A 72089-nucleotide genomic window follows, 5' to 3' on the forward strand; every position below is an offset into this window, starting at 1 on the left:
TCCCTAAAAAACATGTTCTTCTTGCAGCATAGTCTCCTTCCCAAGGTAACATTTTCAACTTAGAACCACATTTACTAGAATTTTCATGCACCCACTGGCTAGTTTTATCTCAACTTGACATATCTAACTTGAGTCCTTTGAAAAGAGAGAAGGGACTTGAGAAAATGCCTCTATGTGATTGGGCTGTAGAAACACTCTAAAGAATTTTCTTAATTAATGATTGACATGGGGTGGGGGGAGACAGACCATTGTGTGTGGTCTCACTCTTTGTCTGGTATTATGAGAGAGCAGGCTGAGCAAGCCACGAGAAGCTAGCTGGGAAGTAGCACTCTGCTGTGGCCTCTACATCACTTCCAGCCTCCAGGTTCCTGCCCTGCCTGCCTTCCATGAAACTGTAATAAAGAGTGAGTGAGACAAAAATCTTTCCTCACTCAAGTTGCTTTTGGTCATGGTGTTTTATCACAGTGACAGTAACTGTAACTAAGAAGCACAATACTGAGGGGAGTCTTATCTGAGAAATGGGAAATCTAAAGGCAAATAAGATGGCATCATGGGACAAGAAAAGCTTGGAGACAAAATGATTGTTTAGTCAACAGAGAAGCCTGAGCTAGGAGTCTCTGAGAAGCCTTGTTTCCATGTCTGAAGATTCCATAAGACACACATTTAAATTCCTGCTTTGTTGAGCACCAGCTACATCCTACAGATAAGCCTCAATGTTCTTATCTACAAAAGGACGATGGTAAACCTTGGGGGGGGGGATAGTTTATGGTGACCTCGTGGGAAAGAGACATGTAAGAGGCTTGGAATCATGTCTGTGAAGAAGGCATTAGAAGATGCTGCAACTCCCATGAAGATTACAGGGAGAGAAAAATGTGCCTGGGACAAGCTTTCGGCTGCTGTCAAAATCCCCTCAAAGCCAGAATGCAGAAGAGCTTGACCAGAAGAATGTGGGAGCTATCCTGGCAACTGGCCATTCCAGTGTCCCCAGTAGGTCTTTTCTCGTTCCCCTGCCACCTCCCCCCACTGCACACCTTTCAGCTTCTCCTCCAACCTTTATGTTAATAAAGTCAGTAATTGCCTTTTCTGGCAGTTCATAGAGAAATGCTACTCCTGACCTCCTAGCCTGCTCCTCAGAAAGGAAAATGCCCTTTGGTTTTCAGAGACTTAGCACCCAGCCTCTGAACAAGATGCCTCTCTCTTAGCAGATCTTTTCACATGTGATAAGCTTGGCAAGTTGCCCTGGTAAGTGTCAAGCCCTGAATGTTTTTGTTTTTGCCCTGGTGGTCCTGTGGAGTTACTGGAATACTTCTGGAGATCTGTTTTGTATCAAGTGCTCAGCCCAGGGTGACACTGAGAAGAAGCAGGTAGAGACTGAGAGGGGCTCTGGACTTCATCGTGTTTAATTCTGATAGCCGACTCCCTGTCTACCCTGTACTCCTTAAAGCTCCCTTCAATCTTTCTCTGGCCCCTTTCCTGTGGGCTCTTCTGTATTATAGGGCAATCTCTCTCTCTCTCTCTCTCTCTGTGTGTGTGTGTGTGTGTGTGTGTGTGTGTGTGTGTGTGTTCTTCCTTTTGTTCCCCTGAGAGGGTTGCCAAAACTCCTTATCTGTTGATGAATGAAAGAAATTTCTCTTGGGCAGGCTAGACTTGCTTAATGCAGCCCTGGTCAGCACTGGTGGTCATTGAGTTAAAGGAGCATCAAAAGTCAAAGCACACTGAAATATCATAGTTGCCTGTTGTGCCAGGAAGTGCCACGGGCTGACGTTTTCCTCCAGGAGGGGTGGAGGGAAGGGCGTGTGAGACTAATGGAAGCAGTCTGGCATTCTTTCCCTGACATGGAGACACCCAGTACCAGATAGTTTTGTCCTTGGCGTCTGTATTAATTCCACTTTTTTTTTCCCCTTAAGCCATGCTGAAGAGTTCAGCTGTGTTTTAATTTAGTCAAATATCAATCAGTGAAAATTCTTTTTTATATGGACTTTTAACATATTTGAAGTGAGATTCATTTTCTTAAGTTCCTTGAACCTCAACCATCCAAATCCTTTTCTCTAACTTTTCAAATTAATTTTGAATAACTATCAGCACAAGTAATATAAAAGAGGTATTTCCATTGGTGTAAGTACTCCATGATGTAAGCTATGTTTCTCACTGTCTCTTATAGTGTCATCTATAATATGCATACTCACTTAATATGGAATAAATGATGTAAGTCAAGAGTCAAAGAAGGGCCCTCTTCCAGAATCTCAAGTGACCATTGTTCACACAAATCAGGAAGAGGAAACTGCTGAAGAAACAAGGAAAGAAAATGATCTAGTTTCAGAAGATGAGACTGGAGTTGGCAGGGAGATGGGAGGGCAGGGAGATGCCAGGTGGTCACCTAGCAACTGCCAAGAGACTCATTATGTCACAGTCTCATCATTAATTTACTAAGTACTTACAAGTTGCTAATGTGCAATGAGTACACTCTTCTCACCATCTGGGGAAGAATGCTGGAATAACAGTTAACAATACACTGTAGGTCAGTGAGGCTGAGTTTAAACCCCAGCCTTATCTGTTGCTTTGTGTGACCAGTTTCAACTTATTACATCACTTCAAACCTCTATGTGCCCACCTGGAAAAGGGATATAGCAACGATAGCTACTTACTTGTATAAACAGAGTCTTTTTTTATTGTGGATTTATCTTTAAAAGTGTGTCAATCTAAGCATCTGTCATTCATTTTCCAGAAAGCCTTATAGCCCATATGTGTCTGATATAAATACTAGATACATGCATACATGCATACATACATGAATACATGCATACATGCATACATGCATACATACATGCATGCATACAAGCTGCAGAATGAGGTAGTTCTCACCTGTTCAGCACTTGGAGGCTGAGGCAAGATGTTTGCCCCAAAGAAGAGGCTAGCCTTTTCTCAAAAATTACACATACCCACATACACATAAATGGTTTGTTTATTTATTTTAAAAACAAAGATGGTTCAATAAAATTAAAATAAACTCCCAGAATACGTAAAGTTTACAAGTTTTCCCTTCAAGAATCAGGAAGTCCTTTGCAAGGATTCTGCTTGTTTACAAAGAGCTGTTTTCTGAAACTGACAAGTTATAGTCGACGCATTGTCTGCTATAGAATGGAGGGAATATAATTTTTTTCCTTGTACCTGATATTATAGATTCATCAATGATCTAGCAATCTAGTGGAAAGCGGCCTACAAATGTCTTAGGAAGAAGAAATATGTGGCCATTTCTGCCTGTGGCATTCAAGAGTTATGATTTTTGAAGGTTTCTGTCTTAGGGACTAGAAAGACTAAAGATTTGGACTCATGTCTCATTCCACAGTACACACACATAAATAAATCCATCTCTGCCTGCCTGGCAGATCTGGTAACCGCCTAGCTCCCTGCCTAGTTGGTGGTTAGCTCATGATCTGAGAAAATAATCTTACTGGAGCTAAAACAAAAACCCACCTCTCCATTTTCTGCTCTTTTGTTTTAATTGTTTTCATTCTGAATTTTAAAGTTTCTTTTTTTTTTCTTTTTCTCTCTTTCATTAACTTTCTCTGTGAAGTCCCTGTACTTTTGGTCATTATTTGTGGAGTCTCACAAAGACCCTGTGTAACACGGCCCCATGTCACTTCACACAGAACATTTCCCTGTGCTCTTGCCGCTTCCTGTCCTCCCAAGCAGGCCTGGCTATGAGCCCAGACACAGGTACATGTGGCACACTGGCTCTCTGCCTCTTCCTTTTATGACCCAGCTGATCATTTAATGTGTTGAGGGTCAAAGTGCTCAAGACACACTATGGAACACAAAAACCTATTCTGTGGTAAGTAACCCCAATGAACCTACACATACCGAACAGGACAGTGTCTAATGTCTGCAGGGCCCTGGTGTTTATGCTGAAAGAGACTTTTCAGATCTCTCCCATCTACCTCACTTGGCAAACAAAGAAGCTGAACTCTAAGGAAAGGAAGGGCCTGACAGGGGTTGTAGATAAGGGTTATTTATGCCCTTTAAATGTAAATTTGGGGCTTAAAATACCAATTTGAGACAAAACAGACTTTTTAAAAGGACAGGGAACAAGAAGAAATCAGGAAAATTCAGACGCTGAAGACTTAGATCAGGAAGATATTAGGAATACATTGTGCTGGGATTGGAAGAAGCTTAGGAAACAAGAGCGCAGTGTATTGAGAGAGAAAATTCATTAGAGAAGAATACTAAGCTGGAGATAGCAGTTCAGGAAAGGGAACTGAGATCAGAAACTGTGTAGAGAGAACTTCAGAAAGCCAGGATAAAGGAAATTTCTAGGAATAAGCAAGAGAAAGCACAAGAGGGAAAGTCAGTGATAAAGATGGCTTCCATGGAATGAAGTCGAGCAAAATATTGGAAATGGTTGATCTTTCCTTAAGTCAGTCAGAGGAATTCAAAGCAGGACATTACTTCCTGCAGAATTGGTGGAGAGTTGGCCTTAATCTCACTCCTTTACCCAAATGAGATTACTATAGATTTATGGTCCTGAATCCTGCAAGCCATGTGAAACCCATGTCTCCACACTCCAGGATAAAGAAATTTTACATCCTAAAGAATTGGCTAAGCATATTCCAAAGATGATGCTTGTCAACTGGACTGTTTGTGAATGTTGGTTGGTAAAGATCATGTCTGTCTGTTGGACTGTTTGTAACGTTGGTTGGTTTGTTTGTTTTGCTGTGTTTCCATTACTTCTGGTTATTTGGAATTGGCAGTTTTTATGAGACATTTGAGATTCAATTGTTCTGGATGGGCCTGGTGCTGTTCTTGTGAACTAATCCACTAATGAATAAAAGAGCCAATCACTGGGCTAGTAGGCGGGACTTCCGGGTTGGATGGAGGAAGAGAGGAAGCAGGAGCCAGTCAGGTCTCTTTTTGGACAGCTTGAGGGTAAGATGTAACTGCTAGAGTTTCCCAGTATCACGGCAGATCCGAAAGGATTCACCACCGAAGGAATCAGATTTTTTTTTTATTAGATATTTTCGGGTTTTTGTTTTGTTTTGTTTTGTTTTGTTTTTGTTTTTTGAGACAGGGTTTCTCTGTGTAGCCCTGGCTGTCCTGGAACTCACTCTGTAGACCAGGCTGGCCTCGAACTCAGAGATCCACTTGCCTCTGCCTCCCAAGTGCTGGGATTAAAGGCGTGCGCCATCATGCTAGCTAGATAGTTTCTTTATTTACATTTTAAATGCTATCCCGAAAGTTCCCTATACCCTCCCCACGCCCTGCTCCCCTACCCACCCACCCCCACTTCTTGGCTCTGGCATTCCCCTGTACTGGGGCATATAAAGTTTGCAAGACCTAGGGGGCTTTCTTCCCAATGATGGCCGACTAGGCCATCTTCTGCTACACAGGCAGCTAGAGACATGAGCTCTAGGGGTACTGGTTAGTTCATATTGTTGTTCCACCTATAGGGTTGCAGACCCCTTCTGCTCTGAATCAGATTTTAATAAGGCCTACAAGATGAGGTTTTAGTTGTTGCATCCAGAGATTGAATTCCCATTATTTCTGAACTTAGTTTGTGTTGCGTTTTCCTTCACACTACAGCTCGTCTGGGTTCAAGAGAGAAAGGTATGGCTGCAGATGTGCACCCCCCAAAAAAATGAGGCATTGGGACTGGAGTGTAAAGACCTGAGAGTGGGAACTTAGCGAGCTAGGTGGAGAGATTATGGAGTTCTGAGTCAGAGCCTCCACAAGATAAAAACAAGTTGGCCATTGCCAGCCAGTGCATGGTAGGCCAGGCTGCTGTGGCAGAGGCACAAGTGGGAGAGCGTGACAGATCAATTTTTAAAAAAAAATATTTCCCGCAACTATCAATCATGTTGACTAGTGCTCACTTTAGAAAAGGCCACAGAGTGAAAACAAAAGTAAAGATGGGTGGTCCAAATCTACTTCTAAACAAAAGTAAGGATGGGTGGTCCAAATCTACTTCTCATGATAACTAGTGGCCATGGCAACTCCAAGCCCATGGCAATAATGCTGATCTCCATTCTGTTTCCCATGATGCATGAGTACTGATGGAAACGTTCAGAAATCCGTTATGTTTTTCATTGTTGCATGGTTATAAAACCCTCTCAAGGGTAAGGCATGCTATGAAACACATGTTTATTATCATGAAAATATTCAATAACTATTTACGGAACCCTGACTTAAAATAGAAGGCCATAAAATACACGAAAATACTTAAGTAAAAGTGGTTAAATTTACAATCTCTGGTTTGATTTATACATTTCTAGCAATACATAGCAAACAGCAGTTATTTAGAGTGTAGAACTTGCTCTTGTTTTGCTTCAAAGCTTTAGGAAATTTTGGTTGTATTTTGGTCACCAGGTAGGTGAGGTTGCTAACTGAATTCCTTAGTTCAAATGGAAAGCGGGGACTGAAATGAAGTGATTTTAAAAAAATAAAATAGTATCATACAAACTACAGACATAAATAGTAATTTTAAAAAAATGTTATCCATACTAACTATGGTTTATTTCTACCTAAAGTCAGCAAAACAAGGGGTAAAAAAATAAATGAGAGTTAAGATGAATTATTCAGATCTACCAAGTGTCACTCAAGCTGTTCTGTTTTGAAGATTCGCTCATTAATTTATTCCTGTGGATAATCTTGCAAAAACAGCTACAAGACACTTAATAGTACAAAATGGTAGGATGCTGTGTTTGGCCCCATAAAAGCTAAAAAGTCTGGTGGTGCTGAAAAAAAAATCTCTCTCAACATAAATTTCTCTGGTGGAATCCATACTGCAACTAAAGTTGTAATCAATGTTGGAGAAGCAGGAAGAAATGTAGGAGCCATCTCCTAAAGTGGTGACATCTAAATAGGACCTAACAAAAAACAGAGCAGCTGTGAGACAACAGAGCAGATAAAGGACATTGTGGATAGACAGAGATTATAACCTCATTAAATAATACAGATGTTAAATACAGATGTTATAATGTGTCTCCAACTCAAATGTACAAGAAGGAAATCTAAAAAATAAGTCAGCAAAATGAAGGAGATGGGTCAACTGTTAATGATGCTGCTGAAAAGTTATTTACCTTTGTGTCCAGGCAAAATCAGGTGTCACCCCTTACTTCACACTAACTTCTGTTGGAAGGTGAGCTCCAGATTGACAAAACATACATAAACCTTAGGAAAAAATAAAAGGATTCTGTTTATAAACTCAATAATGTGAACACTTGACAAGTCCATTTCTCATCAAAGAAAATACTCTTTTTTCAAACTATATTCAAACACAAACCAGTGTTATGCCAAAAGTTACCACAAAGAGATACCTCAACACCTGGGAATACAACAAAATAAATTACAATCAGGAAGTTTTAAGAAATGTCTGTGTATAAATAAGGATATATATATAAAACTCAATAGAAAAATGGAAGATTGAAACCCAAAAATTCATAGAGAGGAAGCAAAGATTTCCCTTAATTTGGCTATTTGGCTGTTGTCCTCCTAGGTGACTGTCAACAGATGGATAGATAAAAAAAATGAAAGTATGTTGTTTTATTGAAAATGGATACAACTGGAGATCACGGAAGTGAGTTAAATATACCAGATTTGGATCAACATTTTCCTCTCATTTGTAGATTCTAGATTGTATATTGATGCTTCAACACACACATATACACCAAGCACACTGAGTGCACACACTGTGCCCACATACACTCACACATATGCACACACACACTCACATGCATACACACACACTCACACACACACACACACACACACACACACACACACACACACACACACACACCACATATACACCATAAAGCAGAAGGAGAACAGAGGAAGGAAGGAGACTAACAGTAAGAAGGAAGAGGAAAGAGGAAGAAAATGAAGGGCTTGGGAAGTGAACACTGTCAAAGTGAATTGCATCCTTGAAAGAAGTTGTTTATAGAATCCCTCACTCTGTTAAATGGATATATACCAGAATTTTTATAACAACTACTGTTTTGTAATACATGGAATGTTGCTTATATGAAAGATTGCTTAGCTGCCTTAGTAATTTGAGAAAACCAAAATTAGACAGAATTTAAGATTTATGAGTTTGCCAAAACATTAAATGTTTAAAAATAGCAGATGAAACAAGATAGAATAAGACCAATGTTACACAAAATAGTACAAAATGAAATTGTTTGAAGAACAATAAATTCCAAAAGATTGAAAGGTACATGTTTGTCTTATCCTACCAAGTTGAACTCCTAAATATATAATATAGTGAACTCTACTAAATATGAAATGAAGCATTTTTCTCCTTTTGAGTGTGAAAACCAAAATAACAAGTACAAAACCCACATTAATATCCATTATCAACAGCAAATTTAGCCACGAGCAATAAGCTAGCCCTATGTGTACCAACATAAATAAGTCTTAAAACTGTAACAGTAACGAAGAGCTAAGTTTCACGCTGATATCATGCATAAATTCTGGAAGGCTGCAAAATGGTATAAAATGTAACATAAACTAAGGTGCACAAAGTAGAAAATCATGCACATCTGAAACTTACAAATATGAAATTGATGATCATAGCATGTGCCTACATTTGATAGGTGGGATTCCCCAATTTCCTGTGTGTTCTCCTGCTCATAATAGGGAGCTGGTATTTTCCACTAGTTTTCTGAACCTTGAGAACCATTCAAGAGAAGTTCTTTTCAAAAAACTAAAAATGGAGGGATTAGTGATCCCTGAGAGGATCACTTCTTGTCAGCTCTTTGTCCTTTATTTTCTTTCTTCTTTTGCTGCTAGACTTCTAATGTGGGCCTCAGGAGAGTAGGTGAGCACTCAGCCAGCGGCTTCCATCTCCAGCCATAGTGGGGTTCTTTATTTAATGTTTACATGATATGTTTGTGTGTGTAGACATGAGGGCAGGGATGTGCAGAGGCCAGAAGAGGTCATTGGAATGACTGGAACTGGAGTTACAGGCACCTGACATGGGTGTTGGGAACCAGACTTGGTTTCCCTTCAAGAGCACTGTGTACTCTCCATGGCTAAGTCGTCTCTCCAGCCCCCCTCCTCCTTTTGTTTTGTTTTGTTTTCCTGTTCTATCATTTTAACACAAAGACATTTGGCTATCAGGTGGTTTACCTTTTTAAGTATCCTCATGGTGTTCAGGTATCCTGTTCTTAAAAATAGTCTGACATTTTGATAAGATTTTTAAAAAGTCTTATGTGCCAGAGAGATTTCCCAGTGTGAAAATGTACGTGCTGCCAAGGCTGCTGACCTGCACTAAGTCCCCAGGACCTGCACAGTGGGAGGGATAAGCTGAGACTTACTATATTTTATGAGCAGGAGATGCAGCTATTAAACATTAATTCTACTGGTGAATTTTTTTACTGATCTCATGAGAATATGAAATCAAGTAAGAAACAACCTCAACTGCTTGCTTGTTTGTTTGTTTGTTTGTTTGTGTATACAGTCAGTCAGTTCTTTTCCATGGTTTCACCTTTTTGGTTCTTCACATACCTTCTAGCAAACAGTGCTGGCTGATGCTGGAGACCTCAGCTGAGGTTGTCAGTTTAGTGGCTTGACAGTATAATGACTATATTAGTTTTCTATCACTGCTTTGAAAAATCGCCACAAATGTAGTGTCTGAAAACTATCCAAATAAATTATCTTTTACTTCTTGTAGGCCAGAAGTGTGACAGGGGTCCTTCTGGGCCAAAGTCCATTTACTGGCACTCTGCTTTCCTTTCCAAATGAAGGCTCAAGAGAGACTCCATTTCCGTTTATTCATTTCCAGAGGCTGCCCACATTCCTGGGCTCATGGCCCACATCCTTTGTCTCCAGTAGCCTCTCTGCTCTCCTTCCACTTCAATATCTCTTTCTGGCTTTAAACATTCCACTTCTCTTCCAGTGTTAAAGACCTTTGTGAATATATTGGGCAAGCCAGATATTCTATATTAATGTCCCCATCTCAAGTACGATACTTCAATGATGCTTGCCAAGTTTTTTAAATATAGGTTATATCATCATTCACTGCTTCCTGGGAAAGGACATCAATATGTCTCAGGCAAACATTACCTTCCACAGTGACTGGGCCATAAGGACGAGCTTCCTGAGGCAGCAAGCCATGTAGAGGCTACATCATTTCTTATGGCCCAGCCTTCAAAGACAGTATCAAGTTGTGGTTTGTCATGATAGCCATAATGCCCACAAGGCGTCGATGGGGATTAGACTGCACATCAAAATGTAGGTACGTAGTTCTAGCAAATATATAAGAACAAGCCAAAAATTCTAGCCAATTTGTAAAATGCAGTTTCTGAATGAAAGCTTCAGTTGATGTAAAAGTCAGCTTCTTCTAATTCTTGGTGTGGAACTAGGCCCTTGAGGAAATTAACTTTCTAAATTTTTCTCAATTTCAAGCTTTTATATGCATAAAGAATTGTAATAATGCTATACTAAAAATATAATTAGAGGAATTATCAGATAACTGATAAATAATATCTAGCAGGAGGGAATGGAGACAGCTGACAGTAATGGATTTGCCAGCAGGAAGACCTGAGTTCAGATACTCACCCAGGTCCTGGGACACATCTTTAGTCCTAGTGCTGGAAGACAGAAACAGACAGACCCCTGAAGCTCACCAGCAAGCCAGCCAAGTTATTGAGCCCAGATCCACTGTGGCAAACAGTAGAGTGAGATATTCAATATTGACCTCTGACACACACACACACACACACACACACACACACACACACACACACACACACACACACAGACACACACGTTCTCACTCACACAGATGTTCAAACACTCACTCTCACACACACATACTCACATATACATGTTCACACACACTCACACATAGTCACACACTCACACACTCATACACACACTTGCACATGAACATAAATGAACACATATACCACACACACGTAAAGACTAACTAGAAATCCATAAATGTTGCTACCTAGTAGATGTATGAATTCAGGCAAAGCAATCACTCTCCAAGTAAATTTCTTATATGTAAAATAGTGATAAGTGTTCTGAAGATTAAGTTTAAGTATAGTTGGCAAGTGGTAAGCATTTGACAATTATATGTATAACCATAATTGCATATAACTGCACCTATAATTATAATACTTAAATGTGATGGATTAGTCCTAACCATCACCCATAGAAAGCGATACCATACTATAAAAATAAATTAGAACTGAGGCCATATGTTCAAATCTATGAAAAAGTTGTTAAATTAGGTTTTTCCATTGTGCCACAATGAAAATTATTAGCAGAAATGTATTTTTGGATGTTATAGAGTATGTATGTGTGAACTGATTCACCATAGGGCGAAGACACTGGGCCTGGCTAAGTATAGTTTGAACAGTTCTGATAAAGAAATGGAGGGAAATGATCACTGGGAGACAAGAAGTTTACCATCACAGCCCAGTTTATCAAGGACTCACATAATTATATCATCTAGTCTCACTGAGCCCTTCTGAGGCTGCCAGGGTACAATGCCTTAATCACACTCTGAGCAAAAGGCACTGCTAAGAAACACACTCCAAATTAAGGCACCTTTGTTCTGCAAATTCGCCTAGCTTTGCTGTGAATAGTTTGCATAAGTCTAGCAACTAAAGTTGTATTGCTTTATAAGCTTCCAAAGGGCTTATCTTCCTCATCTTAGTATGTAGAAAGTTCTTTTTCAGAAACGTGATTCTGATTGTTGCATGCAGGTTTGTGAGGCAGAGCCATATAGTGCTTCCAAGGCTGGAATCCCAAATGGTGGGATTTCACCACCAAAGCCATGTCTGATCATTATCAGCTTCACCAACATATCCAGCCTAGAGGCTGAGACCCTGATCTGAATGGAACTGGAGTATAGTTATCATTGCAGTTATCATTGCAAAGGCATTCATAATGCTATCTTTCCATTTGGCTGCTACAAATAAAATCTAATGGGATTTCAAATCTGCTGTGATTTTACAGTTGGAGCTTGAAGACTGAGCTTAAAGGCTTAGCTAGCATGAGCACCATCATGGTTACAATCCCACTTCTTTTTTTTTTTGTTTTGTTTTGTTAATTGGATATTTTATTTATTTACATTTCAAATGTCACCCCCTGTCCCAGGTTTCGCCTCTGCACACCCCCTTTCCCATCCCTCCTTACCCTGCTTCTATGAGAGTGCTCCCTCACCCACCCACCCACCCACTCCTGCCTCACCTCCCTAGCATTGATCTACTCTGAGGCATCAAGCCTTCACAGGAACAAGGGCCTCCCCTCCCATTGATGCCAGATAAGGCCCCATCAGCTCCTTCAGTCCTTCTCCTTACTCCTTCACTGGGTCCCTGTGCTCAGTCTGATTGTTGGCTGTATGCATGCACATCTGTACAATCCCATTTCTTTAGGGTAAATAATGGGGTGAAGATCTCCCATTTAGATCTTGAGTACCGCCATGCTCGCCTTCCAATACTCATATTGGAGTCAACAGAGTCAACTGAAGAGCCCCACCTTTTGTGACTGCCCTGCATGGACAGTGAGAGACACAGTTCTTCACAATACACCTGCATATTACAGAAGCTAAGGGGACTTTTTATGACAGTCTGGGCAATACCACAGGCTTCTGGATGGGTAAGTTTGGAGCAAAGACTGTACTTTTGTACTCTTACTCCTAATCAAGGCACTGATATATTCCCCAATGGAGGCTGGAATCCCATAGGGTCACTCATCTGTCACAGCTTGGGCAGCATGCTGGGGATGGGGAGTGGGGGATGGGTGTTGAGGAGAATGGGGCATAATGACATGTTGACCTGGCAGCTCAGATGCTTTTAAGTACCTGCACTCACCTGTGCATATTCATCGGCTTGAGAATATGTAACATCAGGGTGATAAAACAACAACAACAACAACAAAAACAAAAAGGACAAAAACAAAAAACAAAAACAAACAAACAAACAAACAAAAAACAAAAATGCCATGAAGATCACCAGAGATCTTAGAAGATTCAGTTTTTTAAGATTCTCATGAAGACCAGGCTGCACATCTGCTACAAATGTGCAAAGGGGGCCTAAGTCCAACTCCTGTATGTTCTCTGGTTGGTGCTTCAGTCTCTGAGAGCCCCGAGGGGCCAGGTTAGTTGACTCTGTTGGTCTTCCTTTGGAGTTCCTACCCCTTTGAGGCCTGCAATCCTCCCTCCTTTTCTTTCATAAGAATCCCCGAGTTGGCTGTCTTGTCTAGCCTCAGTAGAAGAGGATGCACCTAGCCTCACAGAGTCTGGATGTACCAGAGGAGAGATACCCAGGGGAGACTCCACTTGCTCAGAGGAGAAGTGGAGGGGGAAATGAGGGAAAGGTTGTGGGAGGGGGTGACTGGAAGGGAGGCAGTGATTGGGATGTGAAGTAAATAAGTAAAAAATAAAAAATAAAATATGTGTGTGTGTATATATATATATATATATATATATATATATATATATACACACATACACATATGTGTGTGTGTATCGAAAGAAAAAGAAAGAAAGGAAGAAAGAAAGAAAGAAAGAAAGAAAGAAAGAAAGAAAGAAAGAAAGAAAGAAAAGAAAGAAAGAAAGAAAGAAAGAAAGAAAGAAATGGGAAGGGGAAGGGGAAAGGGGAAGGGGAAAGGAAAGGATACTGTGGTCCTCTAAGCAACACCTCATTTCCATGTTTTGAACAGATTCAGATGTACAAGTTGCAGTTAGCCTTTCTTTGATTAAATGATTGGGTTTTCTTAAAAGAGAGGAACATTAGATGAAACGCCTTACAGTGGGGAGCAGGAACTTGTAGAGCCCACCTCCAGGAGAAAGACAGGGCATCAAGTGAGGGAGGGGGTGTCATCTCACAGTCAAAAACTCTGACCCAGAATTGTTCCTGCCTGAAAGAACTGTGGGGACAAAAATGGAGAAGAGCCTGAAGAAAAGGAGATCCAGTGACAGGCCCAAAGTGGGATCCAGCTCAAGGGAAGGCCCCCCCAAGGCCTGACACTATTAATGAGGTTATGGAATGCTCACAAAAAGGGATCTATCATGACTGCCCACTGAAGGACCCAACAATCAGCTGAAAGAGTCAGATGCAGATATTTACACCCAACCAATGGACAGAAGCAGCTGACCCCTTTGGTTGAATTAGAGAAAAGCTGGAAGAAGCCGAGGAGAGTGACTCTATAGGAGGACCAGCACTCTCAATTAGCCTGGACCCCTGAGATCTCTCAGACACTGAGCGATCAACCAGGCAGCATACACAGGCTGATATGAGGCCCCCAACACATATACAGCAGAGGAGTGCCGGGTCTGGGTTCAGTCAGAGTAGATGCACCTGACCCTCAAGAGACTTGAGGCCCTAGGGAGTGGGGATTTCTGGTGTGTGTGTGTGTGTGTGTGTGTGTGTGTGTGTGTGTGTGTGTGTGTGTGTCTGGTGGGGGGAGACATCCTTGCAAAGATGGGGGAGGATGTATGGGATGTGTAACAGTCAGAGGGTGGACTGGGAAAGGGATAAAATCTGGAATGAAAAAAATTAAATAAAATTTAAAAAAAATTTTTTTTTCAATTTTAAGCAGTAGTAGGAACAAGTGAAAAGGCTAGGCTTGGAATTGTTGAGTCTCCCACAGAGGAGGGAATTCTAGTCGTCTGAGTGACAACAAATGCACGAGCAAATAAAAGTTTTCAATACTGAGCCCAGCGAGCTGTCATAACTTTCCAATTGGCCAGTGACCCTTAGTCTCCAAACCAGCCAATTCTCATTCGCAATCCTGTCTGCGCTTGGCTTGCCAGGTGCCTTGAATGGAAAGCAGACTTGTGATTGGTTGAAGCTTGAGAGTAATTTCATGGAGTTTTAAGATGACTAGTGACTTTTGTCTGTGCTCTTCCCCTTTTAAATGGGTTTTGTCCATCTTGCTATAACGACATTGAGAAACTCCATGGAATAAGTCAGTAGCTGCCACAAACTCCTCTGGCATCCCTCTATGAAGCCCTTGGATGTTTGCATCATATGTTCTTTGATAGTTTCACTGGCCTCTTCCTTTGAGTTTGAAAGGGCAAAATGTGCCGGGCAGTGGTGGCAAACACCTTTAATCCCAGCACTTGGGAGGCAGAGGCAGGTGGATTTCTGAGTTTGAGGCCAGCTTGGTCTACAGAGTGAGTTCCAGGACAGCCAGGGCTACACAGAGAAACCCTGTCTCGAAAAAACAAACAAACAAACAAATAAAATAAAATAAAATAAAATAAAATAAAATAAAATAAAGAAAGGCAAAATGTAACCCAAGTTGCCTTTAGTTACAGCCTCAGTACCAGATCATACTAGTATAAATTATTCTCTGAAGAAATTTTTGTATCAGTTATATTTCCTTTATACTGAAATTGTCTTTCAACAAGTCAATAAATAGTATAATGTTCCTGCAACTCGTGTCTTATGTTCTAAATAAAAATCAAGGAAAATTTACCTGTTGAAATGAGTGCATTTTTTCATCATTTTTTCCATTTTCTTAAACACATGCTTCAAAGAAAGGGTTTTAGAAAATTCTCTCTCAAACTGAAAGGACTAAAGCTGTTTTATTAAACTACAGCTTTTATTTCTAACCATCAATGAGTGATGTCAATGGTAGATGGAATAGGGAGGGGTAGATCTGATGGATGAAGAGAGAAAATGTGTGTAAGGAAGACTTACGGGGTATAAATGTTACAGGAGTGGACAGTGACTTTTTATTGAAATAAGATCCACTCCCTAAGAGCCCACACTTGACACTGTAAAAGTGAGTGGCCAACAACCTGAGACTAGCTAGGTCATGAGGCCTGAGGAAAAGCCTACTACTATTATTATTCTAAGTGAACATAGCAATGAAACGACTCCTAATGACAAACCACTATACCCATAGTCAAAAGTATCTCTCTCTTTCTCTGTCTCTGTCTCTCTCTTTGTGTCTCTCTTTCTGTCTCTGTCTGTCTCTGTCTGTCTGTCTGTCTCTCTCTCTCTCTCTCTCTCTCTCTCTGTATCTCTCTGTCTGTCTGTCTCTCTCTCTGGCTTGCTCTCTGTTAAGACTGCAGAGTTGTTTTATTCAGAACCATGAGTATACATGTCTTTTTCTGTTATGATTGTGTTTGGGCGGGAGGAGGAGAAAAGACCATTGTGATGATTACCATTGACTACGCCCCCCCGCCCCCCAAGCATCTCTGAACCCTCGTCAGAGATGCTTCTCACAGTGGATGGTAATTAACACAGAGACCTCCAACTGGACAGAGGAAAAAACACAGGAGTGCTTATCCCTCAATGGAATGCCTTTATCAATCCCTTTCTCATCAAGACCCAGACTCTTTGCTGATGAGAAAAAAGAAAGATTCTGAGAACCAGAGGCAGTGCACAACTCCAAGGAAATGAAGTCTTCCAGATATTGCAAGGTTTATGCAAATATGAACTCACAGAGACCATGACAGCATACATAAGATATATATACATGAATAAGCCAGACAAAATCCCAGCACAAAGAAGGAACAGTGGTCACAAAGTTCCACCCCTAACCAAGAACCTATTTGCAATTGTTACCTACTAAGAGAAAGACAATCAGTTTTCTCCATTGGAGTGACATTGTGTATGTCAACCACACTCAAATGCAGGCCCCTGATCAGATGAACTTGGCTAACACAAAACAAACTCCATGGTTGTTGTGTGCTTTTTGTTGTTGTTGCTGTTGTTTAATTTTTGCATTTGTATCATTTAGGGGTATTTTGTTTGCTTTTCTCTTGTTTTAATTTGGGTAGAAAGGTTTGAAAGAGGAAGAGCTTGAAGTTAGGTAGACAGGGGTGTGGGGAATTCCTAAAGGAGTTGGGCAAGGGAAACAGTATGATCCAAATATATTGCATGAAAAAAAATACAGCCAATCAGGAGGGAGAAAAACCTCAAAGTTCTTAAAATACTTGCTATCTCACCGTTTACAGGATGAATGCTCTCCAGTCTTTGGCAGATCCCATCTTTATTCCACACTTTTTTCTTCATCTAAAAGATTGCAGACAAGTCGTAGATGCTGAACACCTCCAGAGTTTCCTGATCACACAGAGCACAGAATTTGTAGTCTCTGAAATGTTCCAGGACCTTAGAACTATAACCCCATCCACGTTTAGTCCTTGAGCAAATGCCACTTTCCCAGTGATGCCTCTAAAAACCCTGAGGTTCCTCTAGGGTTCCTCTCAGACATAAATATGGAACTTGTGGCTTTTTCCAGTCTCTACATATTTTTTTAATCTGTCTTAAGAATTCAAAAATGAACACTGTATTTACATTTTCACTCTTATTTCTTCCCTATTGAATTTGCCCCATATCCCCTCCTTTTCAAATGTACTGCATCTTCCTCTTTCGTTATTACTGTTACATACAGAACACCCCCCACATATGCACACACAAACACAAACCCCTACACCACCTACTGAGTTCAGTTTGAATTGTCTGTATGTATATATGTTTAGAGGTGCTCTCTTGGTATTGGATAACTTATTAGGGAGATCATCCCTGTAGAAAACTGATTCTTGATCAGCTGCCCCTGATTGCCCGCAGCTCTTAATCTAGGGGTAAGATCTTGTGAAATTGTCTTTGTCCAGTTACCATGTCAACTCATGTTGTCATTATGCAGATCTTCTTTCAGCATCCACATTGTGAAACTTCATGAGTACAGCTTCCCTTGACTTCTTTAGAAGATATTGTCAGCAGGTGTCATGGTTGAATGAAAGAAAACAAAAAAAGAAAGCAAAGAACAGGGCTGCACCTAGGTATGATGGAGATGAAGGTTTATTTTGCATAACGGGGATTGTATAACTAGATGCAGAGACATCTGGAAGAATCCAGAGTGGACATGGTCAGACTGAGCTGGACCAGGTAGGGAGTGTGGGGGAGGGGAAAGAGAGGAACCAGGAACAGCAGCCAGGAGGCCTAAAGAGTCGATTATCAAAATGGTTGGATTCTATAGGGAAGAGCAATCCAGACCAAGGTTAGAACTGAGGGAAACTGGGAGAACCTGGCAGCCAGTGCCGTTAGCTTCAATATGCTAAATAAGCACTTTGGCCATTTGTCCAGGGTTTGCCACCTAATAATGATCTTCTAGCATTTACAATCTTCCTTTCCCTTATTCTCTGTAATGTGGCTAGCTGTGGATCTCAATAGTAGCCTCTATCTGTTGCAAGAATAAGTTTCTCTGATGAGGGATATATATATATATATATATATATATATATATATATATATATATATATATATATATATATATATATATATAATGTTGTTATGCTACAAAGGTGATAATGGCCCCTCAAGCAAAGCTATGTACTATCTGACTAAATCACCTATGCCAACAAAACTTCCCTTCAAGTTGTAGGCCAACGGAATCCAAGAGACCCACAAAATAATATAGGCTATTGCCCTTTGCTTTGCTTGCCTTGCAGCACTTGGAAGTAATACTGTATTGGAGAAGATACTACATACTTCAGGCACAAAACTTGGAAGGATTGAGCTGGACTTGAAAGTGACTTGGAAACCTCCCTGAGAATTAGCTCTGTTACTGTCAGAAGATACTATGGAAGCTGCAAACAGAGGAAAGCAATCAGTAGTCCCATCCAGCTGTAATATCTGTGAACCACAACTAGCCTGGTAAGATAGCTCCTTAGATGCAGTAGTGGCATTTCTGTCCCAGGGCTAACCAACAGCTGTCTGACCAGATGTGAAATCCATTCACTAGAACTGTATTCATGCACGGTAGAGCTAGCCAGTTCCTCCTGGCTGGAGAGGTCATAGACCTTAGCAGAGAATCTTCTACTGCCATTTTCCTAATAAACTGTAATCCATAGTGGTCAAACGCCAGAGAAAAAGTGACCATGGAGTATTCAGACCAAACAGTACATGTAAAATGAAACTCAGACATTCAAGGTTCAGGGAACATTATCCAAGCTACTCTGCAGCAATGTAAACTTTACAGAAGGGAGAACCTTTATCTGAGATGTTACCTGGTCCAGCTCTTAGTCCTGAGATAGGCTCAATAAATGCTTTTTTAAAAAAAATAATAAAATAATGTCCAACGCTTAAGGATCAAAGCTAGAGAGTAAAGTAAATGCTAAGAGGTAATGTGGCTATTCCTACTTAGGAGGTCCTTGAGACAAATCTCTGAGTGACACCTGAGCCCCATAGCACTTCCAGCTAATGAGGTTATAGAACAGGTGATGCTTACAGCATGCAGGTCAGTTGTGTCAAGTTTGCTGTGGCCTTTTCCAAAAGACAGGCTGGCTGTCAGCGTCAAGGGATAGCAGAAGGCACCGTCAAATGACTTGCTTAAAGACCCTCCACTTAGATGACCTGCTTACTAGCTATCTTGAATTTATACGTTTCAACAAAGCAGAAGAGGACTTCCTTTGCATTTTAAGTATGATGAAAGGAGAGTCTAATTGTATATCACCCTGAACTAAGGTTTTCAGCCTCAGGCGGGTAATAGCAAGAAGCAGGGAAGGTTAGAATAGTTGCTTCCCCTCACTCAGTGTTAAATGGATCCTTAGAGCAACTTCTCTGTCTCCATGTTGCTTCCTACCTAATTTCCAGAGTGAGCAAAGCCAGCTAAGGAGGGAGAGAGAGATTCAGAGAAAAGAAGCGATTACTTCTGGGACACCGGAAGTACACCAGCGAATACTGAGATGTGTTAGAAGGACTGGGGTAGAATAACTGCTCTTTCTTTTGTACAGGTGCTTCTACTTTGGGGCAGGAACAGCTGCTGGACATCTGGATATCCTGTTGATTCTAACTGTTCCCTGGGGTGAGAGGATAACACAGATACAGTTGCTCATTATCCAATACAAGAACACACAGCTATTGGGCAGGGAATTATTGAAAAGCAAAACAAAACAGTTTTAACATTATAAGATGCAGGAGATGCCACCAGGGGTTCTTGGTCTTAGCACTTAGAAAAGAAGAAACTCAACTCCCAGAACATGCCACTTTTTGCCAGAAGATTTTCTGTTGCTTCTTGAGGCTTCTGTTTGGCCACCTGCACAGGCCAGAAGTTCCATAGAGTTAATAATCCCCAGGGGAAGCCCTTAACTAATGACTGGCTGGAGCTGTTGCCCGAACACCCAGCACACTCCCCTATCCAGTGTTGTGTGCATTGATTCTAAAATGAGTGATTTACCCCAGGCTCCAAGAGTATTCTCATGAGATCAGGCAATATCCATTCTTGGTGGCCAATGGTTTGAGTAGGTGACATTTATTGGATACCTTGTTGTCTTATTCAGTCACTTTTTGTACAGTATCTTGTTATATTGCCTAGACTAGCCTTCCTGCCCCAGACTCCCAAGTACTGATACTATAAGTGTGAGTCATCACGTCTAACTTTCTTACCCCTATGAGATAAACAAACTACATTCAAATTAGGATGTCAAGTGGGCCTCTGGGGGAGTTTAAACTAAGAAACTTAGGCAACTCTGGAAATTGAATTTGCCCATAATCTCACTTAAACATGTGTGATGGTCTTAATTTTGGTTCAGAAACCATGCAAAATATGTTCACTGCAAAAAGAAATATTCCTTCATCTAAGAGTATATCAAAACCTTTGGGAAGATCTAATATTAAGCCTTATAGAAACTTTTATTTTTCTTGATTAATAATAAACATGTCACTGTAACCTGGAAGAGTTTACAAAACATATGTAGACACAACCTTCACATTTTTAATGTAATAAAGTATCAAGAAATCTGCTAGTCTCTAATTCACGTTCTCATCTCACCAGGGACAACTCCAAGGTTGGAGAATTAAACATCTACAACCTTGAAGTGACTTAACCTAAGAAGTGACTTATCTAAAATATCTCTGATAATGGGCTTTTCAACTGAAGCCAATTTGGATATCACTTATAATTACCATGTAAAGCTTGATCCAGTATTCTGCATCCTCCCATCTTTGCTTCTCTGCTGTACCCCCTTGTGCTATTATCTATTGTATGTATTTCTAGATGGATTGGGAGAAGGGAGCCCGTCTTTCTCTGAAGATACAGACAGAAGGGTGCTAGTTTCACTACAGAGAAAAGCCTTTTTTTAAACTTCATTTATCTGATTAATCAGGGTTATTCTTTTTCAGGAGACAGGAAATGTACTCACTTTTTCAGGCTGGCTTTTTCTGCAGCTACCAGCTGTCATAGCCCTCCCTGTGTTGTAGCAGACCTAATGATTTGCCTCCTGGGACCCAGGAGAACCTCCTCTTGCCATCCTGGAGAAGTGCATATGGCTAGCGTGGATGCGTATTACAGATCTGTATCATGTCCAGTGTAGGTGCCTCTGCCTATGTACCCACAGGCCTTCACCTATGGCAAATCTTATCCAAACACTCATGAGGTCTTCCTGAAACAAGATAGACCAAGCACATGCAGCTCCATCTTATAATATATGACACTGCCTCCACCTCCCACAGGGGCCAAAGCTGAACTTCATTCAGGGAGCCTCTGTCCTTGTCATGTCTCATCAGGAGTCTCAGATGTGTGCGCACTTGGGGCTGACCTCCCTAAGCTTATGGAGGGAGGGTCTAGCTTCCCAGAGGGCCAGTTAACACAATTCAAATTGTCATCCTAATGGATTTTGAATTAAAACTATTTGGGGTTGACAAAATGTAGAGCTTAAGCTTTTTGCCCATTCGAGAGACTGGGCATCATATGATGAAAAGCTGGAAGATTTTCTTCAAGAATTACTTATTTTTTGAAAAAAAAAATGAAACAAAAGAAACCTCAGAGCTGGCCTCTAGATTCTGTTTGCCTCTTTCGTCAGTTCCTCTGTGAGGGGATGTATGTTTCTTAATTTTTTTCCTAAAGAACAATTCATTGAGGGCAGTGGATGTTGGATACATCTGTGAGGCTCCCAAGGATCTCATGCCTTCTGTGGCCCAAATGGCTACATTAGGAAAAAAATCCCAATTAGCAAAATTTAAATATAGAATTTCTTTGGTGATTCTCCTTTCATATATTTTAACACCATGATCAATGGCACAAAAATAAAAAGCAAGAGTTTTCTCAGGTTGCTATATATTTTTATTTCCCTCCAAATATCAATGCCACATCAACTGTTAATCTGAAAAACCTCATTTAATGTCAGCTTGCTCACAGTTATGAAAATTCAGGTAATGTATTCCTGTTACTAATTGTATTTGAGAAAGTGTTATTAATTTCATATATCAAGTTCGTAGTGGCCATCTGTTCCCTCCGAACTGCTACGTCTCCCTCCATCTGCCCTGGTTTTCTTCTGCTAATCGGGTGGCAAGGGCTCAGATGATCGGGAAGTTTCTCCCTGACTTTTGATTTGTCAGTCATCATCAAGCCAGCTGTGCATTTGTAACAGGCTCCTCCAACGGGTGCTGCTGAATTTAAATCTGTCTGCTTTGCTTTCTTTCTTTCTTTTTGGGCTTTTTTTTTAATAAAACTTTTTTTTTTTGTCAAAAAAAAAATGTTTAAAGGAAGCCAGATTGTATTTGCTGCCTCTAATTTGGCTGCATCTGCACCCTCATGAATATAGATGAAGGTACATGGCCAGGATATTATTAGGGACTGCAGCAAGCAGAGAAGAATTTTAAATGTGGCAACACACCATAGTTTAGATTTCTGAGAACATTAGGACAAACTAACGTGAAACTGCTGACATTTGCTAGCTTTGAGTTCAAGATGAGTTTCTGAATCTTAACCACAGGGAGGACTCTTTCTTGATTACTTCTGCATGGATGTGGTTGTGTTGGGAGAGAGCAGTTCAGGAAAGGACTCTGGGAAGAAACAAAATGGAAGTGATTTCCTATCAGACTTTCTTATCTTGTCTCCTGTATGCCATAGGGTCAGAGTGTTGGTAACTGCTAAGTTAACTTCTCACAGTTGAGCATGTGGAGTTAGCAAATGTCAGGACTTCCAAGTGACTTGCACTCACTCTGGAATAACATGTGGAGCTTATTCATTTTTTTTCAGAATGATTTTTTTCTGATCTGGAGGTAGAGTCAGGGCCTTACACATATGAAGACTACTACTCCATCTCCATCCTGAACACCAAGACTTAACCACTTGGAAATTGGACCCAGCATGCCAGTTTGATTCTATTTGTAACTGTTTGAATGTTTTATGCTAATAGCACTGTATAAGATATCAGTCCTCTTTGTTGACAACCCTTTGTCATGGCATCAATAGGCAGTCACTCATCTGGAGCCTGATCATGGGTAGACATGTTTTATGTTACTTTCAGAACGACTCAGTTTAAGTAGCTAGGAGAAACCTTTCAACCCGTGTTCAGGAGAGTACACTTTTAGCAACAGAGAGAAAAGTCAAAATAGTAGGACAAATGTTTTGAAGAGACTTGCAGTATGATGTCTACATGAGGTCACCATCTAGGAGTTTCCTGTAGTGGTTATTAACCACAAACGAGCAAACACTGGCAGATAGAGACACGACACGTCACGTCTTCTACGAGTAAGCACTTTGAATCACATTAGCTCTAAAAGAAAACAAAGCGTTAGAATATCTATTATGCACCTGGTAACTTTGTTTAAGACAAAATTTTGTTTTGGCTGAAATCAGAAGCATGGATTGCAGCGGCATTGCTTAGAGGCAAGAAGGGATGGAGAGGTGTTCTTCAGAAAAGAATTTCTCTCAGGCAGGGGCCAATTCAGGGCAGCTATAGCATTTGTACTGCCTGCATGAAAATTGTCAGGATAATAGATTTTAAGTGTCTATAACATATGCATACAGGTGACATGTAGTGCAATGCACTGTGTAGCATACTATAAATATGTACTACTTTTACTTGTTACCTAAGTTTTTTTCTTCTACTATAATTACAATTCTTCTGTCTTAAAGTGTACTCATATTTGCTTTTATTAGCAAGGAAAATGTTTAAAGCTATATTTCAAAATGGTAGTTTACAACAAAGGACAAGGTCATCTATTCTGCGACCTGTGGTGGACTAACCAGAATCTCAGTGGTGGATGTGGGAGGGACTCATGCAACCTTATGCCTCTGTGCTGAACTATTGGCTATTGAAAGATTCTGAGTGGGGGGAGTGGGTGAGTCACTTCCTTCCCTTGCATACCTGCTAGCGAGCCCACCAGTCTCCCACCAATAGTTCCAAGTTCATGGTCATAGAATTTAAAAGCAGGGGATCACAAGTAGACAAGCAAAACAAAACAAGTTGATGAGATTGCAGAAGGATGATTTGTAAGGAAGAGATGGGGCTAATGGCAAGGAGATATAAAAGAGGATGGGAAATGAGAGTGACTGGAACACATTATTTACATATATGAACTCCAAAAACAAATGAATTAATAAACCTTTAGAAGGAAAACATGTTGAGCCCTAAATTCCTGGTACCTATAAATATAAATGTTTGAAATGTGGGCTTTTCAGAGGCCAGAAGGTAAAATAGAGCCTTGTAATATCAGGATGGATCCTAAGTTTATGTCACTGCTGTAGGCTGAGAAAAGATACCCAATAAGGCCTATGAAACAGTGGGAGAGAAGGTGATGCAGATGCAAGGCAAGGATGCTGAACACTATTCAGAACCCTGGGCACTGTGTTTGTGATAACTTGTTCTTATAACCCTTGGGCCACACTCCAGAATATAATTTCAGAAATAATAAGTGAATTAGTGTAGTTTTTCAACTTTGGAGAAGAGAAAATGTTTAGTTTAGTAAAATTCAGTGTATTTTACTGTAGTGTAGTTTAGTTTAGCTTAAACTTAGCTTAGTTTAGTTTGGTTTAATTTAGAGGTAATAATGTTTAATTTCACCATGGGAAGCCACAAATCTTCGTGCTTCTTAGCACCATGGTGAAGGGCATCTCCTGTCAATTTTTTTTTTTTTTTTTTTTATTTTTTAATTTTTTTGTCATTTTTTTAAGATTGTTATTTCTTTTTTTTAAATTAGGTATTTTCCTCGTTTACATTTTCAATGCTATCCCAACAGTCCCCCATACCCACCCCCCCAATCCCCTACCCACCCACTCCCTCTTTTTGGCCCTGGGGTTCCCCTGTACTGGGACATATAAAGTTTGCAAATCCCATGGGCCTCTCTTTACAGTGATGGCCGACTAGGCCCTCTTTTGATACATATGCAGCTAGAGACAAGAGCTCCGGGGTACTGGTTAGTTCATATTGTTGTTCCACCTATAGGGTTGCAGTTCCCTTTAGCTCCTTGAGTAATTTCTCTAGCTCCTCCATTGGGGACCGTGTGATCCATCCAATAGCTGACTGTGATCATCCACTTCTGTGTTTGGTAGGCCCCAGCATAGTCTCACAAGAGACAGCTATATCTGGGTCCTTTCAGCAAAATCTTGCTAGTGTATGCAATGGTGTCAGCGATTGGAAGCTGATTATGGGATGGATCCCTGCATATGGCAATTACTAGAAGGTCCATCCTTTCGTCATAGCTCCAAATTTTGTCTCTGTAACTCCTTCGATGGGTGTTTTGTTCCCATTTGTAAGAAGGGGCAAAGTGTCCACACTTTGGTCTTCGTTCCTCTTGAATTTCATGGGTTTAGCACATTGTATCTTATATCTTGGGTATCCTAAGTTTCTGGGCTAATATCCACTTATCAGTGAGTACATATTGTGTGAGTTCCTTTGTGAATGTGTTACCTCACTCAGGATGAAGCCCTCCAGGTCCATCCATTTGGCTAGGAATTTCATAAATTCATTCTTTTTTTTTTTTTTTTATTAGGTATTTAGCTCATTTACATTTCCAATGCTATACCAAAAGTCCCCCTTACCCACCCACCCCCACTCCCCTACCCACCCACTCCCCCCCTTTGGCCCTGGCGTTCCCCTGTACCGGGGCACACAAAGTCTGCGTGTCCAATGGGCCTCTCTTTCCAGTGATGGCCGACTAGGCCATCTTTTGATACATATGCAGCTAGAGTCAAGAGCTCAGGGGTACTGGTTAGTTCATAATGTTGTTCCACCTATAGGGTTGAAGATCCCTTTAGCTCCTTGGGTACTTTCTCTAGCTCCTCCATTGGGAGCCCTGTGATCCATCCATTAGCTGACTGTGAGCATCCACTTCTGTGTTTGCTAGGCCCCGGCATAGTCTCACAAGAGACAGCTACATCTGGGTCCTTTCAGTAAAATCTTGCTAGTGTATGCAATGGTGTCAGCATTTGGAAGCTGATTATGGGGTGGATCCCTGGATATGGCAGTCTCTACATGGTCCATCCTTTCATCTCAGCTCCATACTTTGTTTCTGTAACTCCTTCCATGGGTGTTTTGTTCCCACTTCTAAGGAGGGGCATAGTGTCCACCCTTCAGTCTTCATTTTTCTTGAGTTTCATGTGTTTAGGAAATTGTATCTTATATCGTGGGTATCCTAGGTTTTGGGCTAGTATCCACTTATCAGTGAGTACATATTGTGTGAGTTCCTTTGTGATTGTGTTACCTCACTCAGGATGATGCTCTCCAGGTCCATCCATTTGGCTAGGAATTTCATAAATTCATTCTTTTTAATAGCTGAGTAGTACTCCATTGTGTAGATGTACCACATTTTCTGTATCCATTCCTCTGTTGAGGGGCATCTGGGTTCTTTCCAGTTTCTGGCTATTATAAATAAGGCTGCTATGAACATAGTGGAGCATGTGTCCTTCTTACCAGTTGGGGCTTCTTCTGGATATATGCCCAGGAGAGGTATTGCTGGATCCTCCGGTAGTACTATGTCCAATTTTCTGAGGAACCGCCAGACTGATTTCCAGAGTGGTTGTACAAGCCTGCAATCCCACCAACAATGGAGGAGTGTTCCTCTTTCTCCACATCCTCGCCAGCATCTGCTGTCACCTGAATTTTTGATCTTAGCCATTCTCACTGGTGTGAGGTGGAATCTCAGGGTTGTTTTGATTTGCATTTCCCTGATGATTAAGGATGTTGAACATTTTTTCAGGTGCTTCTCTGCCATTCGGTATTCCTCAGGTGAGAATTCTTTGTTCAGTTCTGAGCCCCATTTTTTAAGGGGGTTATTTGATTTTCTGAGGTCCACCTTCTTGAGTTCTTTATATATGTTGGATATTAGTCCCCTATCTGATTTAGGATAGGTAAAGATCCTTTCCCAGTCTGTTGGTGGTCTTTTTGTCTTATAGACAGTGTCTTTTGCCTTGCAGAAACTTTGGAGTTTCATTAGGTCCCATTTGTCAATTCTCGATCTTACAGCACAAGCCATTGCTGTTCTGTTCAGGAATTTTTCCCCTGTGCCCATATCTTCAAGGCTTTTCCCCACTTTCTCCTCTATAAGTTTCAGTGTCTCTGGTTTTATGTGAAGTTCCTTGATCCACTTAGATTTGACCTTAGTACAAGGAGATAAGTATGGATCGATTCGCATTCTTCTACATGATAACAACCAGTTGTGCCAGCACCAATTGTTGAAAATGCTGTCTTTCTTCCACTGGATGGTTTTGGCTCCCTTGTCGAAGATCAAGTGACCATAGGTGTGTGGGTTCATTTCTGGGTCTTCAATTCTATTCCATTGGTCCACTTGTCTGTCTCTATACCAGTACCATGCAGTTTTTATCACAATTGCTCTGTAGTAAAGCTTTAGGTCAGGCATGGTGATTCCACCAGAGGTTCTTTTATCCTTGAGAAGAGTTTTTGCTATCCTCGGTTTTTTGTTATTCCAGATGAATTTGCAAATTGCTCCTTCTAATTCGTTGAAGAATTGAGTTGGAATTTTAATGGGGATTGCATTGAATCTGTAGATTGCTTTTGGCAAGATAGCCATTTTTACAATGTTGGTCCTGCCAATCCATGAGCATGGGAGATCTTTCCATCTTCTGAGATCTTCTTTAATTTCTTTCTTCAGGGATTTGAAGTTTTTATCATACAGATCTTTCACTTCCTTCGTTAGAGTCACGCCGAGATATTTTATATTATTTGTGGCTATTGAGAAGGGTGTTGTTTCCCTAATTTCTTTCTCAGCCTGTTTATTCTTTGTGTAGAGAAAGGCCATTGACTTGTTTGAGTTAATTTTATATCCAGCTACTTCACCGAAGCTGTTTATCAGGTTTAGGAGTTCTCTGTTGGAATTTTTAGGGTCACTTATATATACTATCATATCATCTGCAAAAAGTGATATTTTGACTTCCTCTTTTCCAATTTGTATCCCCTTGATCTCCTTTTGTTGTCGAATTGCTCTGGCTAATACTTCAAGTACTATGTTGAAAAGGTAGGGAGAAAGTGGGCAGCCTTGTCTAGTCCCTGATTTTAGTGGGATTGCTTCCAGCTTCTCTCCATTTACTTTGATGTTGGCTACTGGTTTGCTGTAGATTGCTTTTATCATGTTTAGGTATTGGCCTTGAATTCCTGATCTTTCCAGAACTTTTATCATGAATGGGTGTTGGATCTTGTCAAATGCTTTTTCTGCATCTAACGAGATGATCATGTGGTTTTTGTCTTTGAGTTTGTTTATATAATGGATTACATTGATGGATTTTCGTATATTAAACCATCCCTGCATCCCTGGAATAAAACCTACTTGGTCAGGATGGATGATTGCTTTAATGTGTTCTTGGATTCGGTTAGCGAGAATTTTATTAAGAATTTTTGCATCGATGTTCATAAGAGAAATTGGTCTGAAGTTCTCTATCTTTGTTGGATCTTTCTGTGGTTTAGGTATCAGAGTAATAGTGGCTTCATAAAATGAGTTGGGTAGAATACCTTCTACTTCTATCTTGTGAAAAAGTTTGTGCAGAACTGGAGTTAGATCTTCTTTGAAGGTCTGATAGAACTCTGCACTAAACCCGTCTGGTCCTGGGCTTTTTTTGGCTGGGAGACTATTAATAACTGCTTCTATTTCTTTAGGGGATATGGGACTGTTTAGAAGGTCAACTTGATCCTGATTCAACTTTGGTACCTGGTATCTGTCCAGAAATTTGTCCATTTCGTCCAGGTTTTCCAGTTTTGTTGAGTATAGCCTTTTGTAGAAGGATCTGATGGTGTTTTGGATTTCTTCAGGATCTGTTGTTATGTCTCCCTTTTCATTTCTGATTTTGTTAATTAGGATTTTGTCCCTGTGCCCTTTAGTGAGTCTAGCTAAGGGTTTATCTATCTTGTTGATTTTCTCAAAGAACCAACTCCTCGTTTGGTTAATTCTTTGAATAGTTCTTCTTGTTTCCACTTGGTTGATTTCACCCCTGAGTTTGATTATTTCCTGCCGTCTACTCCTCTTGGGTGAATTTGCTTCCTTTTCTTCTAGAGCTTTTAGATGTGTTGTCAAGCTGCTAGTATGTGCTCTCTCCCGTTTTTTCTTGAAGGCACTCATAGCTATGAGTTTCCCTCTTAGAAATGCTTTCATTGTGTCCCAAAGGTTTGGGTACGTTGTGGCTTCATTTTCATTAAACTCTAAAAAGTCTTTAATTTCTTTCTTTATTCCTTCCTTGACCAAGGTATCATTGAGAAGAGTGTTGTTCAGTTTCCATGTGAATGTTGGCTTTCTGTTATTTATTTTGTTATTGAAGATCAGCCTTAGTGCATGGTGATCTGATAGGATACATGGGACAATTTCAATATTTTTGAATCTGTTGAGGCCTGATTTGTGACCTATTATGTGGTCAATTTTGGAGAAGGTACCATGAGGTGCTGAGAAGAAGGTATATCCTTTTGTTTTAGGATAAAATGTTCTGTAGATATCTGTCAGATCCATTTGTTTCATCACTTCTGTTAGTTTCAGTGTGTCCCTGTTTAGTTTCTGTTTCCATGATCTGTCCATTGGTGAAAGTGGTGTGTTGAAGTCTCCCACTATTATTGTGTGAGGCGCAATGTGTGCTTTGAGCTTTACTAAAGTTTCTTTAGTGAATGTGGCTGCTCTTGTATTTGGAGCATAGATATTCAGAATTGAGAGTTCCTCTTGGAGGATTTTACCTTTGATGAGAATGAAGTGTCCCTCCTTGTCTTTTTTGATGACTTTGGGTTGGAAGTCAATCTTATCAGATATTAGGATGGCTACTCCTGCTTGTTTCTTCATACCATTTGCTTGGAAAATTGTTTTCCAGCCTTTCATTCTGAGGTAGTGTCTATCTTTTTCTCTGAGATGAGTTTCCTGTAAGCAGCAAAATGTTGGGTCTTGTTTGTGTAGCCAGTTTGTTAGTCTATGTCTTTTTATTGGCGAGTTGAGACCATTGATGTTAAGAGATATTAAGGAAAAGTAATTGTTGCTTCCTGTTATTTTAGTTGTTAAAGGTGGCATTCTGTTCTTGTGGCTGTCTTCTTTTAGGTTTGTTGAGGGATTACCTTCTTGTTTTTTCTAGGGCGTTGTTCCCGTTCTTGTATTGGTTTTTTTCTGTTATTATCCTTTGAAGGGCTGGATTCGTGGAGAGATAATGGGTGAATTTGGTTTTGTCGTGGAATACTTTGGTTTCTCCCTCTATGATAATTGAGAGTTTGGCTGGGTATAGTAGCCTGGGCTGCAGTTTGTGTTCTCTTAGTGTCTGTATAACATCTGTCCAGGCTCTTCTGGCTTTCATAGTCTCTGGTGAAAAATCTGGTGTAATTCTGATAGGCTTGCCTTTATATGTTACTTGACCTTTTTCCCTTACTGCTTTTAGTATTCTATCTTTATTTAGTGCATTTGATGTTCTGATTATTATGTGTCGGGAGGAATTTCTTTTCTGGTCCAGTCTATTTGGAGTTCTGTAGGCTTCTTGTATGTTCATATGCATCTCATTCTTTAGATTTGGGAAGTTTTCTTCAATAATTTTGTTGAAGATGTTTGCTGGACCTTTGAGTTGAAAATCTTCATTCTCATCCACTCCTATTATCCGTACGTTTGGTCTTCTTATTGTGTCCTGGATTTCCTGGATATTTTGAGTTAGGATCTTTTTGCATTTTCCATTTTCTTTGATTGTTGTGCCGATGTTCTCTATGGAATCTTCTGCACCTGAGATTCTCTCTTCCATCTCTTGTATTCTGTTGCTGATGCTCAAATCTATGGTTCCAGATTTCTTTCCTAGGGTTTCTATCTCTAGTGTTGCCTCGCTTTGAGTTTTCTTTATTGTGTCTACTTCCCTTTTTAGGTCTAGTATGGTTTTGTTCATTTCCATCACCTGTTTGTATGTTTTTTCCTCTTTTTCTGTAAGGACTTCTACCTGTTTGATTGTGTTTTCCTGTTTTTCTTTAAGGACTTGTAACTCTTTAGCAGTGTTCTCCTGTATTTCTTTAAGTGATTTATTAAAGTCCTTCTTGATGTCCTCTACCATCATCATGAGATATGCTTTTAAATCTAGGTCTAGGTTCTCAGGTGTGTTGGGGTTCCCTGGACTGGGCGAAGTGGGTGTGCTGGGTTCTGGTGATGGTGAGTGGTCTTGGTTCCTGTTAGTAAGATTCCTCCGTTTACCTTTCGCCATCTGGTAATCTCTGGAGTTAGTAGTTATAGTTGACTCTGTTTAGAGATTGTTCTTCTGGTGATTCTGTTACTGTCTATCAGCAGACCTGGGAGACAGATTCTCTCCTCTGAGTTTCAGTGCTCAGAGCACTCTCTGCTGGCAAGCTCTCTTACAGGGAAGGTGCGCAGATATCTTGTATTTGGAACTCCTCCTGGCCGAAGAAGAAGGCCCAAAACAGGACCTTTCTCAGACAGTGTGTTGCTTTGGCAGTTCCCAGGTGGTACAGACTCTCACCTAAGCAGACTAAATTCCTAAGTTCCTTGGAGTCCCGGGACCAAGATGGCGACCGCTGCTGCTGTGGCTTAGGCCGCCTCCCCAGCCGGGTGGGCACCTGTCCTCCGGTCCGGAAGGTGGGGCTGTCCCCGGCCCACACAGGGTGCTGCCTCAGCGCCTCTGTGCTTCTGCCTGTTCCAGAAGCTGTCAGGTTCTCTGGCGCACCCTCTCACCTGTTCAGACTAATTTCCTAAGTTCGGCGGGTCCCGGACCAAGATGGCGACCGCTGCTGCTGTGGCTTAGGTCGCCTCCCCAGCCGGGCGGGCACCTGTCCTCCGGTCCGGAAGGTGGCCGGCTGTCCCCGGCCCACACAGGGTGCTGCCTCAGCCCCTCTGTGCTTCTGCCTGTTCCAGAGGCTGTCAGGTTCTCTGGCGCACCCTCTCACCTGTTCAGACTAATTTCCTAAGTTCGGCGGGTCCCGGACCAAGATGGCGACCGCTGCTGCTGTGGCTTAGGCCGCCTCCCCAGCCGGGCGGGCACCTGTCCTCCGGTCCAGACGGTGGCTGGCTGTCCCCGGCCCACAAAGGGTGCTGCCTCAGCGCCTCTGTGCTTCCGCCTGTTCCAGAAGCTGTCAGGTTCTCTGGCGCACCCTCTCACCTGTTCAGACTAATTTCCTAAGTTCGGCGGGTCTCGGACCAAGATGGCGACCGCTGCTGCTGTGGCTTAGGCCGCCTCCCCAGCCGGGCGGGCACCTGTCCTCTATCTCCTGTCAATTTTAAGTTTCAGGAAATGCATCCTGTCTTTAATATGATATCCTACTGCCAAGCAATTGTATGATAAGAACATCTTTTCTGGCTGTCATCAGTAGTGATGTGAGCAAAATGGAAAGTGATCTAGGAGATGTCAGTTACTCAAAGAGCAATGAGAGCCTATGCAGCAGCCTTCCCTCCTGAGCTTGCTTCTGCTCAGAAGGGCAGGCTGCTCCCATCCTCAAGGGTTTGTGTCTACCACCTTGGATACAGTTACCATGCCAGAATCAGATCTCAATTCCATTGCCAGTCCCTTGTATTTTCTTGCTTATGAAGATCTCCTTTGTACATCTGCTTCTCTTCTTAAAATATCCAAGATGCCAACATCAGGCCCCCTCAAGAGGATGCTAAAATTTCCAAGTTTGTCCAGCATAGAAGAACACAAAACAAAAGAAAAGAAAACCCGACATAAGCATATTATTTGAATCTTGCTGATGCTTGCTATAGGGATATTTATCTTTTTGCCAGTGTGCGAATTCTGAAAGGTACCCTTCCTTCCATCATCCTGGTCAGGATAGAATCTGTTTTGTACTTATATTTCTGCTGGTATATACCTGTGGCTGGGTACTTTATAATGAGTGAGATCTATTATTGGTCTTTGAGGTCCAAGGATAAAGAATCCACAGGTGAGCTTCCTAGTGCATCCTATTATAGTAGAAAAGCACAAAGAAGCAGTGGGTATTTGTGGATAGAACACTTTTGCCAGAGAGGAAACACAAAGAACACCAAATTTCTAGGAAATATCCTCCTGTTTTGGGGTACATAATCCTCCATCTCTTCACGAAAGTGAGACCCCATTTTTTTAAAAGACCAAGCCACTTATCAACACACTCATAGTGAAGACCCAACCTCGCTATGAGTTTAGATGGAAACAAAAACCCACTCAAACCTCAGCATTTTCCCACTCATTCTGATCAGCTTTGGATTAATGCCGAAGCTTAGGAGCTCTAGGAAACAGTATCCTCTAAGTTATCCTGAATGCCTTTCAATGCACGTTTGCTAGTCAAAGTGTGGTTTGCGGATCAAAAGTATCAATATCACCTTGGTGTTCATTAATAATACAGGATAATTTGGACATGTGTGATGTTACATGTCTGTAATTCCAGCCCTTAAGATGCAAAGCAGGAAGGTTGTGGGTTCAAAGACAGCCTGAACTAAGTGGTGAATCTCTGTCTCAAAATAATAACAAATAAAAAAAAAATCTGTTTTAGGCCAATGAATCAGTAAAACAAAATAACACAAACCCCAACAACCACAACAAAACACCTGATAGGACATGCATACAATTTGCTGTGTGTTAAAGAGTAAGAAACAGTGGCACAAGCTGCTACTTTGCTTTCCTTTGGAATTTTCAAAGTAATGTCTTTTGGCACTCTGACAATTTCAAACAGAGAAGTGAGACTATTTCTACTCCAATGACAATATCTCTTGCCCCCGCATATAGAGCTAAAAATCCTTGATATTTATAGAAACTGTGTGTGAAAAGCAAGGGGAAATATGGACCAGTGAATATGGGTATGTCAGTATTACCACCCATGACTGCTCATACACAATTTTTCCTCAGAATCGTATTGATGATATCAATAGGATATTAACAGCACAGAAGGAAAGACCAGACCCATTTACATGGCAGCTCTGTTTCCTTTCCCTGGGTAGATAATGAAGTAGATTCTCTTTTCCCATGACACTGGGCTGCCTGATATTTTGCGGTGTTACACGACGTGCTTCAGCATCACTAATATATCCCAGCTGGTCTCAACAGCAGGAAAATGTGTCTGGGGGGCGGGGGTTGACTCGGTTATGGTTACGCATGCTCCAACAGAGGTGGCTCTGTTGTGTCTATAATTAGGTGGGGGTGGGAAGTCTGGAGGGGGTGAGAAGAAAGAATGAATGAAGGAGGTGGGGGAGGCGGGAGTGAGGAAATCCCAGGAGTTCTGGGAACTTGAGATTTTTCAAGCTGTCATTTACCTTTGCAAAGTTGTGGTTGGTGGCTGTGTTTACAGGCTGTGGATCTGTAAACAGCACATGTGCAAACCGTTAGCTATTGTTTTGAAAATGGCAGTATGGCCAATCATTTCAATTTCTGTGTTTAAGCATGAGCCAGATGACACTATGTTTTATTTAAAACCGGGCATGTATCATCCAGGGTGGATACCTGTACCTCTCAAACACTTTCATACTCTGTACTATGCCATATGGTGCTTGCTTGCAGGTTTTTAAAGTGATTGCTTACTGCCTAAAGGTAGCTTGTCTCAAGATTATAATCCATCTCTTGCTTGAGGGCAGAAATGAACCCATTAATTTAACAGCACACTAATGGGATTGGCAGAGAGATGTTAATTCTATCCACTATTCCTAGAGGATTAGTTGAATAGTGGTTAGATAAGAAGGAAAACAGGGCAAAGCATCATTGTGAAAGCTCTAGGGCCATGCCAAAGATGTGGCCAGTGTGTTTTTATATTTACGAAGCCAATCATTGCCTAGAGTCATTATTAAATTAAGGGATATTTTAAACTATCAAATTATAAAACAAATTGTTCCTATTTTACAACTTCGGAAGAAAGTCTGTTTCTTGCTCTGTTTAATCTTTACAAAAACCAGAAAGTCTGCTAACATTTACTCACTTATTATAAACTAATATGTATGTAATGACAGGGTCTCATGAATCTCTAGCTGGCCCTGAATTCACTAGTTAGCTAGGCTGGTCTTGAGTTACTAATCCTCCTGCCTATAGATCTGGAATCCTAGGATTACAGAAATGAGTATCCACAGCCAATATGTGGGATGCTGTGGATCAACCCCAGGACTTCTTCCCACACAAGGAGCCTACCAATTCAGCTACACCTTCAGCCCTTATTATATATGTTCAATAAAATTGATATGTCTTCTAGCTGTTCAATTCTAAGTCTTGACACTATTTGAACTAGTCTTGAACATGTACAAGATCCCTACCTCTCGAATTGCCTTTATAAGTAAGTATTTGGTGTCCATCTGAACAAGATAGTGCCTAACTTTGAAATGACACTCACCAGCACATTCGCCTGTGTTCCTTGATCCTTGGAGTATGAAACAGTTTTGTGTTCAATGATGCTGACAGCTAGGATGGAATAACCACCCAGTGAAGCCTGACTTGAGGTCTGATAAAGGTCAAGTGGATTTTTGTTTCCTTAGCGGAGTGCTTGTCTAATCCTTGAGACTCCAATGGCTAAACTTAGTTTATCTTATTCATCCTCCATCTATTTGAAACTGTAGGAAAAAAGAACTGTTCTTGAGTTCACTGGGAGTTTTAATGCTGCCCCTACGTTCCAGTTATGTATCCTTCAGAGAAAACAGATATTGGGTCCCCTGTCATATCTCCAAATACCATTACCACTTCATTCCCTTTAATACTGGTATTCATGTGAAACTAATATCTTTCTTTAAGGAAATAGCAATTTACAGCAGGGTTTCTTATCAGGTGATAACTATCTAGGTTTACTTTTTAAAGCCCCTTCCTGTTAGTGTAGAAAAACTGCAGTCACCACAGCAGATTAGCTTTCCCCCAGTGAGGTTCAGTGACTCCCTTTTGTGTTTGGTTCTCTTCTTTTGTAAACTGTGATCAGTAGTTTATATTGGGAGGCCTGGGAAGGAGAGATTAAGTTCTCCTCAGCTGGCCATCTGAGGGTGTGGTTCTTTAACATTTTGACTAACAGATGGTGGCAAAGCAACAGGTGCACCCAGATCACTGCACCAAGCTTTTTACATCTGCTGGGAGCACAGACAGCATGCTGGCTGCAGCTTCCCCCACTCCAGCTGGGTCCTTGGCTGCTACCAAGCATGCTGAAGACAAGGTGCAGAAAGGGGGAGGCTGGTGACCTTCAACTATTAACCCACAGATATGATGTGCTTCAGAGGATAATCGGGGCAAGAATGCTTTGATCTGAGTATTACACACTAGATGGAGAAACAAAGGGTGCAGACTCCGAGGTGGAGTGAGGAAATGACCAGCAGTTTTGCTAGCACAATAGGCTTTTCAGAATCAGACAGCTTCCTTCAGCAGAGCTACGCATTTCCACTTTCATTGGACTGAATTCATTGCCTACTTCAAAACTGTTGTTGGGTAGACGAAAAGTATTAAAGGGAAACATTTGCCCAGAGAAATAGTTACGACAATTCACCTGGCTGTAGCCAATATTTTCCATGTATTTACCATGGTCAGGGGTTCCTTGAGTTATTACATCATATTTATAAAGCAAGCCCATAGGGTAACAGTTCCATTGTTACGATTTTAAAATGGAAATTAAAAAAAAAAACAGAGATATTGGGATTTACAATTGCAAATAAAAAAAGCATAGTCAGCACTAAGAGATTCAACTTTATTGTGACATGTTTCCCCGTAAGACTACTGTGTGCCACCCTCAGGCTTCTGAGCCAATTGTCCAAGCCACATTAGCTAAACTCCATAGCACCTACATTTATCAGCTATGCAGAATGGTTAACCTCTATCTTCTTGACAGAACGAAGAGGGAAAATGTGGGTAAGTTCACCAGAAGTTGCATATCCATTGTTAAATCTGTATTGAAAGCATTGTACTGTTGGTTATGTATAGTTTCTGCTAGGATTAGGTACTTCAGTGGTTCTTACCCTGTGGGTTCTTGACCCCTTTGACAAACCTGTTTCAAACGTTATTTATATTACAATTCAAAACAGTAGCAAATTACAGTTATGAAGTAATAACAAAAGTAATTTCATTGTTGTGGGTTACCACGACATGAGAGATTATATTAAGAGGTTGAAACTTAGGAAGGTTGAGAACCACTGATCTAGTTCCTTGCATAACAGAAAAGCCAAGCCACCATGCAATTTCACTAATCCTGATCATTAACTTTATTTAAAATCTGGGATTTCACAATTTAAGAATTCCTTCTCCTATATTCTTGATTTTACAGATAAAGAAAATTACCCACTGACCCCTGTCCTGGAGTCCAACTGTCCCACAATACCAAACATGGTCTGGAATGCTACTGATTAAGTACTGATTCAAAATTATATTTCTATACTAGATTGCTTCATTTCTATTTCTATGTCTTCTGATCTTACCTCTCTAAAGGATTTTGGGAAATATTGTAGCAGGCTGACTACCACCTCCAGCCTCTGTTATGAAGGCAAGCCTTCTAGTCTGCTGATAAAGGGACAAACCCAGTACGGCTGTATTTCAAGATGAAGCTACTAACTTGGGCAACATAAAAGATCTGAACTAAAGATGATCATAAGCTTCATAGATGATCGTAAAAAAACCTCCAGTACCTGACATGGGTTATTGGCCAGGGTTGTCCTTGGATCTCCAAAACAAACGGCTAGTGTAGTTGCCTTTAAAAATATACTTCAGACACAGGACTTGGAGGAATTGATCTAGAACCTACTTAGAAGCCTCATCTTTAAGGACTAGATCTCTTACCCTCAGAAAGTTCTATTCTAGTTGCCAAGGAAGAAAAGTAGTCATTACTCCTACCCAAGAGTAAAGCTACAAATGACAATAATAACTAACATGGCCACATAGCCTTAAGGTGTAATCACAATGGTTCTACTCAGGTCTAACCAAGAGCTGTCTATTTGGATATTCAGTAGAAAGGCTCCCTCAACAGGAAGGAATTAAGATGCGGTACTAAAACCTTGACAATTCCCCACTGATGGTGACATCATGAATCCTAAAGGAGATCCTGCTACCGCCAATTTCCCAGACCAAGATAATTCCTAACAGTATTCTAATTACTTATCTTTACACAATCAGAAAACTGTAGTTGTCATCCCTCATAAATGATGCTTCTTGCTGTCACAGACCCTGACCATTATAGAGCTCCACAGTCAGTCAAAATGTAGATAAAAGCATGCTGTGCTCAATGTCAAGTGCTCAGGGAACATCACAGAGGAGAGAACAGGAAGACTGTAAGATCCAGGGTACCATGGTCTCTATTGTGAGATAATGTCATCTATATATGACATGGAAACTACATATATAAAATCCCCAAAATATAACTGCTTAAACAAGTCCTTAACAATGACAACACCAGCTGACATGCCAATGAGGATGGAGAAAACTTCATAAGTTTCATGCCCTAGAAGGATAAGAGGTTTTCTGCAGGGAAAAGCTTCTGCTAGCCATAACGAATAAAGAATAGGTCAGTAATGTGAGGGGTGGTGTTGTAGAGGAAGATGGAGTGGTGAAAGGATGTAAATACACCACTCATGGATGAAATTCTCAAAAAAAAACCATTTAAATAAATGAAATAATCTGATATAACAGGGAGCTTGATATGGAAAGCAGAGGGACTTGGGAAGATTGGATAAAAAAACTCATAGGTTACTGGAGGAAAAAGAGATGTATGTCTTAAGGTTGTTGATAAGAGCAAACTAGAAGAGCTGAGGAAGGCCGAGGTACTTTCACTTTAATTGCTACTTGAGTAGATCATCCTACATTCAGGAACCGGGGAATTTGATTCAAGATGCATTGACATTGTAGGGCGAGGGGAGAGAGGAAAAAGGGATGAGGGAATCCCAATGGCTTGCAGTCACAGAGGCCACAGTTGCTCCGTAGCCAGCTGACAGCACAGAACGTTAGACACGTTGGATATCTTTCTACTTTGTTGGAATGATTGGCAGCAAGTAGAGACCCCCCCTCTCTCTGTCTCTCTCTCTGTCTCTGTCTCTGTCTCTGTCTCTCTCTGTCTCTGTCTCTGTCTCTGTCTCTCTCTCTCTGTGTGTATTAAAAAAATAAATGTGCAATAAGATGCTAATGCCACAGGAGTTTCAGTAGTAGTAGTTGACAAAAGCTGCGACAAAAGCTTGTAGCAGCCTTGTTTTCCTTGGGAATTACCAAAAGTGTGGCTAATGTTATTCAAGAGACTGACACAATTAAAAATAATGGGCTCTTTCAATGAGAAGGCATTACCTAAATTAAACCTAGTTGGTGTTTTCTCTCTTTTTTCCTTTGAAAGTGCTAAGGAATTAATGAGACTCATTTGTGTAATTTGCCAAGCGATTTAGGAGTTAAATCAACAAGGTAAGGTGAGTTTGAACTTCATGTATTAAATTTGATATGCTTTTTAAATCATCATCCATATTTAGCACCCACATTCGTGGGATTGAATGTCCCTTTGTATTACTCTTACATAGTATCCACATCTATTTGTTCACTCATAGATGACACTTGTATTTATCTACCTTTTTCTGGCCTCCCTGCACTTCGATGTCTAATCCCCTCACACAGCCTTCCTATAGACCTGCCAAGTCTCAGAGCCTCCAGTTATGTGGGTGTTTTGGCACCTGCATGTTGAATACACTTCATATAGCCTGGTGGGTTTTTCAAGGGTAGTGGAATGGAAACTCAGTTACTGTTGACTCAAACTAAACAGTTATCTATCAAACCGTAAGTCCCCATCGGCTCCATGGTGTATTTAAAATTAGGACAAGCACAGCAGCCACTCGTCTTAGTGAATGCAGTGGCTCGCCTTAGGCCACACAGGAGCAGCCAGGCACATTGCCAGCTCCTATGGTGCTGGAGTTCCAAGACGGAGACTCAGGGAGGCTCATTTTGAGTTTAGATGGATCTTTGAACAGTGCACATTGCCATAAACTGCAAAAAGATTCCCCACAACAGTATTAACCCCACAGCTAAGATTAGCAGAGAATGCTTTTCATCCTCAGAGCCATGATCTGCTCCTCTGGTGAATGCTGAATACCAATGTCAGGACACTGAGAGAACAGGAGTCCTAACCTGGGCCTGGGCCTTGAGGAAGGAAGGTTACAAGCGAAGACCAAATCCCAAGTTCTTGTGTAGGCAGAAGCTTTTAAACAAGTGTGCCTGAACTTAGGAAGCACAAAAATGCCCTCTGTGGCATGCTGCCTATTCTGCAATTTCACGTGAGGGAGCACTTCATAAAGCATATTTATTTCATGGAACACAGGTCTCCAAGATGTGCCATGCAAAATGTATGCTGCATCACACTTCTGCTCTGGAGCTTAGAAAGCTCCAGAAGTATCTTGTCATAAAACACACAGGTTAGCTCAGGGGTTCTCTGTTCAGCCATCAAACTATTCTCGTGCAATTCCCTGTCATCATCTTTGAAAATGCTTTTCACTTGGACACGCAGTGGGAAGCACCCATCCAAGCAGTAGTTCAGAAACAACTGCCATCGTGTAACCTCCCAAACACAAAGGGTGCACTTAAATAAGATGTGACCTCCCCTGAAGCAACAGGGTTGAATATCTCCCACCCATTTCTTTTCATAGAAGCCATTGTTTATGCCAATATGCACATGGATGGAATATTGTCACAAATGAATGGATTTCCTTCATACCTCTTTATTAAAAAGATCATGGCAATATTATATGTTTGTGGAAGCATTTACATTTCTAGGTGATAACCTCAACATGGGACAAATGCAGTAGCCTGCTTGTCAAATGCCCCTGCTGCTCTGGAAGTATGATGGAGCTAGCTTCTCTCTTCTATTTGAACCTAAGTGAGTTTGAGAAACCACGGGTGAGATCAGAGCTATGAACTGCAAGCCAGATGCTTCCAGTGGCTTCCTGGCTGTATCTCTTTAGCAGCTCCTCTGTCTACCACCCACACTTGGAAGGGCTCTGGACTTAGTCTAATATTCTAGTGTTGTCATGTTGAGATATTATTTAAAACACATTGTACGAAAAATTCTTTAATAAAAAATTAGAGAAAACACACATGAAATAAAAACTTGTAATGAATTTTACAATGGTGTTATATTTTCATTCTACACAGGGTCTTGTGAATCACATAGGTGTCATATCTACCTAGGGAGGATGAGTCTGTCTTTCGTGCCATTTCTGAAGTTTCCTGCTTGGCCTGCCACAGGCTACCAACCATAGTTGTCACCTCTAATTAACAGCTTAAATGCCTTCTGACAGCAAAGCCTGAAGCCACTTAAGATGCCACTGTGCAATCACAGAAATATGGAGTTCAATGTCAGGGCCCTCACTACACACTTCATATTTACTGAGGTTTGGATCTAACTCCATCACCAGCTCTGAGGCCACCTTGAACATCGGTCCCATTTGCCATGTGCACAAGAGCCCATGGGAGCAGCAATGGGGCCAGGTGGAACGTGCATCTTTCCTGGTTCAGGCATCTGTGTTTGTATAAAGGTGCACATATGCTGTGGATGACCCTGCCCAAATCTCCCATTTTTAAAAGGATAACAATGTTTTACTGTTTCAAAAGATACCACGTGATGGAACACTGCTATCTGGAATCCCTCAATACTTCAGAGTCAGTTTTCTTTTTTTCTTTGTTCCATTTGAAAGAAGAGTTTATTTAATAGTTCATTTCCCAATTCTCTTGTTTTCTTTTAAAGATTTAAAACAGCATGTTAATCATACAAATAATGGGTTTCATTATGACATTTCATACATGTGTATATCGTCTGCTAATCATGTTCATTTCCATTGACCTCCCTTGTCCCCTCTCTGCTCATCATCATCCTCCATGAATGTGGAGGCTGCTGTTGTAGGTGGAGACTGATAATCTTTTTGTTTGTTTGTTTGTGTTTGTTTGTTTGTTTGTTTGTTTGAGACAGGGTTTCTCTGTGCAGTCCTGGCTGTCTGGGAACTCACTTTGTAGACCAGGCTAGCCTCGAACTCAGAAATCCATCTGCCTCTGCCTTCCAAGTGCTGGGATTACAGGTGTGTGCCACCACTGCCTAACTAATTTTTTTATTACATATTTTCTTCAATGACATTTCCAATGCTATCCCAAAAGTCCCCCATACCCTCCCCCCCACTTCTCTACCCACCCATTCTCATTTTTTTGGCCCTGGCGTTCCCCTGTACTGGGGCATATAAAGTTTGTGTGTCCGATGGGCCTCTCTTTCCAGTGATGGCCAACTAGGCCATCTTTTGATACATATGTAGCTAGAGTCAAGAGCTCCAGGGTACTGGTTAGTTCATAATGTTGTTGCACCTACAGGGTTGCAGATCTCTTTAGCTCTTTGGATACTTTCTCTAGCTCCTCCATTGGGGGCCCTGTGATCCTTCCAATAGCTGACTGTGAGCATCCACTTATGTGTTTGCTAGACCCCTGCCTAGTCTCACAAGAGACAGCTATATCTGGGTCCTTTCAGCAAAATCTTGCTAGTGTATGCAGTGGTGTCAGCGTTTGGAAGCTGATTGTGGGGTGGATCCCAACAAAAGGATGGACCATCTAGAGACTGCCTAATTTTTTTAATTAGATATTTTCTTTATTTACATTTCAAATGTTATCTCCTTTCCCGGTTTCCTTCCATCCGGGAAACACTCTATCCCATCCTCCCTCCCCCTGCTTCTGTGAGGGTGTTCCTCCACCTACCCACCCACTCCCTTGATTCCCCTACACTGGGGCATCTATTGAGCCTTCATAGGACCAAGGGCCTCTCTTCCCATTGATGCCTGACATTTTCTAAAAACAGATATTTGTGTTCTTTGAAAAGACAATGAAAACACTAAGTGCTTGTTTGTTTCTATTTACACAAGAATAATGCAAATATAATGCAAATAATAATGTAGACAATGTGTTTCTGAAGCATGAATTCTTTTGACTTGAGGCAGTCATCTAGCTGGTATATTCAATATTCTTGTCCTGTGTGAAAGGCTTTTGTAGACTTCTCTTGCACTTAGGCTGTCACAAATGGTGTTTCTATCCTGGCAATTCTATAACTTCACTTCTCTCATTTATAGTCATTTGGAGTTTACATTTCAAGTAGTATTTATTCAGTATGATACCTTGATAAAAGTATCTACTCCTAAGACTCTGGCACTCATGATTTTAACTTTTTATTAATATCACAGGGCTGCTATAACACATTACCACACACTGGATGGCTTAAGACAAGGAAAAATATTCTTCCACACTTCTGGGAGACAGCAGAAGGAAAATTGAAGATTTTCGCAGGCTTGAATTCTTCTAAAGGCGATGGAAGAAAATCTCCTCTTGCCTTATCCAGGTCTGGATAGCCACCAAAGAGAGCACCACATAGCTGCAAGGGACATTACAACAATCTCTACCACAATCTTCACAACACTTGGTCCTGTGTCTAGGTCTTAAAACTCCCTATGTGGTTCTTTCATGAGAAGATATATCATTGAATTAAATATTATCTTAAAACCTAGCTGATCTTATATAGAGGCATTTATAATATTTATGTCTACAGTAATCATTTTCTTTCAAATAATGCTATGTTCAGTTTCTGGGGTCAAGGTATGGATGCTCATTTGTGGGGTCACCATTTGATCCATGACACTATTCTAATAGATTTACTTAATCTTGTTCAAAATCACTTTTTACTGTCTTCCTCAGAGAAGTTAAATACTTACTATATAATTATTGGATTTATATAACCTTAGGCAAAATGCATAAAGCCTGTCCTGCCATAAATCCTTAGTGAGTTATGACTACTACCATCATCATCATCACCACCACACAATCATCATAATGTGTAGGATTTACAATTACTGTCTATGTTATAGGTTAAAAGTTCATACTAAAAATATAAGTCCCCCGTGATGGAGGCTCTAGGCTCAACTACCCATTAAATCCTTTGTCCTTCAAAGATTAGGTATACAGATATTCACTATGTAAATTCCAGATAATATGAGGTCAATCTTGAGAGTGAACTCTACCTTGAAAATATATTCTAAATACCTTGAATATATATCTCTCCAGATTATCCATTCTACAGTAGTCTAGAGCCTGGCAAGTGAATGACAAAAGAATCAGTTTTCTAGTAATCAACAAGCTGTTATTCTGCAACCCTTTATATACCTTTGATCAAAGAACAGTGTGTTAAAACCAAGTGTTTGGGGAATGCAAAAAACAGTAACAGCAGGAGGCCTATCAATGGTGAATTTTTATTTGTAGCATGAAGGCAGAAAGTGAATTCATGACAGATGAAACAATAAAAGGTATTTGCTGCCTAATATACCTGGAAGGTAATGTAATTGAACGATTCAACTCAACATATTTTAAAAGATACAAGATTTGGTTTGTTATTTTATCCACCATGATGTTAGCACACCATGCAGAAATGGCCTTGAGCTCTTGGTGATAGGAAAGTGGCTGTAACCGTTTCAAGCTTTCTACCTGCAATCCATGTCATCATAAGAAAGAGGAAGAGATGCCCAGGAATTCTAGAGAGTGAAATGATTAAGCGGACACACAAGATCTTTGCTTATATCTTGCTCATGATTGGTGTATTGCATGATAATCCCTGAGTTAGTCTTACTGAACCATTTCCACATATAATGTGACTTTCTCTCAGCTGTATGTACTGGTGCAGTGTGATGACTGGATGGTATGTTTATACTGATACTGTGAGACAGAACTATGCAAGGAAGGAACATGCCTTTGTAGCTGATAATATGAGGCAGTACTACTGAGTACCAATTGGATGTTTTTTCTTCTGAACTTATAGTCACTATAAGATAACTTGGTCTCCAGGAATGTATGGAAATGCCATTGGGTTTTAACAAAGGCTAGGATTAGATCTGATGAAAAGAAAGCAAGAGGTAAGGGGTTCACTGCTGTTTTTTCAGAGATCATTGTAAAACCACATCATGGACCCTTAGCTGTATAAGAAGGAAAATGATGCTATGAGAGACTGAACACCATGATGAGATGGTAATTTTATTAATTGAAAGCCTCTGAGGTCAAAGAATGTTTGAGTGAGTTGAGTGTATGGCTGATGGCAAAGAGGATGGTGCTTGTCTGTCGAGAGTTCAGTCATACTCAGGGCATTATGACTGGGTCAAGTGGGTATCCATAGGATGCTTAAGAAGACCCTATTTATGAGCAAGTCATGACACTGGAATGACTTGGCCACTGATTGGTCTCTCCACAGGAGCTCCATGTGCTGCTGTGTGGTGAGGTCATCAGCAAATAAGGGAACAACTACCTACCACAAAGCAAGTACAGATGCCCTCAGGGAAGCTTAAGACTCCTATTTATGTCCACTTACCAAGGACTGTGGCTGTGTGCACTGAGTAGATTTCCTCAATTTTATGCCAGGCATGCTTGCCTAGAGTGGAGTATCACTGGTATGGTTGAGTCACTTAAGAGATTCACAGTATAATTTCATGTTTCCTCAATGCTTACAGTTGACAGATGACTGATTAGAGAGTTAAAAATAAAGAGATAATGTGATTGACAACTTATAAATACCAGCGATTGTTGGTAGCACTCAAATCTCTTCAGTGAATTTTGCATATTTCATTTTTGGTTAAGAAAGGGATAGAGGAGAGAGAAAGAGAGAGAGAGAGAGAGAGAGAGAGAGAGAGAGAGAGAGAGAGAGAGAGAGGTGCTGAGGGAGAGCGGAATGCTCTGAACGAATGAAGACAACATTTCCATCTGGGGTTTGTGCTTTTCTGAGTGTCGACTCATTTTGATAGATTATTAGAAAACTCATATTTGCTCATAAATGTGAAAAAATAGCAAATGTAAAATTTGCAAATTTATTCCTAAATGTAGTTAAATTCATAAATATTTAGACATTTTTCTGTAAAGCTTCTAATTTATAACCTTTACATGAATCTATAATTTGGTATAAAAGCTTCTAAATGCAGAAGTAATGTCACAAATGTCTATAAATATGCACATCTCATTTCCAAATGTTCTACAAGCCATTAGATGGGGAAGCTGTGAATGTGAAATAATTTGATTTTGTGGAATTTGCTCTACATGACTCAGGACAATGAACAAAAACATTCTAGAGATAATTTTAAGGCAAGGGGTAAGGTTATTGCTTTCGAATCTCAAAATATGCCTTAAACATATTGACAACGTGAATGGGCAGTGGTGGCACACACCTTTGATGCCAACACTTGGGAGACAGAGGCAGGTGGATCTCTCAGTCTGAGATGAGCCTGAACGACAGAGCTAGTTCAAGAACAGCCAGGGCTACACACAGAGAAACCCTGTCTTGAAAAATAATTTGAGAAAATGTTAAGAGTGGCAATTGAGAATGAATAAACAACAAGTTGAAAACTAAGAAAAGTTGAAAGGAAAAAATGCAAAAGAAAACCAACATGCAGTAGGATGGTGATTCCATATTTCTGAAACTCTTTAAAAATAACTTGTGAACTGCTATTAATGCATTTTTCTTCATATTATTAAAATATATTAGAAGTGTTCAGGTAAGAATTATTCCCTCCGACCTGCTCCTACTTTTCCCAGCCTCGTTCCTGGGAGACTCAGCTCCTTTTTTTTTTCCTTTTCTTCCCAGCTGCATCCCACTCCTGCACAGTTGACCCTAGGAAAAGAGATGTGCTTCTTCAAGACACTTTAAGAAGCTCCTCTGACACATTGTCCCCAGAGTGAGTCAATGATCACGTACCCATTCCTGAACTGGCTACCACACCCAGAAGAACGGAATGCATCACTTAGCCAAGGCTGGCCCTCTTCCTAAAGCCTGGGTGGGGCCTTGAAGGCATCTGCAGCCATGCTTATGAAAGGGGGGTATCTCTCAGTCCAGCATGAAGGCTGTAAGCAAGAATAGATTGGGATGTATGTTGAACAAGAAGAAACTAAAAGTGTTCTTCATGTATGCTCAGTGGATAAAACGGAACAACACAAGAATGGGTCAGTGTTCGTCAGTTACTAGGTCCTTAGTTCATTCCATCATTAGCAGTGGTTCACTACTACTGCTTCTCCATTGTTGAAAAGGACAAGTAAAGGGATTTAATTAGAAAACCAGAGATAGCCTGGCAAATACAGAAGTGGATGCTCACAGTCAGCTATTGGATGGAACACAGGGCCTCCAATGGAGGAGCTAGAGAAAGTACCCAAGGAGCTGAAGGGGTCTGCAACCCTATAGGTGGAACAACAATATGAACTAACCAGTAACCCCCCCCCCCCCAGAGCTCATGTCTCTAGCTGCATATGTAGCAAAAGATGCCCTAGTCGGCCATCATTGGGAAGAGAGACCCCTTGGTCTTGCAAACTTTATATGCTCCAGTACAGGGTAATGCCAGGGCCAAGAAGTGGGAGTGGGTGGGGAGGGGAGCAGGGCTGGGGGAGGGTATAGGGGACCTTTGGGATAACATTTGAAATGTAAATGAAGAAAATACCTAATATATATAAAAAAAAGAAAAAACAAACAGAGGATAGGACAGGTGTTACTCTTCAAAACTGTATCCACAAAGTTCAAACCAAACAAAATCTGAGATTTTTTTTTCCTTTTATTCTGCTAGCAACACCAACACAGACACATAGGTCAAGTACGGCCTTCTGTTTGCAGTTGAACATGGTCAGTGCATACCACAGAGCAAAGACCGTGCCTGCGAGCTGCTTCTGTTTGCTATCGACCCATCGGTACCACATACCACAGTTCAAGGAGTCAATATTGCTTGGGTTTGATGACACTACCACTGTTCTATAGCAGGGACTCTTGATATTTTGTTTATAAATGTGGAGAGTGTTCTCCTACCTTCATCAAATGGGTCCCATTCAGAATTCAGATCGCTGTTTAATCCTTCTGAAGTTGTTTGATGTTTTCATTCTTCACAGCCCTATAGGGACATGTACTTTACATTTATTTATTTTTTCAAAAGCTATACTATCTTTTTTATTATAAATTCTTCTATAACACAATATATCCTGACCAGTTTCCCCTCTCTCCATTCTCTCTGGTCTCCTCTACCTCTCCTCTATCCCAGATCCATACCCCATTCCCAGTTACTGTTCAGAAAAGGGCAAGCCTCCCAGGGATATCAACCAAACATAACCAAAACAAGATACAATAAGAGAAGGCAAAGGCCCTCATGTGGAGGCTGGACAAAGCAACCCATCATGAGGGAAAAAGTCCCAAGATCAGGCATAAGCATCAGAGACACACCTACTCCCACTGTTAGGTGTCCCACAAAAACACCAAGCTAACTGTCATAACATATATGTAGAGGACCTGGCACAGACCCATGTAGGCCCAGTGCTTGCTGATTCAGTCTCTGAACCCCTGTGAAACCTGCTTATTTGATTAGACAAGCCATGTTTTCCTGGTGTCCTCCACCCCCTCTGACTTCTATAATCATTTCATCCTTCAATACCCTTGCACATGGCTGGAGGAGCTCTGAGGGAAAGGGATCCCATGGAGACCTTAGTGCCTGGATGCCCAGAAACTGGAGACTGAATAGCACAGAGACTAGGTAGACAAAACACAACTGGCCAAAAGGAAAAAAAATCAATGAAGTGATTTCTAATGATATTCTGCTATATTCTTAGATCAGAGAGGCTTCCTCCAGAGCATATGAGAATGGATGCAGAGACCCACAGCCAGACATTATGTGGCGAGAGAGTCTAAATTGGAGGTCCTCCTTTAGTTACTTTGCTCAAACTTCAAAGATGGTCTTCTATTGCTCATATGCCAGGTTAAGAATTCTTAGTCTGTAAAATTTGTATACTTTTAATAGCAGTTAAATACTCCCACATCTAGGTGAAGAGGGTCAGTTTTCCATATTACAACCATGTTTGTCCATTCTTTTAAGAAAGCTCCAGTTTCTTTGATCTATTTAGTTGCTTTTCCCCGAACTGTCTCCCATTGCTGCTCTACTTTGTTCAGATGAGGTAAGCAGAAGGCCCACAATAATTCAGTTCTGTAAAAATAGGTACTTGCTGCACTGTTCAAGGCAAAAAGCTCTACTCTGTGTGTGTATGTGTCTGTGTATGTACTCACACATGTGTATATGCATACACACATGTGTGTTTTGCATGACTTTTGTGATTAAGAGTGGTAATAGAAGCACTATTACCTCCTACATCTATACCATATATTTAATAGTTTTTTCTCTAACAAAATACCATTTCTTCTTAAATATATCTTAACCAATTAATCCCTTTCCTATTGTTTTCACAATTTATTGTGAAAATAGCTGGCTCCTGTCTCACAGAGTTAAACATTAACAATTTGTGTACAGCCTACCGAGAGCATTGATTTGTTCCCTGGTCCCTAGAATGCCCTGCACAAATATTCAATGATGTCAAAATATACTGACGATTGCTAATATAGCTCAGACGAAACTTAAGAACCCTCTCATGAAATTAGTGTCTGTCCCTGTACTTGAGTGACTCATCCTTATATCTCTGAGAACAGCAAGTGTCTGCATACAAATGTGAGAAAGAGATGTTTCCAGACATTGATACAGCTAAAACAGTGGTGTGTATAGAGTTGTGCCTCACTACTCTCAAGTGAGAATGAAACACAAGAGCGGAGTCATGGAGACACCTTGCTGAAGGTCAGTTGAGAAGCTGGTATAGAATTCAAATGCTGGTCTTGCCTTTGCTTTTCAGTTCCTTCCACAGTATAAAAATTGTTCTTTCGTCATGATGTAGTCTTTCTGGGCATCTTTATTTTAATTCTGTAAAATTTACATTCAGGAGTAACAGCAAATCTGCTGATTACTTATGAAAGCAGGGGATAAAAATTGCAATTACAGTCAAAATTAAAGTTATTTTCTAATCTTCTCATCTTTTTTAAGGAATGAGAAATTTTAAATATGGTCAACATAGCACATTTTAAGTGTCAAACTTACTGAATTTTCTACACCAATTGAATAATAATTCTCTTAAAACAGTGAATATTACACATATTTTTCACCATTTGACCTGTTTAATATAAGTTGAAAGATTCCTCTTGTGTAAGTACCATTGCATAATGCTGTGTGCTGAGATATTAAGATATATTTAGTAATTCCATTAGAACCGCACCATCAAGCAGGGCACAGCATATGGAAAGAAGTTGGTGAAAAACTGATTAAACATTTATATCAAGTACATTTTGATTTAACTCACATAAATAATTCATTTTTATGTTTTCTTTCTTTCAAAATAAACCTTTTTGACACCTGCTGTGCTAAAAATAATGCTAGCATGTCTGTAATAAAGAAAGTCTTGAAGCTTGCAGGAATGACATCATCTGGTACCCATGCAGATACTAAATTACCAGCACATAAGTGCCGAAAAGTAAGACTTGGCATTATTTATTATTTATTTAGTGCCTCAAAAAATATGTCATGCTTAGATGCAAGTGAAGCGCCTGACTCAATTTGAATGGAAAGTTTGTGTCCAGAAAAAGTAAAAAATTAAAAGGCTTACAAAGACACAGTAGAAAATGTAGGAGAAAGCCATGGAGATATTGAGCCCTATTCTTTTATCAGAGCATGAGACAAGAGATGAGAAATGGAGACAAGGACCTAATGCAACATCTCCAGGAGATGTCTGAAGCTACAGTTGAAAGGGAGACTTGTGGTCAAGAGGATAATTGCAACTCCACATGGGCTATTATTCTATTCCATTATTCTAGACTAACAGTTCCCATAAAGGATGTTGTTAGCCTGCCCATAGACAAGGTGTAAGTAGCAATGAGCCATCAAGAAATGACTCCCTATGCCAGGGCCAGGAATCAGGAGTAGGTGGGCTGTGGAGCAGGGTGGGGGGAAATGTAAATGAAGAGAATATCTAATTTTTTAAAAATGACTCCCTTTAATCTTTACTCAACTGAAAAGACTTAGGAGAAAGCCCAGGAGAAAGACTTAGCCTTGGGTGAGAGTTATTGTGTCCCATTATCCTTGTAAAGGCTAAATCTCTTTTTCTTTTATTAGTCATGAGGCCTAAGGTCCAGAGTATTTCTGAGCACCAATGTGTTTATTGAATATCATCACTAAACAATACTAGGCAACATTCTTTTAGTATAAAACATTTGTGTAGTTGTAGCAAAAGTTTGTTTTCTTTGTACAATGATATAACCACAGTGTACGCAGGGAATAACCACCATAGCTCAGCCCCTGCAAAATCCCAGATGTTTATAGCCTGAAGACTGCTCCCCTACAGAGACAGCTCATACTGAGATGAACTAAGCCTGCCTCTTTGTCCAGCTGTGTATAATAGCCATGACTCCTTATTTTATCTGTATGTAATAGAGCGACTTCCTTGCTCAGGTGGATGCAATGACCTCAGCTTCCTGTTCACTGTATATAATAAAGAGGATGGGCTTCTGGGGTGCTGTGGTTGTCTTATCTGAGAACCCAGACCACCTGACCTCAGCTTTTCTGTCTCCTTATTTCCATATGTCTGTCAAATCTTCATTCCCTCGACAATCCAGTTAGGACAATCACTGGAGCTGTGCAAGGATGTGACATATAAAATTTTGAGTACTGTGGAGCTTTTGAGAAGGCTAGGTTGACTCCATGACAGGCTTCAAATCAGCAATTCAGAGACAAGGCCTCATTCCATTTCCAAGAACTGGGCAAGTCCAGGCCTCAGAAGGTGCCCCACCACCTGGCAAGGACAATGGGTCAGCAGCAGTTTCCAAACTTCCTTAGCAACAGATTCCAGATCTTCCAAAAAACAGTTTCTAGCCCCCACACTCTGGTACTGAAATGTTCCTAGAAATGGAGCAAGATAAAGATCATCTACTGAGGAATCCCCTAACATGCTTTAAATCAGGCCTGCAAGATCACTTGTTGTCTCTCTGTCTTGGTAGCATGCTGGAATTTTGTAAAATAAAACACTCTTTGTGTTTACATACTATTTAAATCCAGGCTATTATTCTTTGGTGAATCATGGACCCTTCCATTTTGAAAGAAATCAGGTTACATTTATCACTTAAAATAACTTTTTCTATAATTATAACATTAATGTACTCTGAAGCAGATATCATGTAATTCCATCAATATAATGACTGGTGATATTCAGTACTTTTAAAGATGTAGCTGCATCCTCTTCCTATGGAACTCTATCATTGAAATTAAAAAAAAACATAAATAAACTAGTATTCTTATTTAGATACACTTTTAGAGACCAGTGAAATGGCTCAATGGGTAAAGATGTCTGTCACCAAGCCAGGACATCTGAGTTTGGTTCCTAGGATCCACACTGTGGAAATGTTCTGAGTTCCACCTTTCTGCCTGGGGTGTCCAGGTATCGCTGGTATGCCGGCTCAGAGTCCTGCCAGGGAGTCCGCAGCTTATGTTTCACTTTGGGTGTCAGAAGCTGCTACAAGCCAGACCAGAGGAGAAAGCAAGGTCTGGGATGAATGTTGTGGTTGCCAGTCTCCTCTCTGGATACCCAAGCACAGCTGGTGTACTGCCTGGAGAGGAAGTCAAGAATGGGGGTCCAACATCACTTTTCCCATAAGGGTATCTGCATGCCACGCAGGAAGGGCAAAGCAGAGCCCTAGATGAGCAGGATCCAGTCTGCTCCGGAATGAGTGAGTGCCAAGTACCAGAGAAGCTAGAGAAGAGCAAAGCTTTCTTCGGGAGTTTTAATGTCATAGCTCATTTAGACAGAGGACTTCCCCATGGTGATCTTTAATGAAACAACTCTCTCAGATGACCCTTGCTTGTTCATATTACTTTATTGGGGATGGATGTAAATGCATATACTTTATTCAGGGTGAACCAGGGATTATACCCTGTTTTGGATGGGAGGGCACTAGAATATCCAGGAAGGAAGGTCATTGGTTGTAAGGCTAAGGCTTTCTAGATGGAGCATGGAGAAGATCTCCAGATTTTATGCTACATGACTGAGTGCATGTGGTTCTCTCAGTTAGGTGTAGTGGTTCTGAGTTCCAGAAAAGTTACAGGAACAGGAAGGGAATGGCTCCACTATTGCCATTCTCAAATCTCTGAGATTACAGGATTTGAGCTCACTCAAGTTCACCGGTCCCTTTGCCTGTCTGCTGGCACAGCCTACTTGTCCTACATAGAAGAGGAGAGAACAGACTCCTGAAAATTATCCTCTAACCTCCACACTGCATGCTATTCTCTCTACCTCTACTCTCTAAAATGGAATATATAATGTGTTATATTTTAATGTGAGCTATAAATGGCTGTATCCTGTGAACATATCAAGGCATAGTTATCTAGACTACTTTAATAGAGTACTTTCAATGCTGTGTTATTTCTGTCAAAGGTTTACATAAGATTGCACATCTCAACTAGAAAAAGTCCCTTCCTATAATCATGGATTTTATAGATTTGTAATTTCTGTAACTCAACCAATTCTATATTTTAGATGTGCTTGTCTAAATATTCTAGCATTTTAATTAAATTTCAACATATATCTCATCCACAAATATTTGACTATTAATCCATCAAGACAGAATTTCTTGGGCAAAGAATATTAAAGCATTAAAGTTATTGTCCTGAAAGTGAAATTTCAATTTTCTCTCCTGTAAGTGGTATTTGAGAATATGTGCTCGCTACAATTCTATCTTCCTTAAGCTTTCTTCTCTGCATGCCTTTCAGTTAACTAAGAATGTTCTACTTATTTCAAATGTTCAAATGTGAATAAAAACATTCACCATGGAGCTTAAATCCCTTCATTAGTTAGCAATCACAGTTGAATGGGGTCTGGAGAACAAAATTCCCACAATGCAAAAGTCATGCTCTCCAGTTAACACTCTATTCTGTTAGGTGTGGTGTTGACTTTTCTTATTCTAGAATAGAAAGTAGGAGTTCAAGGTAGCATCCCATGCTATGACCAAATGATACAAAACAGATCCTACCCTGGCCCTTAATAAGTCCGTGGACCAAGAGCTGTGCACGCTGCCTTCAGATATCTTCTCTGGCCATGGGTGTTATGTAATGGAATCATTCTATCTTCATTAGTAGACAGAATTAATCAACCTCTCCATAAACAATGCTTTCTCAGTACTTGTATCTCCTCCCTGATATTGATGACATTCTGCTCTGCAATACCACACTTTTTATTCATGTATTTTCTCCCTTGTTAACCCCAGTCTAATTTATTTATGAACTTCCCATAGTGGTTAATGAAAACAAAAAGCTTCATCTGTATTTCAATAAATTTGCCTCTTTAGTCAATAAACATCTACTACTCATCTCCCACTTACCAGGATTATGAGAGCCATGTTACAGTCACGACAAGTGAGGGAAATGCAGGCCCTGGCCCTGTGACTTTTCAGTGCTGTGTAGAAGAAACATGTATTCAGCAACTATGTAAGCACAAGATGATTGTTTTACCAACAAGGCACAGATGCAATGAGTTCTTGTCAGATAGCAGGCATGGTGTTGGCTATGGTCCCTCTCGTATTAGAAATGCCAGAGCGACAGTGTGTGAACACATGTAGAGACCATTCTTAAGCCATACTAAATACACTGATATTGAAAAAAGCAATCAAAATTGTTACTTAATCTATAATGTGAATAGGCAAATAGAGATGTACATTGGAATACAAGTATTGATGAAGTGGAGTCACTTGGTTTGCTTATCATTAATTGCTTTCAACCAATATATAGATTTTACTATCAGGAAGTTTTATATGTGTCATGTGTTTTGGCACATATGTATACATGTATGTAGATACACAAAGTGCTTTTCGAAACTTGTCAATTTTACTTGCTGTTCACTGGAATTTTCTTCTGCCTTCACAGAAGCAGAGAACATATTCTCAGTTTCCTCTGAATCCATAACCAGCTCTATTCTCCCAAAAAAGAGGGTGACAATGATGTTTGATAATGTGTCCTGATTTGCTGAGATTCCTCAAAACAACCTTCAAGCAATCAGAATCTTTGACTGCATGAAACACCAGAAGCATTAGATTATCCAAGAATCCCTTCCAGTTTTATTCCTTAATTTCAGACAAAATCAGAGCTAAGAACTATGCTAGAATGTACTGTTATCTTCCTAGCCCCTTCAAATGCATCGATACAGTAATTGCCATGGGCTAGGATACAATGGTAATTTAGTTTGCATGGGCCTTACCATACTGCCTTGGATCTAAAGATTGACCCCTTTTTGCCCTAAACAGCCTTTGAACATTTCTGCATCATTCTGTGGTATGTTCTCTGTCCTTGCTTCGGTCATAAACCTTATCTTAACTGGAGCTGATGGGAGGAAATGGTGGTGATTTGAGATAACATGTTATGAATATTTCAGTCAGATGAGTGGCACATTTTCTCCTGTGTTAAATTTTAGGCTATCACTAGGTGTTTTGCCCCTTTGCAAAATAAAACATGTTTGTCTTAAAACCATATACATATTATACCTTTGACCTCCATCCTTCTGCATATTTATTTTATTGCAAGATCTGCTTTTTAAAAAAAAGTGGAGCACAAGGGAGGGAATTGCTAAATTGGGATATTAGCTTTTATGAGGTTCATTAAATGACTGTGAGTGGGGAATCAGGGGAGAAAATTTGGCAGACTTCTTACAACAAAGACTAATGATGCTGTCTAGTGCAACAGAGAGAGTGAGAGGAGTCTCGTGACTTAATTTTGTTTTGAGCAGGTTATTGGTCACAGGATGGACAGGTTTGTTTTCTTCCATCACCAATCCCTATCAAACTGTGTGTTTATCCTGTCCCTCCTCAATACAGGTTTCAGAGGAAAGTTCTAAAGATTATCACAAGTAATATTCTGATGCTACCAGCTATCAGATACATAAAGATTAATATTTATTCGCTGTTCTCAATGACATGCATGCTGACATAGCATATCAAATAAAAAAGCAATCCCCCAAACATTACCCTTTTATGATGGATGTTACGTGAAGCATTTATTTATATATAGTAAATCAATTAAGTTAATTTCAACTATGAGTAACAGAAAAACCCAATATATCAGTGGCTTAAATATTATTGATAGTTTTCTGTCTCGGTAACTTTAAACTGCAAATCCATATTTGAGGCACTTCCATTTCATAGTTCTTCTTTGATTGCTATAATTATTCTGGAATAGAAGCAGAGCAGCAGTGAAAAAATTAAAAAGGCAAGGCAGAAGGAAGTTTGGTGTTAGCTTTCCTGTAGAAAAATTCACTAGTATAAAAGGAAAATCTGGGTTTAAAGAAAGTCACTGAAAGTGTGTCTTTCTTCCTGCTTACATCCCAATTGTTAGAAACTGTCTTCTGTTATTGGAACTGTGTCCCATAGGCTCTGATTTGAATGCCTGGGTCCTATACTATGGTGCTACCTTAAAGGCTGTGAGGCAGATACTCTAGATGGCCCTTCGAGTAGTGTCTGTGCCTGTGATTCCTATAATTCCCACTTAGTACCCTGAACAATAAACCAGTGACTGAAAATTAAGTCTCTCAAAGTTAGCCATCAAAGTGTCCCCGTGAGCATCCCAAGAAACCTCATGCTGCCAACTTGGGTCAATGTTTCAGGTGTATTTCTCCACCATTGGGCATCAGCATTGATATTGACACATAGGAAAAGTATTCCAGTGATGCCAAATGTCTTACCACTGGTCCCAAAACTAGAAAGACAAGGTCGTGGAAGTGCCAGCCAATCAGAATTGAGTATAACAATGTGATGTCACTTTTCCCTGTGATGTGCAACCTTGGACAAGTTGTTTGCAGCCTAACCATTTGCTCTGTGTTTTCTACTCACCCGAGATGGTGCTGGTGAATATATCTGTTTCAGTACTTGACAGGACAAAGACATGTTCTCAATAATAGCTAGTGGGATGGCTTTGAGTTTCCATTTACTTTGATGTTAGCTACAGGCTTGCTATGAATTACCTTTATGTTTAGGTATGTCCCTTGTATCCCTGATCTCTCCAGTATTTTTATCATGAAGAGATGTTAGATTTTGTCAAAGGCTTTTTTTTTTTTTTTTTTTTTTACATTTTGGCACCTGATGAGATGATCATGTTTGGGTTTTTTGTTGTTGTTGTTGTTGTTGTTGTTGTTGTTTGTTTTAATTTCAGTATATTTATATGGTGGGTTATATTTACTGACTTTTGTATATTGAACCATCCTTGTATCTTCGGAAATGAAGCCTACTTTATCATGGTGGATGATTTATATATATATATATATATATATATATATATATATATATATATATTCTGGGATTCAGTTTTCAGGTATTTATTGAGTATCTTTACATCTATTTTCATAAGAGAATTTGGTCTGTAACACTTTCTTTGTTGAGTCTTTATGTGGTTTCGATATCAGGGTAAATGCAGTCTCATAAATTGAACTGGACGACATTCCTTCTGTTTCTACTTTGTGGAATAATTTCAGGAGTATTGGCATTAGCTCTTTGTCGAAAGTCAAGAATTCTGTGGGTTATAGGTGTATTTAAATAGTTTATACTATGTTCATTTAACTTTGATCTGTGGTATCTATTGAGAAAATTATCCATTTCTATATTTCCTAAACTCAATCTGGAAACAAGGAATCAAAAAGTATTTCAGATATAGCCAAGAAGTACTGCTGTCTCTTCATTTGCTATTTGTTTGTCTTCTCTCTCTCTCTCTCTCTCTCTCTCTCTCTCTCCCTCTCCCTCTCCCTCTCCCTCTCCCTCTCCCTCTCTCTCCTTCTTTCCCTCTCTTTGGACTACTTAGTAAATGCCATTGGCATGGCACCCTGAGGCAGACTTGACCAGAGCACCATATGTTTAGTAGCTGTGCACCTAGGTAGTTGGTTATCTGCATTGCTTGGAACATCTTTGAGGCTGTCTTTCATTAGCACTTTACGGCTAAAGGATAAAACTCACATGGATATTTCCACAGCAGACATCACAGAATGGGGAATGTAGTCTATGTGCTACAAAGAACAGACACTTTCCTTCTGGAACAGGAAGTTACTGGCTTAGAAGAGGGAGGAAGCAAAAATACTCACTGAGTATTATAAAAGCAACCAAACAAGAGATATGAGCTAAAAACAACATAGTGATGAGACTACTCAAGTGCATAAGACATGTGGTGCAGAAGTGAGTATTCACACACTCAAATCCTGCCAATCATTGTGAAGTCCCCTTCCTTCTCTGGCTCAGTGAGCTGCAGTCAATCATTCCTAACTCAAAGTATACAGTATTCAAAATTTACCTGACGCTTTACGCCTATGTTTCCAAGTATCTGCTGTTCCAAGTATCTGCTGTGTTAAAAGTTCTCATGCATATGTCTTCCTTAAAAGACTCCATGTTGGGGCTAGGGACATGGTCCAGCCGGTAAGAGTGCTTGCTGAGGAACATGAGGACCTGAATTTAAATGCCCAGCACACACATAAAATAATTGGAATGATTATACAAGACCCTGCAATACCAGCACAGTAGAGTATGGAGACATAAGAATTACTAAGGCTTGCTAGATTTGACCTTAGCTCCAGGATTGGTGAGAATCCCATTAAGAGACTCAAGAGAATGAGGCAGAAAGTGATATGAGGTAAGTGTACTTACCTGGTCTCCTGCAAACAGGCAGGTGTGCACCCAGACATATATAAGTTCCATATTTGCTTTTGTGAATTTACATACTTAAGGGAGGTGTTTTTTTCCTTGAAGTCAGGAACTTCATAATTCATGGTTTGGTCATGCCTTATAACTGGTCCAGGGTCGGCACACAGGGTGACTAACCTGAATCTGCTAGATTGCCTGCAGCCTTCTCTGCACATGGTGTCCATCTTTGTGAAAACCATCCTTTCCCTATCTTGTTTAAGGCCTCTGCTTAGAGACTGTCCATATCTTTTGCTGTACCCCCCCATTTTTATCATCAGGGCCTAATATTAATATCTTTATTAATTTTGGCCTGACATTCTGTCTTCCGCTCTGCCCCTCTCTATGTTTTTCCATTGTGCTTCCTTACCCCGGCATTCAGTCATTCCTAGCCACAATATGCCATCAGTGATTCATTCAACAACTTTTTGTTATTCTCAGTTGCTTAACCATATGCTAGATAGAAGCATATATGCTAGAAATGCAGTGGGCACTCAGTGCTGGTGACTGCCCACACAAACTACAATTCCAAAATTCTAATCGCTGATAAAAATTTTCTTGGGCAATAAATGGAAAGTGATTCTAGACTTTTCATTTCCTTTATTTATGTCCATACAAAATTTCTTTCCTGGGCATTTCTTCTTCAGAGAGAGAACATTACTGTAGAGAAATATGTCTCTGTGTATATGTGTGAATTATATGTTTATTATGTTTATTTATATAGTTTAAAATATGCATGCATGTATATATTCTGTGTATATAAATAATATATTTGCTTTACTTTAATATTGCATCACACATTTTATGTGTTGTTGCAAGTGTTTAACCTCCTCCATTGATGAACTAGCTGGCAACCTGCTTTCCTTACTTATGTGGCCCTGAATTGCTCTTCAACACCTTCATTTCTTCAAGTTCCTTTAACTTGAGGTAAATGTCGGCACAAGCCTCCGATGGTTAGGCTCTTTGACATGAGCTTCCGAAGCCATATGAAACAGTTCTCAAGCTCACCCCTTCCTCACATCCAGCATTCTAGTTCTGACTTTGAGAATTTAGCTTCAAGGTCAGTGTTTCTCAAAAGCATTTGCTGATGTTACAGCCCATGAAACTTTCTCCCAGTGAAGGCCAGGCTTCTTTTTGAGTGCCTGAATCCAGGGGACTCATGTCGTGGGTCTCTTCAGCTCACACCTCACACCTCACATCCCTGTGGCCATCAAACCTGAGTGCTGTCATTAACCATTGGTGAGCCCGATCTGCTCCTGTGGGAGTCATGAACATCTGTCTCTCCCGACTTACCCATCGAAGTCTCCTGTACAGTTCTCTAGCTTAATCTGTGCAGTTAGTGTATTTATGTTCACTTCTTCAAATTGAAGAACCTGCCTGGATATTAAATTTGATAATTTGATTAATCACAATTCTTGGTTCCTTTCTAATTACTTAACTGAAGAAATTCTTCGAAGTTTCTTTTGTCTACAACAACAGTATTTTTTTTTTTTCTTTTTTAGGAAGGAAGTTTGCTTCGAGCGTTTTCCAAGTCCCTGCCATTTAAATATTTACTGAGAAGTACCATTCCTTTTTCAGGAAATTTATTTGGAAATTACTTCCAAGCAAAAATGATGACTGCAGGATCCATTTGGACAACATCAAGACTGTTGCCCGGCTACCATTTAAGATACACTCATAAAATACTGCTTGGTAATATCACTTTAATCCGGTGTTTACTGTACCTGGAAACTGCCTTGGTGTATACTTCAAAGTATTTAGATAGACCTTGGTTACTAATGACCCAAAGACCACCACCGCTGGGTAAATAGGATTAGAAGAAAGGCTGAGGTATTTCACTACTCCTGACATGGATTTAAATGCTCAAGGGTCAAATGGGCAATCTGGATGAAGTTCCTTTTATGTAGATGAGTGTTTTTCTTGCCTGGAGTATTTTTATTTATTGGCCAGATATCAGGGCTACATAACACTGTAGAAAATGCTGTCACATTTGGTTCTGCTGCTTCTAACTTTCAGAAAAAGCAGAGCAGGAACACAGAGAGGCAGTCAGCGGGGCACCGGCTGGGCGCGCAGGTGGACAGACAGCCGCGCACGGATGCAGCTGCGTCTCTCTGGCAGGCAGCTCGGTTTGTCAGCTGCGTGCACAGCCCCAAAATAGACACTTTCCCTTTCCGTCCTTCCTGACTCACCTGGAACATAATGATGCTTCCCCCTTGCCGAAAAGTACAGCTTTATTTTTATGGCCACAAAACCACCTGGTGATATTTGAGTGCCAAGTGCTAAACGGAGATTTCTTCTCCTAGGACCCAACAAACAGTATGCTCTCTACCTTGTGTCAAAATCTTTTTTCTTTTTTCTTTTTCCTAGCACAAACTTCTTGAATGTATTCTTCATTCCTAAGTAGAATTCTGTATCTGGTGATTTCTTAAACATACTGGCCCTCCCAGCCTGCAGTAACCGCTATGTAATGTATTCTCCACTTTATTGAAACTAACCTTTTTTTTTTTCTCTCTCTCTCTCTCTTAGTGGTATTTGTCCTGTGCAATATAAAATGAAAAAAAAAATCTTTAAAAAAGTAGAAAGGAGTGTCTCTATGCAAAAATTCTTATAAATAGATTTGTATGATAAAGGCCTTTACCTTACAGCAGAGTCTAGAAAGGTGTTCACCTCTTCAGGACAGTCATTTAGCATCTTGTGTTTAGGTGTAGCTCTAAGATTAGACTCTGGCCAATGACACATGGGTACAAGACTCAAATTCCATTCTCAACCCTGCCTAGGAAAGCCTGATCCAGGCTCATAATATGGCTCCTGCCTGTAGGGTCAGTTGACCCCAGTCTCTGAGCCCGAGTAAAAGTTCCTGCTGACCACCGTAGGATTCTGCTGAGAGCAAAAATTAGGGTCGCATACAGCAGCTGTGGGGTCTAAGGGACTGAGTGGGAGCCATGAACCTGGCCTGACAACTGTATGTTTCTTAACCCCATGGCATTGTTCTACTCAAGAAAATGGCCACAGACAAAGCAAAGCAGCTGCAGGAGTGACACAGACAGCAGCTGGATGGGGAGGGTTGCTCTAAAGTACAGAAGCCTGCAGCTGGATGGGGAGGGCTGCTCTAAAGTACAGAAGCTGCAGGCACTAGCCTGACATTGTCTTTGAAAATGGCGGTAGTGGAGGCCTACTTCTTGCTCTCCTTCCAAATGTAGCCAGTACCTCTTACAAACTCTTTAAATACCGGTACACAAAGTCATTTAGACTTGATGTTCTGAAGTGGCAATTCCAGGCATAGCTTTCCCCCTCCTTCCTTCAATAACAGGGATGTTTTATTTTTAAACGCTGAGAGTAGTTCTATTTGGCCTTGGGTCCTCAGGATCATTACAGGCAGAAACAGTGTCTCCATTGAATGTGTTTACAGCTTTTTGCTTAAGCCAAACTACTCCTTAAGTAAAACCAACCAAACAACCAAACAACCAGATAAACAAAACCATCATCTAGTAATGACTTAGCCAGGATTCAGTTAATCTGTACATCTTAGCCTGGGAAGACAAGCAATTCATGTGGGAGGGTTCCCCTAAGATCAGGCCTTCCTTTCTTGTTGAGACCACACAGGACTCTCTGCTGGCTTGCCAGGGTTGGAAGCAGTGCTTTATTTTCCTGGGAAGTCCAAGCTTAGAGGAAGCACCCTTGTATGTGGAAATAACCTTCACTTTCTCTAGATAGTTTTGGCCTGTGCCAGGTTCCAGGAAGGAAGTGGGCATCTCCCTTTAAGAAAAGATGGCTTCATTGTCTTTCAAATGAGGGTGCTCTCATCAAGAGGAAAAATCTTTACTTTTCTTATCATCCACATTATTCTCACTACAGTGACTCAGCAGCACAAGAGAGGGTTTTCCTTTACCACTTGCATTGGCTAAATTCCTGAATCCAACATTTAAACACTAATTCTTGACTTGTGGAGATCTAAATTCAGTTCCCAGCTTCTGGACAAAGTAAGCAGGCTTATGGATGCTTAGAATCCTGGCACTGAAGAGGGAGAGCCTGGCAGATACCTGGCCAACCAGTATAGAGTCTTTGGAGAGTCACACTTCCAAGATAGAGAGCCTGTCTCCAAGACAAGGACAATGCCTGAGTCCTCTGGACTACACCTTCAGTTGCACACATATGCAAACCTGAGTATTCATGAACATTCACACCCACAAGGAAAAAAATTACAAATCCCTGTCCCCCAAAAGATCAACTTGTAAAAATCTCAGAGTTACAGGATAGAGAAAAATCAGGGTTAGAATCTAAAGGGGTCTGTTGAAGGAAGAATAATTTCAACTGCTGTCTGTGTGTACAGCTGCCCTGTTACTAATACTTCCTCCCAGCGACATCTGCCCAGGGCCTCACCACACACCCAGAGCACAGGCTGCTGGCTCAGTAATGTATACTGTGATGTGGGATTAGTCTGTCTGCATCACTCCCATAACGGTGGCTCATTCCAAGTAGAGTTGTTACTTATCCAGAAACAAAGTGGACTCCATTCTGGAAAGTTATAATAAGGAGATTAAGAAACTACAGAGGCCTATGAGTGTTTTCCGTGTTACTTAGAACAAGAGCAGACTTGGCTTTAATCAAAGTTAATCAACCCATCTGAGGCAGATCACAGAAGAGATCCAGACTGGCCTGGATACTAATACCTCGGGGGCACCGAGGGCCTTGCTGGTAATAGGCATGAAGCTTCTTCCTCCAGTGTGAAAGATGCTCAATTGTGCTAGCCCATATGTCTGCTGCAATCTGTGGGCTTATGCATGGAGAACTTGCTCAACCCCAAAGCACTATGTTGAGCATGGAGCAAAACCAGTGATGCTGATGCCAAGGCATCCTCTGCGTTTCAAAGACAATCGGGTCAGCAACCAATGGAACGTGCTCCAAGTAAATATGTTATAGGTGGTATGTTGCATGCTTTTTAGTAAAGTCTATTCCTATTATTTGAACATGGATGAAGGGTTTGAAACTCATAGACTTAGAGGATACTCATATTGAATTAAAAAGAAAAAAGAAAAAAACCCATTCTTTCTGAAGTTGAGAGTTGGGGAGGTTCTCCATTGACCTAGTATTTCATTCCAATTAACACATTTGTGGGGTGTAATATGGTCATTTAACACATGCAATTCACAATGACCAAATCAAGGTGATTTGTATATTTGTCACTTCAAATATTTATCATTTAAAATTCTTTCTTGCAGCTATTTTAAAATATACAATAATCACTATTAGTTACAACATAAAATAATTGATAACTGGAGTCAGCATAAATATTCATGAACAGTATTCTGACATTCATACTTGATGCTGCACAGATGTATGTGTATGTAAGTTCAATCACAACGAAAGTATCTACAAAGAATAGGTGTACTATGGAAATAGCACAGATTAATCTTACAAACACAGCAATGCATAAAGTTAAGTTCACAGTGATCTGAAAAGTCCACGGGGATCGGTCCTGCAAATCCTAAACTGTGGAGCTGAAACTTCCAGAGAGGCTCCTGCTTACCTGGCATCCTGGACTTCCTATTGGCGATCCCCAGTTCCCCATCCCCCATTGCCACACACCTCTGTTCAATTTCCTGACCCTCTGAACATCTCCATCTCCTCCCATACCTGATTCTGTCCCTCTTTTCCCCCTCCTCTTCCTCTCTTCCTCCCAAGTCCTCTACTTGCCTTGATTATATTGTTTCCTCTTCTAAGTAGGACTGAAGCATCCACTCTTTGGTCTTCCTTCCTCTTGAGCTTCATGTGGTCATATACACATATGATTTTATTGTGTTTATTCCATGTTCTTTGCCTAATATTCATTTATCATTGAGTACATACCATGTGTGTTCTATTGTGACTGAGTTACCTCACTCAGGTATGATATTTTCTAGATCCATCCATTTGCCTGTAAATTTCATGAGATGATATTAGCTGAAATATCACACAAAGGGAAGGGAGAATGTGTCAAGACCATATCCAGAGGTTAGGCATGCCCCCCTCTCCTGGTTGAGGCATGGGGGCACCCACCCATCTCCAAAATTTTAACCCAGAATTGCTCCTCACTAAAGGAAATACAAGGACAAAGAGTGGAACAGAGACTAAAGCAAAGGCTATCCAGAGACTGCCCCACCTGGGGATCCATCCCACATGCATACAGCAAACCCAGATGCTGTCGCTGATGCCAAGAAGTTCTTGCTAAACAGGAGCATGATACAGGTGTCTCCTGAGAGACTCTGCCAGATCCTGACCAATACAGATGTGGATGCCCACAGCCAACCATCAGACTGAGCACAGGAACCCCAATGGAGGAGTTAGGGGAAGGACTGAAGGAGCTGAAAGGGCCTTACCTGGCATCAATGGGAGGGGAAGCCCTTAGTCCTGTGAAGGTTTGATACCCCAGTGTAGGGGAATGCTAGAGAGGGGAGGAGGAGATGGGGGGAGGAGGACCCTCATAGAAGCAGGGGGATGGGGAGTGGGGGATGGGATAGGGGATTTGCAGATGGGACACCAGGAAAGGGGATAACATTTCAAATGTAAACAACAAACAAAAAAACTTCCAGAGATCACACAGGAGTATCTCCAGGAAAGTACCAAAAGGGATTCAGAAACACAGTTACATTCTAGTCCTTGACTTAGAACTTAATTATTACCCTGGAATCAAAGAGGAAATACATGGCAAACACGCTGGTTTCATATGCCTTTTATTGCTTGCTTTTATTACCAAGTTTAAAGATCACATGGCTATGCAATATATATCTCCATTAGTTGGACCATAAGTAACACTTCTTTCACATTGGCAGTATTGGTAACAGTTGCGTAGGTTGGTGTAAAGAAACTTGAAGGCAGCTTAGACTGGTTTAAGCCATTAGCCTTTCACATGTACCTGTGGAAATGACTGAGGCCAGAGGTTCAAAAGTTCACCCGCCAGGCCCTTTTCTGTACATGTATCCTATGAGGAGCCATGAACATGAATTACTTCACTTTTCCCAGACTCAAGTCACCTCCCTGCGTACCTCAGGTAACCCTTCATCTTTGTATCTTACTACTCCTAAGGCAAGTTCTTCCGTCTCCCTATAACTGGACAGACACCTTGTCAATAAATACTTCTGAAAAATTGCTTTCAGGGATTAAACTGTTTCAGTAAAACAGTTTAACCAGTTTACGCTTAGTAAATATTTGAACCTAAAACTTTGATGAACTCTAAAGGAAGGTCAGCTTTATAGAAATAAAGTGTACTCCCTACATATTAGGAAGAATAGGTAGAGGAAGTAGAGGAAAGTTGGACAGTGCATACCAAAGTATAATTTACACAGGAGTAAGTCATAGTGTACTATAATCCAGCAAGGTAGCTACAGTTCACCTTTTATGTGTTCCAAAAAAAACTCAAAAAGGTGTTTGAAGGTTGCAAATATGAAGAAAGGGCCAGTGTTTCAGTAGATGAAATAATGCTAGAGGACATTGTTAGATGATGAATCATCTTCTCAGTATTACATTGGGCAACCAATGCTATTTCTCTGCATTTTAATTGATGATAGAATGGATAGATGCAGTACTCATTCTATTACAGTAGTTAGGTGCTCAACCTATGGCTTTTACATCATATTTTTTTAATAGACAGTGAGGGTAGGAGATTATTAGGGTTATTGCAAAGAGACTAGGTTTTCTATTTGTTTGTTTTTATAATTAGCTTGATTTAAAATCCCAGTAATGTGTCTTATTTGTGCTCGGGAGAAATGATGCTCTCAACTTCAGCTTCTCCGTGTGAAGTTGATAGCAGAACTGAAACCATGTGGGGTGATTGTAATCATGAAGTGAGATTAAATGTGGTCAGTACAGACCAGAAGCCCTGGGGTTTAGTTTAGAAGTAGATCAACTACCAACATTTTTAGAATCAATTTATTATGGTCTAAGAATAAAATGAGACTTCTCTCTTTCCTCCTCCTCCTCCTCCTCCTCCTCCTCCTCCTCCTCCTCCTCCTCCTCCTCCTTCTTCTTCTTCTTCTTCTTCTTCTTCTTCTTCTTCTTCTTCTTCTTCTTCGTCCCTATCAATTTCTGGGTAAAATTCTTGTTTTGGGCAATAAGCACAGAATTTTTACAGGTTTAAACAATGTTTTAAATGAGTCTTAACAAGTTTTACAATTAATTACTAATTATACTGGAAAATGATTCTAAACCCCAGACCCCCTTGAGAGTGACATTATAGCCAGGTATTCCCTTATAAGCTTGGCCACTTAGTGGACTTCAGGAAGTCAGGTATATTTTAATTTGTTCATTCCACAAACAATTCATGTTGAACTGACTGGATTTGCCTCAAACAGGACATAAAGATAAATAAGATATGACCCATAGCTGAGCAATTCACATTCAATTTAGGGAAAATAGCTAGATATTTATTCAGTCACTGACTTGAAATTTATTGAGCACTTCGAGATGATGGATAGTCAAAGATGAATGGTCTTGATGGGCTCTCCTCTTGAAGAGCATACAGAATAGAGCACATGATGTGTTCCAATACAGACTATGTTTTATGATAAAGGGCAAAGGATGAGACAGTGTGCCTGCCCTGGATTAAGCTGTGGTGACAATGGAATGGCAGCTGATCTGCATTCTGACAGATAAGAGATAGTCCCCTGATATACCAAGGTTTGCTCCGCAGCACAGTTAGAGAACTGTAGGCTTTTCAGTATGACTAGAGCCCAGGTGAGCTGTGTTTTGGTTTGACTATGAAATTCTCTCTAGAGGCTCATGGGTTCGAGGTTTTGCTTCCAGCTGATGACTGTATCCTAAGGGCTCCAACTTCATCACTGTTTAATCCAGTGAAAAAGTCATAATGTGATGGCATTATTGGGGGTGGGGGAAGGTGAAGCAAACCTTATGAGGGGCCTCTTTGAAAGAAGTAGGTCACGGGAATATTTTCTCCTCAGCCCATTTGTGTCTCTGCTTCCTGGCTGACATGCGATGGATAGCTTTCTTCGACTACATATTTTCTACTGTACTATATTGCCTTACCTCAGGTCCAAAGCAATATAGCCACTCAGCTCTCAGTGAAACCTCTGAATTCATGAGCGGAAGAATCCATTTTTCTCCTTTAAATTGCTTCTCTCAAGAGTGTCTTACAGTAGCTGAAAGGCAGACTAGCACAGACCAACAAAAGAGCTGAAGAACAAGGAAGGGACCAAGCAGCATACAGTATTGTATTGCTGATCCTCCTGTGTTAGAGTTTACTCCTTAACAAACACAGCTATTAGAGACATTCAAGGATTTTAGAACTATTCTGCTCTTGGCCCCTTAAAGGGTGCTTTCCAAAGCAGAGAGCTTTTACAAATCAAAGAGCAGGGATAGCTCTTTATTAGACATTCCTGATGTGGATAGAGCTTACTGTTTGAGGTCAGGAGTGCAGTCTTAGGGATGTCATCCTAGGTCTTGAATATGCAAGGGGAATGCCCTTCCGTTGGCTTCTAAATGCTCTTGAAAAGGGTGTCTTTGAGATCAAGGATGGAATCTTTGTAAACCCTGATAAAAAAAATTTATACCCCTGGTCGTGTGGTGATTTGATGAGAATGGTCTCAATACTCTCTTATATTTGAATACTTGGTCCCTAGTTGGTAGAACTGTTTGGAAGGGATTTTAGGAGGTGTGGCCTTGTTGGAGGAAGTGTGTCACTTTCGATGTTTCAAAAGTCCATGCCATACCATCTCTGCCTGTTCTTTGCTGATAATATATATTAAGATTTCAGCTACTGCTCCAGCGCCATGCCAGCCTGTTTGTTGCTCTGGCCCTGCCATTTAGAGGTCCCTTCCTCTAAAATTATAAATATCCAACATTGTTTGAAAGTAGCCTTGGTCGTAGTGTCTTATCACACCAATAAGAAAGTAACAAAGGCACCTCTCATCTGATAAATAGCAGTATCTTCATAACTGAAAGCTAAGTGACCCGAGTGATTTCACTTTTCTATTGAATGTCCCACAATGTTTCAGGGGTTGATCAATTCTGATCTCCTTTGGAAAGGTTGCCACTGACCCTGTATATGTGGATTGGATAATATCAACTGTTCTTCTCATACCTAGACAAAAATGTTGTACCTCTAGATAGATCTAAATTTGCCTCTATCCACAGAACAGTTTTCCCAGAGAAATTTCATTTGATAGTGTTTATCTTGAAATTGTGAAGAGATGAGATTGTTGTAAACATGTGCCTACACTAAGCTTCCTTCCTCCCCACAATAAGTTGCTACTTAAAAAATATCAATGCTGCCATCATGTCTCTGCTCACACCATTTTTGGAAGAACCTCACAACTCCCCACCCACACACCCACCCAGCGCTATGACATGACTTAGTTGGTTCTACTCAAGTGTCACCAAGTACAGGTCTGAAGTGTCTTTGGGTCTTCTCAAGCCACTCAGCACAGCACCAAGGACATACTCAGGTTATTTGACATTCTCTTGAGGTATAAAATGAGGTAGCGGTAACAACTAATGAATTAACAGTAAATTTACACTATAAGCTTTGGGTATGCTAAAATGGCACTAAGTTTCTTAGAAAAAACTTAACATGCTCCACAAAATCGGCTCTCTTAATTTCCAGTTGATGCACTCTAAGAATTAGTAAAAGGTGAGTAAGCTAGAATCATGCAAAGGGAGAGGAGAAGAAGTTACGTTTTGATATTCAAGCTGAAAATAGTATTAGATTCCCTACCCTGATGCTTCTCAACTTCATGGTTTTCCAGAGAAAAGAATGAAAGCCACAAATTCCACAGTGACTTCTCTTATATGCGAATTCCAGTTGCCTGTCATGTTCATCAGGGGGCCAAGCAGATCCTTAGAGAGACAGGACCTGTACAATGAATTGGAAACAGGGGGACCTATGCAGTGGCCTTAGGGCTGACACGCTCCTGCACAGGGATTTTTTTCAAGTGCATTCCATGGTGCTTTATAGATTATAAGTGGAGCATGCCACAAAAGATGGAGAGACAAAGGTGAGATTTATGATCAGCCAAAGCCCTCCTCAGAATATTAAAGACCCTTGTGAAATGCTCTGTAGCTCTGGTAAGCAGGAAACCCTGCTGCTACAGAAGAGACCCGATTTTCAGCCTCAAAGAGATTCATCTGCTTCTAGGTAACTAATGGGGCATGTAGGGATACTTGCTAAAAAACAGTGTTGGTTCCTTATATGCAGGCATTTATGGAGCTAATAGCATGAATTTCAGTCAGACTGAGTAGTAGAATAGATCTATATCTTGCTATGAGAGCAGAAACTGAAGTATCGGTGAAAATCACCAGCCTTCAGAAGTTCCTCTGTCTTAATATGGGCGACAGGGTTGATTTCTTCATTGTTTACTGATGATACTGTCTCAAAGTCCTAGGACACTCAAAAAGATTTATCTCAGCATTTCACACTTTATTTACTGTACATTTAAAGGAGTTCTTAAAGTGCCATTCGCCCATCAAATTATAAAGCTGATGTCTCAATTGGTTGGCCCAAGTTTTATTTTATTGAAATGTTTATTGACTATATATCATAAAAACACATTAGGGATTAGGGAGATGTCTTAGTGTATAATACCATTTTTTTTCCCTTGATCAAGAACTAAGATCTGATTTTTGCTCCTTGGCAAGCAGCAAAACTCAGGCATAGCCCTAGTCAGGTCACCCCAGCATCATGAAGCAGGGAGGTGGATTCTGTGGACTTTCTGTTTAGTAAGCCAAGCCAAAACCAGTGAGTTTCAGTTTCTGTGCCAAATGGGAATCCTGCATTAGAGAGAGTTTAAAAAAAAAGTAAAACCTGGAAGATACGGAGTTATGACTTCAAAATGCCATCTTCTGAACATGATACAGCCATTGCAATCTTGAATTCTGTCATTATCTGCCCTAAGCTTGCAGCAGCCTAGCTGTGTTATAGGTATGGGAGAAACTGTAGGCTCTACCCATCCTACTGAAGTATTGGCTACTGAGAATTTGGGGTGGGGGGCACTGTCTTAAGGTTTTTTATCCACCTGTGAGCCTACTGAGTCCCATGGATAACTCCAGTCTCGTGTCCACACAGGCTGGTAACCTCAGTGAATCATAAAACAAACAGACAAAATAAAACGTATGGTTGTCCGAAATAGGTAAGAGAGGTTATGACAGGGGTTGTATGTACGTAAGACTGACTAGAATATAGTATATACATGTGTGAAACTGTGAAAGAAAAGGTTGAACCAAAGAAAAATAAGGAGGAGCGTGATAAAGAAAGGTACACATGTCCTTCTCAGGTCTCTGCATATGGGCTTGTGGACACACACATCTGTGTTCGAGGAGATTTGTGTGTGTGTGTGTGTGTGTGTGTGTGTGTGTGTGTGTGTGTATGAAAACATAGCACCATAGAAGAAGGGATTTGTCAGAAGATTCTACATTAGGCTCATCTCTTCTGAGATTTCACATCCAAAGTATGACTGGCTGTGGAGAGTTAAAAGGTGGAGTGCAGTGAGCTGTACCGCCACAAGGTAAAGAAGTCCAGCTAAGGAAAAAAACAAAACAAAACAAAACAAAACAAAACAAAACAAAACAAATGCTCTCAAATCTAAATGTGAATCAGGCCTCTTGGTTGTAAAGAGGAAAGCCAATTTATACACCGAGAAGAATGGCAGTTATGAGGACACTTGCACAATATTAATTAGGTGAGCCAAACTGGCACTAAGCCACAGCAAGTTTTCCTCACCCTCCCTCCACATTAGTATTGTGTGACTGAATCTAGCATAGATTTGCACATGCTCTGAGGGGCATGCCTAAGAGTTTTAGCTCAGTTATAACCCCCAGACTCATACAAATGCTATGAGGCCCACCTCCTCTTTGAAGGCTCTGGAAACTGGTTTATACTGGTTTGTTGCCTAGGAAACAGCCGGGTCCTAGGAAACAGCAGGATGTTTTCCTCTGTAAGTTAGAGATGGCACTAACTCTACAAACCTTAAGCTCCAGGATTTTATTCCTATTTTCTTGGCATTTAGCAGTATATGAATTTCCTCAAACTCATGCGTATTCTTTCTCTCTCTAAGATGAGCAGTGATGACACAATTAAGAGCGAGAGCTCCGAACATGTCTGCTTTTGCTCTATTTTTCAACGCCGCCTTGGAAATAGCGGCGTGGCTGCTTATTTAGTGCATTGACATTGGCTTACATGGTACACAAGATCCTGTTTCCAAAGCCCTTGACTGTTTACAAAACTCTTTTGCATTTATTATCTTGTTAGACCTGTGTATTTACTCTCGGAGGTAGCCATCACTGCCTGCATGTAACAGATGAAAGGAAGAGCGCTCAGGAGACTGTGCCGGTGACCTGCCTAACCTCACGCAGCTGGCAGCAGCAGGAACTAAATCCTAGCTTTCTAGCTCCTCGAGCTTGAAAAACATTCACATTAGACCATCTACCTGAATTGAGTGAATACTCATGCTGTGGAGTATTTTTGGAACTTCAGAAGTCAAGTCACAAAATGCTTAAG

At 40.6% G+C, this 72089-nt stretch overlaps 1 long non-coding RNA gene across 1 annotated transcript; it reads left to right on the plus strand.

The window, feature by feature from the left end:
- The first annotated feature begins 18420 nt into the window (after positions 1-18420).
- On the plus strand, positions 18421-43269 carry Gm46880. The gene is made up of 4 exons (XR_001784524.1): positions 18421-18620; positions 19700-19770; positions 37328-37410; positions 43233-43269. It is a non-coding gene; the product is annotated as a predicted gene, 46880 (long non-coding RNA).
- The last annotated feature ends 28820 nt before the right edge of the window (positions 43270-72089 follow it).

This window comes from Mus musculus, chromosome 4, assembly GCF_000001635.26.
Source record: "Mus musculus strain C57BL/6J chromosome 4, GRCm38.p6 C57BL/6J".
NCBI lineage: Eukaryota > Metazoa > Chordata > Mammalia > Rodentia > Muridae > Mus > Mus musculus.